Genomic DNA, 72,089 nt, shown 5'->3' with positions numbered 1-72,089 from the left:
CCCGCCAGATTTAGAAACGTCAAAACCCCATTAGAAAAAGGCTTGAAAACCCAATTAGATTTTTGGCCAAAATTATAAATACAACTGAACATAATTCATGATGTTCTTTTGTTTTTTTAAAGTTTCTTTTGGAGACAAAGATAATAGTTTCAGCATAGTTTTAGTTTTTCAAACGAGCTTGTTCATTATTTTATTTCAGTTTACAAAATAGTTTTTTCATGATTCAAGTTTTAGTTTGCTATAATAACCTTCTCCCAAACAGACTTGATCATCATACGGCTGGCTCGGACCGAGTACGGGACAGGTCCTCTCCAGGTCGGCCATTTGAGGCCGGAGATCCAGTCGTTGTGTTCGCCGGCGGGGTGCCAGTCACCGTTCAGGCTGGCGGAGCCACAGCGGCTGTACCACCACCCTCCTCCTTCCAAGAAGCTGCACGCGCTCACGGCGATGTCGAAAAAATAAGATGCAGGGCGAGCAGCCATCATTGTCCTTGTCGGTTGTGCTGAAGCCAAAACCATTCTGGTCAATGCCGGCGTATTTCCCACGAATGGCATCACCTACGGAGATACAGGGAGTGATGAAGAGAGAGTACATCAGTCCTACTTCTAATTCACTCTTAATTGTATTGACTTCAAAGGCATACAACATTTAAGAATATCAACCCAGCATACATATCATATGACATATATGTGATGTGTAGAGGTCCCATTGCTGCCACCAAATGTGAATAAACTATAACACTGAAGTAAATAATATGACCACTGTCACCTTGTGCTGTTGAAATTCATTGTTACCTGCATTGCCCCTGTAGGCTCCAACGTTCAGCTTGTAGGCCTCCTTCTCCGTGCCCAGACGGAAGTCACTGTACTCAGCGAATGCAGTGCCCTTTTCAAAGTCCCACAGGTCGACCCTCATAGTCGATCTCCGCCCCTTGCCCCCCTTGGTTAGAGCAAACACCTTACTCAGACCCAGCCAGTGGTCCTCTAGGAAACAACAGGGAAGAGAACTGAATTGAGGAAAACGTACTCAACGTAAATGCACTGCAGTATCGGGAACCCTCCATGATAAGTTGACTTAGAAGTAAACATGAGCATTATAGACAAAAATGTATTTCAATTGTCTAACATTGGCTCAGCAAACTACACAGTTCTCAGTATCAGTTGCTGGGGGAATATGTGGTGCTCAGAGGGAACCTTCCTTACTCTGTAAATGCCCAAAGCCTTGTTTGTATTCAGCCCACGTCTTGTTGAAAAGAACCTCTGCCCCGGGTGCGCATTTGAAAGACTGTCCAGCCTCCGTCCGCCAGCATCTCACAATACACCTGTATACAATAAAAATGTACTTTTGAATCAACAAATTGTTTTGTTGTGAACAAAAACAGTCCAAGAATGAAACCCTGTGGAACTCCAGTAACTCTGGCAAGCCTGGCGACACCTTCAACATTCTGTAGCTAAGCTTTACTGCCCCTGTGTGGTTGTGTAACCAAATGACAACAGTAGATATAGTACATGGCCTAAATATTTGGATGTTTCCATACCTTAAAGGGGGATGTGACTCCTGCAGGCTGAATGACATACACTCCACTGGTGGCTCGGGGGGAGAGAATTTTGATTTGTGTGCAATCTATCCCTGAAACACGCAAAAACACATGCACATACACAATAAGGTATTGAAAAAGGTAATGGACAGGTTAAGAATGGCTGTCTCTTGTGTTTACAATGCAAATTAAACAAATAAAAAAACGAACACTTACTTTGAACAACTAAAGGTGGTTTCTGGCCCTGTACAAAACCAGCAGATAAGTAATGGTTACTCCCAGGTTTAAAGGAATAATATGTTTCTCTGTTTATCAGTGTTGACTGACTGTGTTGTTACCTGAGTCTGGTCAGTGAGGCAGATGAGACAGACCACCAGTCCACAAAAAAATATCCTAATCCACATTTTATCCTAAGTTCTGATAGCGAGAGAGAGAAAAAGATGGAGTGATTAACATTTGTCAGCTTTTTCCTTTTTATGGGTAGCATTGATATGACATACAATTTTATTATTGTAATCCCACCAAAATTAATATATTTTGGAAACTGATAAGGAAATGTCCAACTCATCTTAGCAAACTAGTGGCAAATATCACAACATTATCACAGAGAACCTGAAACGTAACCATTCCCACTCCATTCACAACACAGTGATCACCATACATGTTCCCTTGAAATTCAGGTTGACCAAATAAGGGAAAATTAAACAGTTATAGTATATACTTTTTGTTATGCTGCCATCATTAGACATTTCACACAGGATAAATATTATGTTAGTTATTATAATCACAATTTTGAAATAAGCCTGTGTGTGGTTCATGTAGAGAAAACCTACCTTGTCCTGTGTATTCCTTTACGGTCTATGGTCTACTCCCAGTCAGTTGAAAGTTCATTCAGAGAGGGTGTAAGCCTATTTATTTATGCCAAGGGTGTGGATCCGTAGGTAACCGGCCGTTCCGCCCCTGTTCCGCCCCTGTTCCGCCCCTCTGGATCTCCTGGAAAGATCTGTATCATGTTCTGCGCATATGTTTCTTTACCTCTACTTTACACACAAATTGTTGTGGTCACCCTCCCTTCACATTTGTCACTGTCAATCGTGAACTATAATTCTTCAAGTTTTACCAGTGAAATGTCCATGCAGCATCTGCATTCCAACCATTTCATTCAAATGGGAATATGCATTTAGATCTTTTTAGTAATGTACAGCGTGCAAATTTAGAGAAGATGGTGTTAAGAAACTGTAGCATACCAGTGTTTTGTTTCAATCAAAGCACATATTTGTCCTTGTGGCGTTTTTGAGTTGTGTCTACATGAGACAAAAATGTGACACTTCACACAATCATCCTAAAATCTCGTAAAAGTCCAGTAAAGTCGGATTCGCAGCCGCTCCAATGTATTTATTGACTCAAGCATCACCTACTCTACATACCCTCACTCCACGTTTCCTGTAACGGTTGTCAGTCGCTTGACCTGACGAAGATCCGTGTTCGATCTAAATGTCGTCAATAAAGGTGGTAAATTGGGAGCATATTCAGTGTGTGGGCCTCTGTTTTTTTCAAGTGTTGTCAGTTGCCTCACAGGATGACAGATATATAGTTAATGTTGTTGCAAAAAAACACTGCCCCACCATGTGCTTGTGCTAATGTTATTGTGGGCTCTGTGAGCCCTGTTGCTATGCTACTCACAGCCCCCGCCCCAAAGAAAACACTCTTAACATTCCAATACTGGAGTTTAGAGGAAATTACAAACCGCCAAGAGTACATCCAGCACAATCCAATGAGCAAGGAATCAAATAAAGTACGTGTTTATGTGTGTATCTCTCTAATGTCTTTAGATGCATCCTATTCACCCCAAAAACAGTTGCCAATTGTTTCAAATGGTATTATTTATGTATCAGGGTTGGGTGGATTACTTGAAAAATGTAATCAGTTACTGATTACAGATTACATGACAATAAAAGTAATTAGTAACGTAATCCATTGGATTACATGAAATAAGTAACACATTTTTGGTAATCTGATTACTTTTGGACACCTCAGTTTATGCTGTAGACCGATCAGTTCCCTCTCTAACTCTGCTCTGTGGATGTTCTTTCCACAGTTGTATCATCAGTGTCCAACTCAGATGTTCTAGTACGGGATGGATCCTCTGTGACTCTGCTCTGGAAAAACTCTGACATGAGTAATGCTTGCGGGAGCAGAAAAATGTAATTGGTTTCGATGCGTTGAACCCATAGTGGAGGTATCAGGACCCAAAAAATGTTTTGTCCTGACACACTCTGACAAACACAGTCTCAGAGGTGACCAGATGGGTATCCTACGAAGCAGGTTTGAGGTGTTAGCGAGGTAACTCTGCAACTCGGAATAACCGGTTTTACGAAAGTGGCTCACCTTTTAGCCAGGTATATTTCTATGGCAACGAATCCTTCAGAACTAGCATGCTCCGGGGCAGGCTAACTCACGGCTAACTCCACTTACCCTGAATGAAATGACTGAGCTGCGAGCTAAGGACCAATGAAATCAGACTCCCTCCCTCTTGCAAAGATTGCATCATCATCCCCTTCATTATCAGTGAAATGTTTTTTGTGTGTTATAAAATATTAATGTTAAAGTATATCACATTACACATTTAGTAATGACAGAATGCATTTTAAACTTCACGCACAGTAACACTTTTGTATGACAATACAATTATTTTATTGATAGAAGTGGGAAAAAAGTGCTTGTGGTTGTGCATTGATAAGCACACCAAAGTCGCCATTAACGATAAGTAATACAATTAAGATAGCACTTCTAAAAGCCTATTTCACACCATAGCTTGGAATTTGCAAGATAACTTTTTCTTTCATTTTGATTTCGGCACAAATTAAAATGTGGCACTGACTCGACCATGGATTGATGTTTTAACATTGTCTCAATGAAGAGTTCAGCATTTGAATAGCCATGTGCGACATGCAGTGGTGGAAAAAGTACCCAATTGTCAAAAGTAAAGATACCTTAATAGAAAATGACTAAAGTAAAAGTGAAAGTCACCCAGTAAAATACTACTTGAGTAAAAGTCTATAAGTATTTGGTTTTAAATATACTTACATATCAAAAGTAAATGTAATTGCTAAAATATATTTAAGTATCAAAAGTAAAAGTATAAATTAGTTCACATTCCTTATATTAAGCAAACCAGAAGGCACCATTTTCTTGTATTTTTTATTTATTTACAGATAGCCAGGGGCACACTCCAACACTCAGACATAATTTACGAACGAAGCATGTGTGTTTAGTGAGTCCGCCAGATCAGAGGCAGTAGGGATGACCAGGGATGTTCTCTTGAAAAGTGCGTGAATTTTACCATTTTCCTGTCCTGCTAAGCATGCAAAATGTAACGAGTACTTTTGGGTGTCTGGCAAAATGTATGGAGTAAAAAGTATATTATTTTCTTTAGGAATGTAGTGAAGTAAAAGTAAAAGTTGACCAAAAGACATGTGTCAACAGTAAAGTAAAGTACAGATACCCCAAAAAACGAATTAAGTAGTACTTTAAAATATTTTTACTTAAGTACTTTACACCACTGGTGACATACAAAGCGCATTTACAAGCCTGCTAGAGGTCGTAGTACAGATTAAGCCTGAACTGGAATGTGAAGCTAACTGAAGCTGTTTAGCTTTAGAAAACCCCGAGTAGATGTGGCTTGCTTCGTAGGATCCCATTCTGAGCACTGGAGAGTCAGACCTCACCTACTGCTGCATGATCAGAGCTTCTCCAGACCAGATGACCTACCATCTAAAGATAGTTAATGGCAATTAGTTTTAAGTCAACGTCCTTCAATTCTGGTCCAGGGAAAGTACTCCCTTTCTAAGTATGTGTTTGCCTCCATTGTTGCTTGTGTCACTGACAGTTGTCACAAAGAGTATTTACTATCAACTCACTGCGATACTAGACCTTTGTCCAACGGTCACAAATGTCGGATTTTGGAACGTTGAATTATGACAAGAATTTACTTGCCTCGTCAAAATAATTACATTAGCCTATCAAAATGATGACTTCAATTACACAATCACACGGGTGAAGTTTAGCCAACGCTTCAACTTGGTTAAAGGGCGATTGGCACATGTGTTTTCTGTTGCTCATATCAATGCTACATAGGCCGTTTTCAAAGGGATTTGTTGCTTTTTAAAGGGAATCACTCTTTAAGGTTAGGGCAATGGTTAAGGGAGAAGTTACACGACAGTTAGACCTGATCACGTGATTCTGCGCATGCGTGTAGCCAGCTAACGTCACCATGATATCGCCTACATGTGTAATCAGGGATTTATATTCACTGTGAAAGTGATGCCCGCTTACGCTTTACTTCCATATCCTTTCCCATGCTGTTTTGAATGGGCTTCAATATTATATAATCAAATTCATTAAAAACACTGTCATTTAAGATATTGTAGCAAACAGCAGGGCAGGGATGTGAACCAGGGATTGACATTAAGGGTTCCCCTATTGTCTGGGGAAGTGAACTGAGCAGTCGTGCTAGTTGAGCCTGCTCTGAGGTGATAAATAATTTCAGCCTAAAGCTGATTTTTCTCGATCCTCCCCATTTTTTTAAGTGAAAGAGAAAATGTATGGCATTTATGGAAGTCGAGCAAGTTGAGCCTGCTCTGTGAACATTTTGTACTGACAACAACCAAAATACAAATAGTTCCACAACAGATCTTTCTGGTTCCTCCCCATGTGTAGGTGAAAGGCTGGCAATACTGTATATAGCATTTCTGCATATAAATAGCTAATTTACATTTTGGGTCAAGTGATCATAATCTTTGGGCAACCAAAAAATATTCCTGAGTAGCCCAACGAGCAACTGCCTTTCAGACGTTAACATCAATCCCTGCAAACACCCTACTCATCAGGCCAATAGTGTTAACCCACATGGTGGGAATTGTAATGTGGCTCATATAGCGTCTCCTGAGTGGCGCAGTGGTCTAAGGCACTGCATCGCAGTGCTAACTGTGCCACTAGAGATCCTGTTTCGAATCCAGGCTCTGTCGCAGCCGGCCGCGACCGGGAGACTCATGGGCGGCGCACAATTGGCCCAGCGTTGTCCAGGGTAGGGGAGGGAATGGCCGGCAGGGATGTAGCTCAGTTGATAGAGCATGGCGTTTGCAACGCCAGGGTTGTGGGTTTGTTTCCCACGGGGGGCCAGTATAAAAAAAAAAAATATGTATTCACTAACTGTAAGTCGCTCTGGATAAGAGCGTCTGCTAAATGACTAAAATGTAAATGTAAATATAGCGAGGATTGCTACAATATACACTGACTGCACAAAATAACAGGTGAAAGCTATGATCCCTTTTTGATGTCACCTGTTAAATCCACTTCAATCAGTGTAGATGAAGGGGAGGAGACAGGTTACAGAATTATTTTTAAGCCTTGAGACAATTGAGACATGGTTTGTGTATGTGTGCCATTCAGAGGGTGAATGTGCAAGACAAAATATTTAAGTGCCTTTGAACGGGATTTGGTAGTTGTTAGGCCTACTGCTGCTAGGTAGCTCTCTCTCTGCTCTCTCCCTCCCCTCTGTCTGTCCTTGATTGCAGGAGTGAAGTCTGGTGTGCGGGAGTCAGGGTTCCAGCTGCAGCTCATTCACCATAATCACCTCAGCCTTTAAGACCCGGTCAAACTTACCACTCATCGTCAGATCATAGTCAAGACGACCATGTTAGTCTCGCTGCCGACTCAACCTGTTTATTTTTGCTCTTTGTGTTTTGGCCTGTTCTATTTACTTTTTCTCCTGTGCCACAGATATTTGGAACCTGACTCCTGCCTCCGCTTCACTCCTGCCACCACCATCCTGCTCTCCACTACCGGACCTCTCTTTTGGACTCACCACGGACACTAGGACATTACGGTACCACACCTGCCCTGACCTGGATCTGTTACCCTCCCTGTAACCTGGACTTGCTCTTCCCCTATTATTGGAAACCTGGACTATTGAACATTTTAAATAAACCTGTTAAACCTTCTCTGGCTTGGTGTACTTGTCTGCATTTGGGTTCTAATACTGGTAAATCATAACAGTAGTAGGTGCGAGGCGCACTGGTTTCAGTGTGCCAAGAACTGCAACACTGCTGGGTTTTTCACACTCAACAGTTTCCCATGTGTATCAACAATGGTCCACCCCCCAAAGGACATCCAGCCAACTTGACACAACTGTGGGAAGCATTGGAGTCAACATGGGCCAGAATCCCTGCGGAACGCTTTCGACACTGTAGAGTCCATGCCCCGACGAATGGAGGCATGTTCTGAGGGCAATAGGGGGTGCAACTCAATAATAGGAAGGTGTTCTCAATGTTTTGTACACTCAGTGTATATACAATTATGTTCTGCTAAATGGCATATATAAGTTTTTTTCAATCACGTTGGCACGTTTTTCAAATGTAAGTGGTATATTTACAAAACTCTTAGTACAAAAGTCAAGACTGATATCACTTGTAATGCCCCCTGTCTTATGTTCAACATTTTTGATTGAGCACTCTTTGGTGTTGAACACATCTTCCTCATTCATCCCAAACATTTTTTTTGTTTACGTGAAATACCATAGTTTAGTCACAAGATGCAGGCCTCCTTATTGTTCCTAGAATTTCTAAGCAAGCAGCTGGAGGCAGGACTTTTCCTAAAGAGCTCGTCTTTCATGGAATGGTCTGCCGATCCATGTGAGAGACGCAGACTCTGTCTCAACCTTTTAAGTCTTTACTGAAGACCCATCTGAAGACTTACTGAAGACTCATCTCTTCAGTAAGTCCTATGATTGAGCATAGTCTGGCCGAGAGGTGCAAAGGCGAACAACAATAAGGCACTGGAGTGACGAACCACCCTTGCTGTCTCCCCACTCTCCACTGGGATTCTCTGCCTCTGACCCTATTGAGGGGGCTAACTCACTGGCTTGCTCGTGCTCACCGTTGCCATCCCTTGGAGGGCGCACCACGTCGTTCCAGTTTTTTAACGGCTATACTCGACGTGAGTGGATTGAGTCACTGACGTGATATTGGCTTTGCGCCTCCTCTGCTTGTGTGGTGGGGGAGATCTTGGTGAGCTATACTTGTCTCAGTGTAGTAAGTTAGTGGTCTGTTGATATCCCTTGTGGGGGCTGTGCTTTGGCCAAGTGGGTGGGATTATATCCTGCCTGATTGGCCCTGTCCAGGGGTAACTTTGGATTGGGCCACATTGTCCCCCAACCCCCTCTGTCTCAGTCTCCAGTATCTATGCTACCCTATGTGGCGGTGGGCTAGGGTCAGTCTGTCCTATCTGCTGTACTGTGTGATCTTAGGCATACTCTTTATGTCCCCACCCCCCTCCTGGAGAACCTGACCATGCCTCAGGACTACCTGGCCTGAGAACTCCTGTCTGTCCCTGTCCCCAGTCAATCTTGTAGAGCTGCTGATCCAGTTCTAGTGTTTCTACCTGCGGCTATGGAACCCTGACCTGTTTTACCAGAGGTGCTACCTTGTCCCGGACCTGCTGTTTCAACCCTCTCTCTCTCTCTCTCTCTCTCTCTCTCTCTCTCTCTCTCTCTCTCTCTCTCTCTCTCTCTCTCTCTCTCTCTCTCTCTCTCTCTCTCTCACTCTCGCTCTCGGGCCTGCTGTCTGGACATCTGAATGCTTGGCTATGAAAAGCCAACTGACATTTACTCCTGAGGTGTTGATCTGTTGCACCCTCTATAACCACTCCCCTTTGCGTCGTGCCTAAGAACAGCCGTTAGCTGTGGTATATTGACCAATATAACACACCGCCTCGGACCTTATTGCCTAAATATACAATTCCAGTGATACAACTAGTAGTGTAGTTTTTAGAACGGTTAATGCTAACCACAGATCACGATATATATATACAAATTCATTGTTTGATACGTTTTACCATATCTGATTAGTTTTTTAGGCATGTTGCAAGATCCCATTGTCTATTCTAGGGATTATATATGTAATTTCTATACGTACATTTTAATCTTAATCTTCTCACAAAGTCGACAGGAGTGCAATCTGAAGGGCTCAACTGATGGCAGGGCAGAGAATGTGATACACTTAGAAGACCGTTTCAGAGCAAATTCTGGCGCAGGTGAGAGAAGAGTTTTCAGGAGTCAGTCTGTGTCCCAATCCTCCCAGATAGATGTACTGTCCTCGTTTCCTATCCTTTGTGAAGGAACATGAAAGGTAATAGAAGGCTGATGAAAACATATCCAGCCATTTTACCTTTAGTATCAGTAGTGATGTAACAAAGGCTAATAAGAAAGGAGGATATTCACAACCATAAGGACACAGCCAGTGCCGACATTAAAGATACAAAACAACCTTCTTATAAAGCCATAATTAAAATACAATACCTGTGTAATATCAACAGGAATATTAGTTTCAGGGAGGAACTTTGGATCTTTGCTATAGATTTGCTACGGCTCTTTGACAGCGTTTTACTGTAGCCTAATCAATGAAGTGAAAGAATACCTCTCAGACATGTGACAACACTTATACGAATGAGTAAATGGCCATCAGATAATTTTCTGTGGATCACATCTTTATACAGCATTTGTCGTCCATGTTGTTTTTAGATACAGGCAGAGATCATCAAGAGAGATGGAGGTGCAACTGTGTGATGGAAGGAGCAGCCAGATGGTAAAGTCTTCCAGAAGGAAGAGAAAGAGGAGAGAAAGCAGGAAGGTAAGTCAAGACACAAGACATGACCACTTGAGAATGTTCCCAGTCTGTTAGTCCATTTAGTTCTCATTCTGGGTTATTCTGGGCTAATATCTCAATATAATACATTATATATATTGTGATGTCACGAGAGGCTGTGTCCTGGAGGGACGTTACATCCCCCTGAGGTGGCTGCAAACCCAGACAGCTATGGCTCCATCTGCTGGTATGGTCGGGAACTCCAACCCTCTATGGCCAATCTTCCCACGCAGCTGAAACAAATGAGGAGCTGATGAGCTGAAGGTTTGGGGGGGGTGAAGAGACACAGTCTCCAACCTGGGCTCTCTGGAGGACAAGAGTGCTGCACGTCCACTTCCATGAGGAATATAAGGATTTGGAGATACTTACCTTTGGGAAATACTCACCTTTGGATATATGCACCTGTGGAAATACGTGAGAGACATTTGGAAGGACTTTTTGCTGGGTTGGCCACTAGCTGCAACGTGGACTACAGTAAGGCTGGGGAAAAGTTATCTGAGCGAGTGAGAATTATGATTTTGGATGTGGAAGAGACATCCCTGAACTGCTAACCCTTAAAGAGCCACAAGAGAACAGAATTTTGTTATATTTTCGTTAAGTTCCCAAGACCTATAATAAAATCCTTGTTTTGTTTGAACCTTGTCTCCTTGCACTACTTGAGCAATCCCGCTGAAAGCTGTGTAGCCTCTCGTGACGTCACAGATGGTGGAGAATACAGGCACGCTCAAGCGTTAATAGTGCATGTCAGAGGAGGATACCGAAGGTTTGATCACCCAGTTTTCCAAGTTGGCCGTAGGCTCCCCGCCGACTGAAATGGAGGACATATTGAAAGCCCTTGTTGCTGGCCAGCAAGCCCAGATGCAAGCAAACGTGGCTCTCTTGGAGGAGCAAAAGAAAGCCAACCTTCTGAAGGCAGAGGAATTGCAGTTGCAGAGACAGAGGGTGGTCCAAAATACCCGCCCAATAAAGGCAAGTGACTTTATATCTAAGATGGGAGCTACCGATGACATTGAGGCATACCTGCATGCATTTGAGGCCACGGCCACTAGGGAAGCCTGGCCCAAGCAACAGTGGGTTGGTCTGTTAGCCCCCTTTCTAACCGGGGAATCGCTGAATGCTGTCCGGGACCTGGGCCCTGACCAGGTTACTGACTATGATGCCCTGAAGTCTGAGATCCTCAGCAGATATGGACTCACAAAGTTTGGTATGGCCCAGCGCTTTCACAGTTGGACCTTCCAACCAGACCAACCTCCTCGGGCGCAGATGCATGAACTTGTCCGAATCGCAAGGAAATGGCTGGATCCGCAGAGGAATACAGCAGCGGCGGTGGTGGAGACCGTTGTGGTGGATCGTTACCTACGCGCCCTGCCTTATGAGGCAAAACGGTTCATCAGTCAACAGGCCTTGACCACGGCTGATCTGACCGTGGAAGCTGTGGAAAAGTACCAGGCCACAGCGGAGATGCTGAATGCGTCCCGAAAAGACCCCAGGAGGGCGGCCCCACCACAAATGGGAAGAACCCGTCCAAAGGACCCCAAGGTCTCGAACCCAGCCACGTCAGGACTTATCCCGGCTCCAGGGGGAGCCAGAAACCAGGCGGGTCCAAGAAGAGTACACCAGGAGGGGGAAACTCGACAGTGTTACCGGTGTGGGGAGATGGGACATATCTCCTGGCAGTGTGGGAAACCAGCCGATGAACCTATGCCCACTGCGGAGTCCTCCAGCTCAGCACCCACACACCGTTTTGCCTCGCTCTTGGGAGTCGTAGATGGCGGCCCAGATCGACCCCCCACCTGCCCGGTAACTGTGAATCACCATGATGTGGAGGCCTTACTGGATTCTGGTAGCCGGGCCACCCTGGTGCGTAAGGATTTGGTGGGCCCAACGTGTCTGACCCCGGGGAAAGTCCTCCCAGTTTCCTGTGTCCATGGGGACACCAGAGAATACCCCATTACTGAACTTACAATGACCAGCACACGGGGAACCATACACACGACGGCGGGGGTGGTTGATTCCCTCCCCGTCCCTGTCCTAATTGGACGAGACTGCCCAGCCTTTTACCCACTCTGGAGAGAGTCTCAGGAGAGGATAACCCGAGTACCTCGGAAACGGAGAGGCAAGACTCATCCTGGGAAGGCTCCGGTGCAATCCTCCGAGTTACTCACTCCCGCCCGGGCTTTGATAGGGATGGCAGGTGCCCAGACCGACACAGAGACGGAGCTACAGAATCTGGACAAAGAACTGTCTGGTCTGAAGGGGACCGCTGAGAGGTATCGTTTGTTAAAGCAACAGTTAGACATGAAGACAGAAGAGTTAGATATCCTCCAGGCTAAACTCCAACAGAGCTCCTTCCATAAGCAACAGGAGGAGCTGGAGAGGCTGCGCAGGACCATCGAGGAGTGTGAGGAGACCCTGCGCAGTAGTAAGGAGGTCCAGAAAAAGGCAGAGGAGAAGTACAAGGTGTTGGAGAACAAGATGAAGAATCAAAATCAAATCAAATCAAATCAAATTTTATTGGTCACATGCGCCGAATACAACAAGTGCAGACATTACAGTGAAATGCTTACTTACAGCCCTTAACCAACAGTGCGTTTATTTTAAACAAAAAAAGTAAGAATAAAACAACAACAAAAAAAAAAAAGTGTTGAGAAAAACAAAGAGCAGAAGTAAAATAAAGTGACAGTAGGGAGGCTATATATACAGGGGGGTAACGGTGCAGAGTCAATGTGCGGGGGCACCGGCTAGTTGAGGTAGTTGAGGTAATATGTACATGTGGGTAGAGTTAAAGTGACTATGCATAAATACTTAACAGAGTAGCAGCAGCGTAAAAAGGATGGGGTGGGGGGCAGTGCAAATAGTCCGGGTAGCCATGATTAGCTGTTCAGGAGTCTTATGGCTTGTGGGTAGAAGCTGTTGAGAAGTCTTTTGGACCTAGACTTGGCACTCCGGTACCGCTTGCCGTGCGGTAGCAGAGAGAACAGTCTATGACTAGGGTGGCTGGAGTCTTTGACAATTTTGAGGGCCTTCCTCTGACACCGCCTGGTATAGAGGTCTTGGATGGCAGGGAGCTTTGCCCCAGTGATGTACTGGGCCGTACGCACTACCCTCTGTAGTGCCTTGCGGTCAGAGGCCAAGCAGTTGCCATACCAGGCGGTGATGCAACCAGTCAGGATGCTCTCGATGGTGCAGCTGTAGAATTTTTTGAGGATCTGAGGACCCATGCCAAATCTTTTTAGTCTCCTGAGGGGGAATAGGCTTTGTCGTGCCCTCTTCACGACTGTCTTGGTGTGCTTGGACCATGATAGTTCGTTGGTGATGTGGACACCAAGGAACTTGAAGCTCTCAACCTGTTCCACTACAGCCCCGTCGATGAGAATGGGGGCGTGCTCAGTCCTCTTTTTTTTCCTGTAGTCCACAATCATCTCCTTTGTCTTGGTCACGTTGAGGGAGAGGTTGTTGTCCTGGCACCACACGGCCAGATCTCTGACCTCCTCCCTATAGGCTGTCTCATCGTTGTCGGTGATCAGGCCTACCACTGTTGTGTCGTCGGCAAACTTAATGATGGTGTTGGAGTCGTGCCTGGCCATGCAGTCATGGGTGAACAGAGAGTACAGGAGGGGACTGAGCACGCACCCCTGAGGGGCCCCCCGTGTTGAGGATCAGTGTGGCAGATGTGTTGTTACCTACCCTTACCACCTGGGGCGGCCCGTCAGGAAGTCCAGGATCCAGTTGCAGAGGGAGGTGTTTAGTCCCAGGATCCTTAGCTTAGTGATGAGCTTAGAGGGCACTATGGTGTTGAATGCTGAGCTGTAGTCAATGAATAGCATTCTCACGTAGGTGTTCCTCTTGTCCAGGTGGGAAAGGGCAGTGTGGAGTGCGATAGAGATTGCATCATCTGTGGATCTGTTGGGGCGGTATGCAAATTGGAGTGGGTCTAGGGTTTCTGGGATTATGCTGTTGATGTGAGCCATGACCAGTCTTTCAAAGCACTTCATGGCTACAGACGTCAGTGCCACGGGTCGGTAGTCATTTAGGCAGGTTATCTTAGAGTTCTTGGGCACGGGGACTATGGTGGTCTGCTTGAAACATGTTGGTATTGAAACATGAAACATGTTGGTATGGAATGCGGAGGCAGAGAGAGAGAAGGAACTGAAAGCTGCTCAACAGAAGCTAAACTCTGCTAAAACCAAGGCTGATGCGTTCAGTAAGAAACTCAAGGAGAGACAACAGGAGGCTGAGTCCCTGGTCCTAGAGGTGGAGGAGTTGAAGAGAGAGCAGGCTGGCAAGCACCACGGCAATGCGGACGCCCTCTCCCGGCGTGATGCCTTCTTCGCTGCCTTTACCCCGACGAGGACGTCGGTCCCGAGGGAGGGGGATGTGTGATGTCACGAGAGGCTGTGTCCTGGAGGGACGTTACATCCCCCTGAGGTGGCTGCAAACCCAGACAGCTATGGCTCCATCTGCTGGTATGGTCGGGAACTCCAACCCTCTATGGCCAATCTTCCCACGCAGCTGAAACAAATGAGGAGCTGATGAGCTGAAGGTTTGGGGGGGTGAAGAGACACAGTCTCCAACCTGGGCTCTCTGGAGGACAAGAGTGCTGCACGTCCACTTCCATGAGGAATATAAGGATTTGGAGATACTTACCTTTGGGAAATACTCACCTTTGGATATATGCACCTGTGGAAATACGTGAGAGACATTTGGAAGGACTTTTTGCTGGGTTGGCCACTAGCTGCAACGTGGACTACAGTAAGGCTGGGGAAAAGTTATCTGAGCGAGTGAGAATTATGATTTTGGATGTGGAAGAGACATCCCTGAACTGCTAACCCTTAAAGAGCCACAAGAGAACAGAATTTTGTTATATTTTCGTTAAGTTCCCAAGACCTATAATAAAATCCTTGTTTTGTTTGAACCTTGTCTCCTTGCACTACTTGAGCAATCCCGCTGAAAGCTGTGTAGCCTCTCGTGACGTCACAATATATAAGAGGTGTGTGTGGCCAGGATGCTGCTGAGGGGAGGACGGCTCATAATAATGGCCAAAACGGAGCGAATGGAATGGCATCAAACACCTGGAACCATGTGATTGATGTATTTGATACCATTCCACTGATTCTGCTCCAGTCATTACCACGAGCCCATCCTCCCCAATTAAAGTGTCACCAACCTCCTGTGGTGTGTGTGTGTGTGTTGAGTGAGAATACTTCAGGTGGGAAAGTGGGCTGCATTCATTTGAAACTGCAATTACCTGAATGCCTAATTTCTTATTATTGTTTTTTTTTCCTTTCTGAAATGTTACATCATGTTCAAAGTGTTGTGGTAAAACAGGGTACGTTGATTTGGTAATCTGTTTTTATTTTATTGATCCTTTATTTAACCTGGATCAGTCACATTGGGATCTCTTTTTTTTTTTTTTTTTTTTTTGCCAACTGACATATACTCCTGAGGTGCTTACCTGTTGCACCCTCTACAACCACTGTGATTATTATTTGACCCTGCTGGTCATCTATGAACGTTTGAACATCTTGGAGAACGATTTGGCCTTAATGGTCATGTACTCTTATTATCTCCACCGGGCACAGCCAGAAGAAGACTGGCCACCCCTCAGAGCCTGGTTCCTCTCTAGGTTTCTTTCTAGGTTTCTGTCTTTCTAGGGAGTTTTTCCTAGCCACAGTGCTTCTACATCTGCATTGCTTGCTCTTTGGTATTTTAAGATGGGTTTCGGTATAAGCACTTTGTGCACTCTGCTGATGTATAAGGGCTTTATAAAAAAAACAAATTAAATATTTTATGATTTTTCAAGTGAGCCCTGGGCTTAATGTAGCAACGTGTAACAAAGATAAAGATCCATAATCAAAGTTAGAAACCAGGCTTCTAGGGTAGGAGAAAAACAAACCTATTTACTGGATGAGAAACCACGAATGATTTAATATGCAGTAAGTACAACTTTTATTTCACTATAAACACACACCATAGAATGCATGCATCCAAGCATGTTTACAGGGCAAAAATAATGGTGTCTGAACTTGATTGAATATGGGCTAAGTTTGTGCTAAAGAAATGTTAAAAAAGTTATTATATTTAAAAATGCATACAGTATCAACATTCTAGAATATAAATTATGCCAAACTATGTGATGAAACAGTTCACAAGTTAGATCTGTAGAATTGTTGCTGTGTAACAAGTAAAACTTCCACAAGGTATTTTCTCTTCACTGAAAACATGGTGGCTCTGAGCATGGTGGACTTTAGACTTTAAATGGTCAAGTGTAAAAAAAACTATATTTTCTATTTCTGTCACTTACATGTTGGCTTTGATTTGTGCATCATGATGTAATACAACAAAGAGAATGGGATAAACAAAAACATGAAGAAACAAATAGATGAAAAAGCGCAAATACAGTGTGTTGATTGGACAACATGCCCAAATAAACAGACCATTCAAGCTAAAGCAATATGGCACGACATGCAGGCATCACTCCATGGAACACATAGCTGTGTGTGTTCCAGTTCTTTTAATGGCTTCCTCTACTCATGCCCACTACTGTGCCACACTGCCAGGTGCTTCTCAGACCGGTGGTCATAAAGGAAAGGAGACATAGGCCTAGGAAACCATTTCAGATGTATTGAGACATGGCCTCACACAGACTTGATCATCATGCGGCTGGCTCGGGCTGAGTATGGGGCAGGTCCTTTCCAGGTCTCCCAGTGGAGGCCGGAGGCCCAGCCGATGTGTTCGCCGGCGGGGTGCCAGTCGCCGTTCAGGCTGGCAGAGCCACAGCGGCTGTACCACCACCCTCCTCCTCCCTCCGAGAAGCTGCATGTGTTCTCGGCGATGTCGCCAAAGATGCAGGGCGAGCAGCCATCATTGTCCTTGTCGGTTGTGCTGAAGCCAAAACCATTCTGGTCAATGCCGGCGTATTTCCCACGGATGGCATCACCTACGGAGAGACAGGGAGTGATGAAGAGAGAGTACATTAGTCCTTCTTCTAATTCACTCTTAATTGTATTGACTTCAAAGGCATACAACATTTAAGAATATCAACCCAGCATACATACCATATGACATATATATGTGATGTGTAGAGGTCCCATTGCTGCCACCAAATGTGAAATAACTATAACACTGAAGTAAATAATATGACCACTGTCACCTTGTGCTGTTGAAATTCACCATTACCTGCGTTGCCCCTGTAGGCTCCAACGTTCAGCTTGTAGGCCTCATTCTCCCTGCCCAGACGGAAGTCACTGTACTCAGCGAAGGCAGTGCCCCCTTCAAAGTCCCACAGGTCGACCCGCCTTAGACGTAAACATGAGGATTATAGACAAAAATTAGTTGCTGGTGAAATGTGAGGTGCTCAGAGGGACCCTTCCTTACTCCGTAGAAGCCCAAAGCCTTGTTTGTACGCGGCCCACTTCCTGTTGAAAATAACCTCTGCCCCGGTGCGCCTTTGAAAGACTGTCCAGCCTCCGTCCGCCAGCATCTCACAATACACCTGTATACAATAAAAATGTACTTTTGAATCAACAAATTGTTTTGTTGTGAACAAAAACGATCCAAGAATGGAACCCTGTGGAACTCCCGTAACTCTGGCAAGCCTGGCGACACCTTCAACATTCCATAGCTAAGCTTTACTGCCCCTGTATGGTTGTGTAACCAAATGAGAAAAGTAAATGTAGTACCTGGCCTAAATATTTTGCTGTTTCCATACCTTAAAGGGAGATCTGACCCCTGCAGGCTGAATGACATACACTCCACTGGTGGCTGGAGGGGAGAGAGCTTTGATCTGTGTGCAATCTATCCCTGAAACAAGGAAACGCACATGCTCATGCATGAACATATTGTAATAGGCAGTATGGTTTTCTCTTGTCTTTCCAATGTAAGTGATAAAAAAAAAAAAACGAACACTTACCTTGAACAACTAAAGGTGTTTTCTGGCCCTGTACAAAACCAGCAGATAAGTAATGGTTACTCCCAGGTTTAAAGGAATAACATGTTTCTCTGTTAATCAGTGTTGACTGACTGTGTACTTACCTGAGTCTGGTCAGTGAGGCAGATGAGACAGACCACCAGTCCACAGAAAATAATCCTATTCCACATTTTGTCAAATTTTCTGAGAGACAGAGGGAGAGATGAAAATGTCATTTTAGTTAAATTTTCTTCTGCTGTTTCCTTATTATCCCTGTGTGACCCAACGTTGTAAAGATGCAATGTTCCCTAAATTGCATCCTGTACAGGTCTCAAACTAAAAAATAATCTCAAACACTACATAGTTCATCTCCTTAGACCCAGAGCTATCTCTTAGTAGTATTTGGTGTGTGTTAGTATGATTATTGTGGCATCAGTAACCTCTAAAACATTAGAAACCTGTCCACTCATCTGCAACCACACTGGTCCCCTACACAAGCAAGCACATGTTGTTGGCCATCCATGCAAGTAAATTACTTGAAATATATATTTTTTCTGTCTTCTCTAAGATGTAGTGATTATGTAGAAAACAAGAAATTGAGAAACAAACATTCTGAGCCAGAGCTACTGTAGTTTTGTAAGTGTTACAAAATGCAACATTTGGCTTAAAGGGTTGCTAAACTGAGACATAGGGCCACATTCATTTACTGACATACAAGTTAGAGAGATTGTTTCCCTTCCAAATTCTGCAAATATGGACAATCAAATACTTCAGGAGTAACTTTGATGTCCCCTCTACACATCAAAAGAACAGAAATGTATATCTTACAAAAAAAAGACTTTATATGCTTTTGATAGCGAAATACTTAAAATTGGATAGGTTGAGTTGTATCAATTAGGCTATTTCAGATAAAATAGGACATCATTTCAGATATATACCATTAGACAATACACTGAGTGCACAAAACATTAGGAACACCTGCTCTTTCCATGACATAGACTAACTAGGTGAATCCAGGTGAAAACTATGATCCCTTATTGATGTCACTTGTTAAATCCACTTCAATCAGTGTAGATGAAGGGGAGGAGACAGGTTAAAGAATGATTTTTAAGCCTTGAGACAATTGAGACAAGGATTGTGTATGTATGCCATTCAGAGGGTGAATGTGCAAGACAAAATATTTAAGTGCCTTTGAACGGGGTATGGTAGTAGGTGCCAGGCGCACTGGTTTGAGTGTGTCAAGTACTGCAACGCTGCTGGGTTTTTCACACTCAACAGTTTCCCATGTGTATCTAAAATGGTCCACAACCCAAAGGACATCCAGCAAACTTGACACAACATTGGGAAGCATTGGAGTTAACATGGGCCAGCATCCCTGTGGAACGCTTTTGAGACCTTGTAGAGTCCATGCCCTGACGAATTTAGTCTGTTCTGAGGGCAATAGGGGGTGCAACTCAATATTAGGAAGGTGTTCCTAATGTTTTGTACACTCAGTGTATGTTCCATCACATGTAAATGCTTTTGATACATTTTGATGTGATTTTAATAGAATTTCACAGTTTTCTTACCACCATTATTTTCCTACCATTGAAGCCCAATGTTGCATTTTTTGCAACGTTTCCAGAAAATCGGATTAAATAAGAAAATAAAAAAGGAATATTATCAAAATCAGAGGCAAGTATTTCCGAAGGGCAATCAATTGTTTTTCCTCATTTGGATCTATTCTTGGGTCTCAAAGGGTGTCACTGTTATCACATTAACATTTGTTTTTGTAATCCCACCCACATTATTATATTTTTGAAATGACTAAAAGGACTGATAAGGAAATGTCTAACTTATCCAAATCTTTTGCTAAATGTTGTGGCAAATTATCACAGAGAACTTGAAACATCACCATCTCCACTCCATTCACAAAACAGTAAATGCCATACGTGTACCCAAATAAGGGAAAATGAAAAGGTTATAGATGTTTGTTGTGCTGCCATCATTAGACATTTCACACAGCAAGTTATTATATTGCAAATTTGAAATTGTCATCGTGTGATTCATATATGTAGAGAAAACCTACCTCCTCCGGTGTATTCCTTTATGGTATATTGTCTACGCCCAGTCAGTTTAAAGTTCATTCAGAGAGGATTTCCTGTAAGCCTATTTATTTATTAACTCAAGCACCGCCTACTGTACACACCCTCACTCCACGTTTCCAGTTTAGTGTTGTCAGTTGCCTCAAAGTATCACAGACAGGGCTCACAGACAGGGAGATTTCACTTAAGGGCCAATGGAAGGTTCTACAATGTGCAAACTCCTCCCAACCGGGGCACCGGGCCATGCAAAATTAACTTGCCCATAGTGTTGTTGCGGAAAAACACTGTGCTAATGTTATTGTGTGCTCTGTGAGCCCTGTTGCTGTTACTCAGAGCCCCCATCCCAAAGCAAACACTCTTAAAATTCCAATACTGGACTTTACAGGAAATTACAAACAGCCAGGAATACACACTGCACAGTCCAATGAACAAAAAATAAAAGTATGGACACTCTTGTTACCAACTCCATATGTGTTTATCTCTCAAATGTCTTTAGATGTATCTTATTCAAAAACAATTGCAGTGTTTCAAATGGAATTATTTATGTTTCCTAACTACTAGCGCCACCCTCTGGTCCAGGTAAGAACAACCATTGGATATGAGAACTACAGGACTAAAACTAATAAAAGCAGGAAACACCTGTTGTACCTGATGTATGTAACAAGGCTATGTATGGCCATAGCTCTAGGTTCACTCTACCACAGTACATGTGTTTATTTAGACTGTATTTTGTGGGTTGGTTGTAGCTATCAGGACAGTCAAATCAAGCCCTCTTATGACAACACTCCAAATAAGGATAATAAAATGTGGCACATTGGCTGCGTACTGAGCACTGTTCTGTATGTACTATAAATATGAAACAAACGTACAACAATATCTACATTCTGAAAATAAATGTGAAAAAGCTCATCTCAATCAAATCCAGAAGAACTTAAAGATACAGCTGAATATAAAGTAATGATAGGTTTATTAAAATGTAACATGGTAGAGCAAGTTATCAATAAGCAATACCAAACCTGCTGTACATTAAGATTTACATACGTATTTATAAAAGCACATCGAAGTGCATAACAAACTCATTTTAAAGCATATTTTTTCCACTTTCAACATATCACATAATATAAATTAACATAACATTGTGTGAAATCTAGACTCAAAATCATTATTATTTTGGACAACCTTGCCTCTTGTATTAAGATTTATTACATTTTATTTTATTTATGGATTCAAGAGATTGTGTGTAGATACGGTTTTTAACCACTGTTCTAAGATCAATACCATTTGTGGGTGTTAGTAAGATGATAATATAATATAATATGCCATTTAGCAGACGCTTTTATCCAAAGCGACTTACAGTCATGCGTGCATACATTTTTGTGTGTGGGTGGTCCCGGGGATCGAACCCACTACCTTGGCGTTACAAGCGCCGTGCTCTACCAGCTGAGCTACAGAGGACCACATGATCAATGATTATGTTTCTGAATGTATGAGTTTATTTGATTATATCTCTGCAATGATGCATACACTACATGGTGTGTGTGAAATAATCTAAATACATGCAAAAGTCAAGTGTGTGTGTGCGTGTGCGTGCGTGCGTGCACAGATCTGACCAGGGTGCTCCTGGTCTCTCCAACCCAGACAGGTCACTGTTTTGACTGATTACCTGAGTCTTCATACACCATCAGTTTATTCTACTGATTGACATCCAGGAGCACTCTGAAGTATACAACTACCTCCCTTGACATTAACCCAACTGACTAGGAACAAAGAGGAGGGTTCATCATTGAACAGTGCCCTGAGGGACACCATCTACATCTTTCTCCACTGTCAGTTGAGTTTTGGGGTCAGGGAAGCACTATGACGATCAGGTGACACAGATCTCTCGTGCCCACACAGGAGGCGTGCTGTCATATGGGACACCATTGTGGTTTCCATTTGTCCTCCCCTCGTCCTTCCTTCCCTCTTTGTCTTTCTCCATCCCTTTCTGGTCCCTCTCTCCAAATGCTTTAGGCCCACCAGGAAGTTCTGACTCAGGTTGGGCAGAGTAGGGGTTCTCTAGAACTTTTAAAACTCTGCGGACCTGAGAGATTGAACAATAGTTTATTTAACATAATGAGCAATGATATATATATATATACAGGGTTGGGTACTAACGTATTACATGTAACAGGGATTACGTAATCAGATTACAAAAATGAAGTAACTAATCAACCCAGTTTACTAAAAAAAAAAAAATTACAGTTAGTCTTAAAAACAGCTGATTACATTTTTGATTACTTCAACTAATAAGATGTGGGCTGCAAGTGTTTTACTCAAGCACACTGAAATAGCAGGTTTTTACATTTTAAGCAGACGCTCTTATCCAGAGCGATTTACAGGCACATAATAGGGTCAAGTGTCTTGCTCAAGGGCACATCAGATTTTTCACCCAGTCGGCTTGTGGATTCGAAACAGCGACATTTCGGTTACTGGCCCAACTCTCTTAACTGCTAGGCTACCTGCTGTTACACAGCCCGGAAGTCACCTTTCAGTGGGAATGGAAGCTTTTCCCTTCCGTTCTAATCTATTTTAAATCTCCAAAACTGCCAAGTTCTCTCCTTGGTTGCTTTCCACAGAAACCTTTTTTTAAACTAGAAACGTCAGACCCCCACTTAATGAAAACTGAATCATCTCAAATTTCATCAGGATCTTTGGGTCAAAATGATATTTTTGATTAGTCAACACAGCTCCATCCTGTTCATTTCCCAAGTACTGACACACATGACAAATCAGCTGCTTACTCAGCTAAACTTCTAGTTTCAGTGGAAATGAGTACACTAAAAAAAAGTATTTTCAGACAGATCTACGTGTTTTGCAAACTTAGAATAGTCTACAGTCAAAGTATTTGCACAATTGATCATCCAACTCATGAAATAATCTGATGACTATTGGATCCGTTACATCTGTCTATTGACATCTTTATCATACGAGACTGTTATGGGTCAGACATGGGTAGGTCAGACATTCATGGTTGGGTCAGACATTCATGGTTGGGTCAGACATTCAAATGAACATTTCCTCTTTTACTGGCCACAATCTGCTTGGTGGCTGGGTGTAGTAGGCCTATTGCACAATCAAAGATGAGTGTTGGGAATGCTTTCCCTGGAACTTGACAGTGAAGCTGACCTTTTAGCAGTGATGCAGCAGGCAGCTGAGTCAGCACTTGCCTAAAGATATCTGCAGCATAAACTGAGGAGGCAGATGCTGGCTAACCAAAGAAGTAATCCAAAAGTAATCATATTACGTTACTCATTTCGAGTAATTGTCACGCCCAGACATTGAGATCTCTAGTTGGGTTGGTCAGGGTGTGAAATCTAATTTATATAGTTCTATGTTGGCCGGGTGTGGTTCCCAATCAGAGGCAGCTGTCGGTCGTTGTCTCTGATTGGGGATCATACTTAGGCAGCCATGTTGCCTACCTTAGTTGTGGGATCTTGTTTCTGTTTGGCTTGTTTGATGTTTAGCCTCTTGAACTTCACGTTCTGTTGGATTTTGCTATTTTGTCGGTGTTTATTAAAATAAACGACTATGTGCACATACCACGCTGCACCTTGGTCCGATCCTTTACACAACGAACGTGACAGAAGATCCCACCACCCACGGACCAAGCAGCGTGAACAGGAGGAGCAGACATCATGGACATGGGAGGAGATATTAGACGAAAAAGGATCATGGACGTGGGAAGAGATCCAGGCAGGTATGGATCGCCTTCCTTGGGAGCAGACGGAGGCAGCGAGGGAGATAAAACGGCGACTCAAAAGGTCCCGATCACGAAGGAAGCCCGAGAGGCAGCCCCAATAAAAAAAAATTGGGGGGGCACATGGGGTGGTTGGCGACGCAGCAGGAGGCCCTGAAAGGGCTGACTGTGAAGGAGGAGAGAGCCACTCGGAAGATGGAGGCCCTCCAAGCAGCTAAAGACCTGCAGCTCAGCACTCTGAGAGAGGAGGCCACCACCTTACAGGAGCTGTTAGTTAAGAGGGAGCAGGAGCTCTCCCTTCAGAAGGAGGCGCTGCAGGAGGCCCACAGGGAGAAGGAGTCAATGGATGCATGGAGAGAGGAGCTGGCCAGGCAACAGGAGGAGCTGAGAGAGGAGTTAACCCTGCAGCAGCAGAGAGCTCGGTCCTTAGAGCAGAGGCTGGCGGAGCCAGGTTTAGCAGAGCCAACTCCCCACACTCGCTTTGAGGAGCATGTGACCGTGCAGGCACCAGGCTATGCGCCGGCTTTACGCACTGTGCCGCCAGTGCGCCTTCACAGACCGGTACGGCCCGTGCCTGCTCCTCGCATCAAACCAGTAGTGCGTGTCTCCAGCCCGGTGCGCCCCATGCCTGCTCCTCGCACCAAACCAGTGGTGCGTGTCTCCAATCCGTTACGGCCCGTGCCTGCTCCTCGCACCAGACCAGTGGTGCGTGTATCCAGTCCGGTACGGCCCGTTCCTGCTCCTTGCACCAAACCAGTGATGCGTGTCTCCAGCCCGGTGCGCCCCGTACCTGCTCCTCGCACCAAACCAGTGGTGCGTGTCTCCAGTCCGGTACGGCCCGTGCCTGCTCCTCGCACCAGATCTGTGGTGCGTGTCCTCAGCCCGGTACGGCCCGTGCCGGCTCCTCGCACCAAACCAGTGGTGCGTGTCCCCAGCCTGGTACGGCCCGTGCCTGCTCCTCGCACCAGACCAGTGGTGCGTCTCTAGTCCGGTACGGCCCGTGCCTGCTCCTCGCACCAGACCAGTGATGCGTGTCTCCAGCCCGCTACGGCCCGTTCCTGCTCATCGCACCAAACCAGTGGTGCGTGTCTCCAGTCCGGTGCCAGAGTAGTCCGCTCCACCGGTGCCTAGTCCAGCTCCGGTTATCTGCTCCCTACCAGAGCCGGGGCAGTCCGCTTCACCGGTGCCTAGTCCGGTTTCGGTCGTCTACTCTTCCCCCATGCCGGAGCCATCCGCTCCACCGGGGTCCGAGCCGGAGCCAGACGTCAACCCCTCTCCAGGGTCGGGGTCTCCCACACCAGGGTCCAGACAGGACTTGGTGCATCGCAGGAGGACTGCTGGGCCGTGACCAGAAGTCAGCCCTCTCCAGGGTTGAGGGCTCCCACACCAGGGTCCAGACAGGGCTTGGTGCATTGTGGGAGGACTGAGAGGGGGAGCATCGCACCGGGGTCCAGACTGGACCGGGCGTGCAAAGGGGAGGCAGGATGGGAGAAGAGTTTACTGCCTACTTCACAGCCGGAGCCGGAGCCTCCACCGAGGCTAGATGCCCACCCGGACCCTCCCCTAATGAGTCAGGTTTTTGCGGCCGGAGTCCTCACCTTTGGGGGGGTGGTACTGTCACGCCCTGACATTGAGATCTCTAGTTGGATTGGTCAGGGTGTGAAATCTAATTTATATAGTTCTATGTTGGCCGGGTGTGGTTCCCAATCAGAGGCAGCTGTCGGTCGTTGTCTCTGATTGGGGATCATACTTAGGCAGCCATGTTGCCTACCTTAGTTGTGGGATCTTGTTTCTGTTTGGCTTGTTTGATGTTTAGCCTCTTGAACTTCACGTTCTGTTGGATTTTGCTATTTTGTCTGTGTTTATTAAAATAAATGACTATGTACGCATACCACGCTGCACCTTGGTCCGATCCTTTACACAACGAACGTGACAGTAATCCAATGGATTACGTTACTAAGGATTTATTGTTAAGTAATCCGCCCAACCATGGATATACAGTACAGTGAGCTCCAAAAGTATTGGTACAGTGACACTTTTGTTGTTGTTTTGGCTCTGTACTCCAGCACTTTGGATTTGAAACGATACATTTGCTATGAGATTAAAGTGCAGACTGTCAGCTTTAATTTGAGGGTATTTTGATCCATATTGGGTGAACCGTTTAGAAATTGCAGCACTTTTTGTACATAGTCCCCCCAAAGTATTGGAACAAATTCACTTATATGTGTATTAAAGTAGTCAAAAGTTTAGTATTTGGTCCCATATTCCTAGCACGGAATATTCCTAGCAAGTGGTCTAAGGCACTGCATCGCAGTGCTAACTGTGCCACTAGAGATCCTGGTTCGAATCCAGGCTCTGTCGCAGCCGGCCGCGACCGGGAGACTCATGGGCGGCGCACAATTGGCCCAGCGTCGTCCAGGGTAGGGGAGGGAATGGCCGGCAGGGATGTAGCTCAGTTGATAGAGCATGGCGTTTGCAACGCCAGGGTTGTGGGTTCGATTCCCACGGGGGGCCAGTATAAAAATATATGTATTCACTAACTGTAAGTCGCTCTGGATAAGAGCGTCTGCTAAATGACTAAAATGTAAATGTAAAAATGTGTCACTGTCCCAATACTTTTGGAGCTCACTGTATATCACTACAAACAGAAAGTGCAAAAAAAAATGTATTTCACCATGCATTGATAGCTACAGTGTTTAAAGTAGATACAACATGTCAATTCTATACCTCTGAGAAGTCTCCATTTTCGGCAGCCTGTATTGCATTCTGGGCAATGTAGTTGCGGAGCACCACACGTGGGTTGGTGCTGTCCATCACACGGATCCTCTCTTCCTCTATGGTACACACCTCCCTCGCTCCATTACACTCCTTCACCAACCGCTTCCTGGGTCATCGAACACACAGGGGGGATGATGTAAACCATGATTACAGTGTGAAACAGAGGAGGCTGGTGAGGGGAGGACGGCTCATAATAATGAATGGAATGAGTGAATGGAATGGAATGGTATCAAACACATAGAAACCAGGTGTTTGATGTGTTTGAGACCATTCCATTGATTCTGTTCCAGCCATTACTATGAGCCCGTCCTCCCAATTTAAAGTGCCACCAGCCACCACTGGTGTGAAACTATACCAAGAAAGTATGGATCAATTCATATATGCTTTAGTATGCAGGAAGCATGCTATTTCTTTCATCAATAACCAAGTAAGTGGTTTTGATTGAGTAGGATCCTCGATCCGGCATCTCCTAACTAACTAACCTGTACTGGCTGACCCAGCGTAGCCAATCCTCTCCCTGCTTTGCCCTCAGCTCATCCTGATTGGTGCTCAGCAGCTCCTTCAGCCTGCCCATCTTCTCCAGCTGATGGGCCACTTCTGGTCGGTCTGTCACCAGGCAAAACATGGCTGGGTTGGTCTGGCCCATAGAGAGGACCATAGCCAGCTCACTGTGTGCAGAGACCGAGTCAAGAGAGAGGTAAAATATTGAGGGGCTGGATTAAAAACATTAGCTAGGAGGATGGGCAATATAGTGCTAGTTCGCTAATTACTTGCCGATAACTATACGAATATGAATACATACACTGAGGTGCTACATCTGACATACTTACATTAGCATGTATAGCTAATATTGCTAGCTACCTACTTAACCAGACAGATAATACAAATGTCTAGCAACCTAAAACAAGTCCTTCTGCACTAAAACAGCCTTAACTTACAGATTATCCTTGTATGATTTTTCTCCAAATCGCTGATTGCACATCAAGGGAACACAATGAAGGATGATATTAGGAACACAACAGTTTTGATATCTTGCAAAAACTTGTGATTAGGAACATTTCTGAGAACATTTGTTAGGTTAACCTATAGCCCAGTCATTTGGGGTTTGTGTGTGAATGAAAATGAGGGGATCCCAGTGGATTGGTTGATGGAAGAATTGTTGAAGTCAATTCCTTCCAACTTCAATGCATGTTGTAGAGCATTACATGTATGCATCTTGTATTTCCAATCCTGTGAACTGAGATGAATCGAAACAGAGTTGACATCAAATCTATTCTGATGACCGTCTGTAATTGGTCATTGGGAAATATTTAAGTTTAATGTGATGGAGGACTAGCCCCAAGGTAGGCCACACCACTGTACCCCCCCTCACCGGGGCTCCATGGTGGGCTTGTTGGCCACCTTAAGGTCCTCCAGGGAGACACACTGCTCCAGGATGTGGTCCACCACCGGGCCCCCCGTCGCCCCCTTCCCCTCCCCCGCCACAGGGCAGGACACGCCACTCAGCAGGCGGAAGGTGTTGGTGAAGTCTGCTCCTGTGAGAGAGAGAGAGAGAGAGAGAGAGAGAGAGAGAGAGAGAGAGAGAGAGAGAGAGAGAAAAGAGTGTGAGTGGGGACTTTATATGTTCGGTTGCTGGATGAAATAACTTACTGTTGTGCAGAGTTAGTCCCCTCTGTATGTACAGGTACAGTATGCCTGTTTTCTGCACAGTTTGTCCCATCCCTCTCCCCATACCTGTGTTGTGCATGAGCCGCAGCAGCTCAGAGACAAGCTCCTGGTCCTCCGGTTCCTTCCACCTCAGTAGGCCCAGCTTCCTCCTCATGTTGGCCAGGTAGAGGGTCTCGTAGAGAGGCATGAACTCATCAAGGATGGCCCCTGCCTGGGTGGCATGGAGCTCAGAGCCCAGGGTCTCAGCCAGACGAGCGAGGTTCCAACGGCACACGGACGGCTGGGCTTGGTATGAGTAGCGCCCCCTCCGGTCCGACGCGTTGCACACAAACTCTGGGTCGAATCTGGAAGATGGGAAGAGATATGGAGTGTTTTACCAATAAGCCCTTATGATTAATCAATGATGTACCATACATGACTGCACAAATTGCATTTTGTTAGCAAAAATGCATAATAAGGAATTTTAGCTGTGTTCTTTCTGGCCCCTGCCAGTACCTAATAATACTGTATATTCAGCTTGCCTAAAAATTATTTTGTGAATTACATACTCATGATACAAGTATCCATTTCCTGAATTAATAGGTTTTGATATCATTAGGACATCTTGAAGTTCCTGTTGAAAGGGGAAGTGAGGCAGAAGTACCTGTCCATGAAGCCAAAGGGGCCGTAGTCCACAGTAAGTCCCAATATGCTCATGTTGTCTGTGTTGAGGACACCATGACAGAAGCCAACACATTGCCACTGGGCCACCAGATGAGCCGTCCGCACTGTCACCTGAAAACACAAGGGGGCGCCACAGAGCCAGTTTACAAATTAATGTAATTTTGTCAGTGTGCACTTTAGGGTGAAATGTATTCACCCTGTATAGTTTATGTACAGTGCTAGAGAATAATTTAAGAATATGAGCAACTTCCATCTGGTACCGTTGTTCATATTGATAATAAGTAACATTCTCTCATATTTATTATATGAGTAGCAATACAAAGGGTAGTATAGTCATCGTATAGTGATACAGGAACCTCACGTTGAAACTGAAGTTTCAGTGTAGTCCACACCTCTTTGAAAAATGCTGTGTTCCTCTCTTTGCGGTTGCTGTAGTTTCGTTGGATGTCAGGGTAAAAGGTGTCGATGACGTAGTCCACTAGCTGAGCCCGAATGTCGTGGCGCCCTGGACTGGGACCCTGTCGGCCTGAAAACTCATCCCGAGACTGAAAGATCTCAAAGGATCCGAATCTGCACAAGCAAGTCATCATTCAGTAACAAAAGCAGAGTTCATGGCTAGCCAGCTAGTCAGCTAGTCAGCTAGCCAGCTAGTCAGCTAGTCAGCTAGTCAGCTAGCCAGCTAGTCAGCTACATCCCGATACTCTTAAATGATTTATTTTCCTTGTTTTCTCTCACCTATGACCCTGATACACCACCTACAGTAAGAAGGCTATCACAGTAATATAATATAGCCAAATCATCTTCAATGGCTTCCTCTCTCTACCACTGAGCACTTGACAAGGGAGAGAAATATTGTATAAATCCATCCGTTCCATTCACCTTCCTACTGTGGTCATCATGAAGGAAAGGAGACAAGGAAAGTAGGCCATTGGTACATATTGTAACAAGGCCCCTGTATCTCGCTACATTGAGAGGAAGAGGGGAACCACCAATAACCATTCACCTGATGAAGGAGGGGGCGATGCGCAGGACCACCGAACACCTCTCCGGGCGGCGCTGGCCATTGTTGAGGGGGTCTCTGTTGACATAGAGGTCTGATGTCACCAGAGAGGCGGCACGGGTGGTGGGGATGCCCAGGGCGGCCATGGCCTCGCTGCACAGGAACTCCCGGATGCTGGAACGAAGGACCTTCCGTCCGTCTGACTCTCTGAGGGGGATGAGAGAAGAGGAGGAGAGAGGAGGAGAGAGGAGGAGACGGGAGGACCGAGGAGGAGAGAGGAGACGGGAGGAGAGAGGAGGAGACGGAAGGAGAGAGGAGGAGACGGGAGGAGACGGGAGGAGAGAGGAGGAGACGGGATGAGAGAGGAGACGGGAGGAGAGAGGAGGAGATGGGAGGAGAGAGAAGACGGGAGGAGAGAGGAGGAGACGGGAGGAGAGAGGAGGAGACAGGAGGAGAGAGGAGATGGGAGGAGAGAGGTGGAGACGGGAGGAGAGAGGAGGAGACGGGAGGAGGAGGAGACGGGAGGAGAGAGGAGGAGACGGGAGGAGAGAGGAGGAGACGGGAGGAGAGAGGAGGAGACGGGAGGAGAGAGGAGGAGACAGGAGGAGAGAGGAGACGGGAGAGAGAGGAGGAGATGGGAGGAGAGAGAAGACGGGAGGAGAGAGGAGGAGACGGGAGGAGAGAGGAGGAGACAGGAGGAGAGAGGAGATGGGAGGAGAGAGGTGGAGACGGGAGGAGAGAGGAGGAGACGGGAGGAGAGAGGAGGAGACGGGAGGAGAGAGGAGGAGACGGGAGGAGAGAGGAGGAGACGGGAGGAGAGAGGAGGAGACAGGAGGAGAGAGGAGGAGACGGGAGGGGAGAGGAGGACAGAGGAGGAGTACAACCATAACATGGATTAGGAATAATAATAAAGAAAGGATTAGAAATGGTCCTCTTGCCAGGTAATAGTACTACCAGCTGTACTGGACAACATCTGTTTGATATGACTTCTTTTTACAGTGTAGTTAGACCTACATGTAACGATGTAAAGACATGATGATTCTACGTGACTACATGCACATGATAGCTGTGCAACGAAGGTAAAGTGTGACCAAAAGGTGTATTGGTCCCGGAATCAATGATGAGTGATAGCTATCTGAAATTCATAACATTATTGGTCTTTGGGTACAAATCCAAAGAATAGAAGTAGACCTACTCAAGCAGTAGTACCAGACACTAGGTGGGCCTGGCACAATTCAGATGCCTGTGCATTGTTTAGCACTGCAGAAGGAGTTGAAGTGTGCCAAGAAGTTGATCTCTTAAGCAGCTCTGCAGCTGTTGTGCAATTGCCTCACATGCACATGACTCTAATCTAGGCATGGAAGACTTGGCTGGGATGCCAGATCCATTGAGTCAGCAAATTACTATTGTGTACCTTTGCATGGAGGAACATTCTGGAACATACCCCTACATTCATGCATGTTTACAGACTTCCAAAACGATGTCCTACTTAGCCTACTGCTAAAATAAGATCATATAGGCCTAGTGAATGACAAACAATGAGGGAAGAGTGCATACAACCAATATGAATCTCGTAAAATTAAGCATAGGGCCTGGGCTGTAAATGATACTACTGTCAAAGTTTGTGAAGTTGCCATTTCAGGCCTATTGTAGGCTAATTGTCGGTTGTGATAGGTTTATACAAAAAACGCGGACCTTCCTTGAAAACCTATTAGGCCTAGGCAGTAATACCATTCAAAACGTATTGCAAAAATAAAAGCTGTTACCTGGAGTAAGGTGTGACACCTGCACCCTTCACCTGTATTTCCCATCGGCCACATGGGTTGTCACGCTGCACGGAACCGATTTGGTCCGCAGGTGCTTCCACCTCGCCAAGGTAACACACTGCCCCATCCCCCAGCTGTCCAGAAAATAGTCCAAACTGATGACCACAGTAACAATGCGCAGCTGGATCCGAGCCCGGTAAAGCTTTCGAACCGCTCAAATATTCAGGACCAAGTGGGTCGTCAAATATTTCCTCCGCGTCTAGCCCAAGCAGAGTGAGTGCTGGTCCGGATACTGCAACGAAAGTGGGGTTGACAAGAGGTTGTGGCTGGACGCGGGAGAAGCATGCTCCGCTGACCGTTCGTGACCCTGGTTCTTTGGAGGAGTCAATTGGAAGTTTTTTCAGCGCAACATTGTTGAAAGGTAGGCGCTCGAGAGATGAGGATTTAGAGCCCTCCGAGTCCATGCCGACAGTGACCACTATAATGGTCAACAGAGTTCGGGTCGGCCAGTTAGTCGTGCCCGGCACAAAACAAGTGCTCTATAATCCACTCATAGATTTAGCTTATGGCAACTCTCTCTCACACTGACTGGATCATGGTTCAAAACAGTGAGTGGAGCTTGTTAGTGCACTGTTCAAAACCAGCCTGCATAGAAAGTCGTTAAAGTCTCAATTTGACTCTCTTGAAGGTTGTCATTATGGTAATCTGACATCCCTCTAGTCTATTTTGCCTTGGTTAAACCAGATTTCGATTATTAATTGCCCGATGGAGTAGGCTACAATGCTCAAATAAAGTATTATTCTACAGTGAGCTTTCAAAGTGTGTGTGCATGTGCACGTGTGTAAGTAAGGTATGCCTGGCTACGTGTGTGTAGCTAACTGTGTGTGTAGCTTTGTTGATGTCTGTGTAGCTATGTGTGTGTGAATGTGTGTGTGTGTAGCTATGTGTGTGTGGTTTGTAATGTAACCTTTTTAATTGCCAATAATATAGACGAGGGCACATTATTGCTTCCTTGTGCAGGAGAGTGTATTGCTCTTGTCTCATATGAGATGTCATACAGGTACCCATAATTCAACACTGTGACTGTGTCTGACCAGAGAGGCCCAGGCGGAATCGACCATTCCCGATGCTGAGGATTTAACACTCAGGTCCACTTCCAGGACGGGTCCTGGTCATAAAATAAAGGCCAGCTAGCATCCAAGGCTTTTAAAATGCAGATGGAAGCGCTGTGCCAGCCAATCTGTGAAGCAGGAGATACATTTGGCAGTTTATATCTTTAAAGAGGATGCACTGGGGAAGGACTACCTGGATTAGTTTTGGGGCAAAATGGTGGGATATGACTATGGAATTTTAATCATAAAGGTAGGCTTAGTTGGAAAAATACAGTATAGGCATTTGCCACAATTTGCCACTATCATGCATATTCCCTGCATGCATATTAGCTTAAATGTATATATGCATATATACCATCACAAAATACATAAAGAATATACACTACAGATGGTTTATAAAGAGTTGCAGAAACATCAACACACACAATCAATTTTCAAAGATTCACTCAGCAGATAATTATGTGTTTGGAGTGTAGTATATTAAAGCAAAGAACTCACCGTCGTCCTTTCCATTGAGTATTTGAGTGAAATGTACTTTCCGTTGAGTATATTTTTGTGTACAGGAGTTGTGTTTATCAAATTATGGCCACATCAACATGAGTAGTACAGTGGTGTCATGTGTTTGGGTCTCTCATGTCAAGGACAACCAACAGACTGTGAAGTACATCCATTCTCTGTCATGAGGTATGACACAAATCTTTTGTTCATCAGTCACGAGGTAATGTCTGTGTGTCGATAAGCATTAGAATGTCTGCTAAATGGCATATTATATTATTATTATATTATGTGACACATTATAAACTGGGTGGTTCGAGCCCTGAATGCTGATTGGCTGACAGCCGTGGTATATCAGATCGTATACCACGATTATGACAAAACATGTATTTTTACTGCTCTAATTACGTTGGTAACCAGTTTATAATAGCAATAAGGCACCTCAGGGGTTTGTGGTTTATGGCCAATATACCACGGCTATGGGCGGCTGTGTCCAGGCACTTCGCATTGCTTCGTGCATAAGAACAGCCCTTTGCCGTGGTATATTGGTCATATACCACACCCCCTCGGGCCTTATTGCTTAATTATAATACGTGGAACACAACACACACACAACACAATTACAAGAGGAAGAGAATCAAATGCACAGTGAGTATTGGAGGGTAGAGGATAAATACACCAAATGGAGGTAAATGATCACAATTACATTATAGACATCGATCTGGTCTTTTCAAAAGCTTAACCTGACAATTTATAACAGAATGTGGGGAGTGTATCATCATAAGATGAATATGTATCACAATATATAACTGCACAAACACTTAAAAAATTTATATACATGTATACATGGAACTAGACCTGTCTGCTGTAGCAATTTGGACATTAGACATCTTCCATAATGGTCAACTGACTGTCAAATATTGATATACAAGACAAATTTCACCACACTGAAAATGGTATAGTCAGTACACTCTTAGAAAAAAGGTGCTACCTAGAACCTAAAAGCGTTCTTCGGCCATCCCCATAGGAGAACACTTGGAATAACCCTTTTTGGTCCCAGGTAGAACCCTTTTTGGTTCCATGTAGAACCCCGTTCCACAGAGGGTTCTACATTGAACCCAAAAGAGTTCTATCTGGACCCGAAACAGATTTTCCTATGGGGACAGCCAAAGAACCCTTTTGGAACCCTTTTTTCTAAGAGTGTATGGTCAAGTCTAACAATCATACTGTTCAAATATAACAGTAAATATTACATTTCTCTGTGCCGGATTATTTACAAGAAACAACCAAATGAGTTATTATGACTTATAGCACAGAATAAAATAACACTTTGTTTCACTGCACATCTTGTTAAACAGTCGCTCCACACATATATTACATTATATGTTCAGTCTTCACATTTCTTAAAGGGGCATGTTCATAAACAGCAGGCAGTATATTTACAGTCATGTCAATTGTCGGTCTTCACAGATGTCCATGTATATACAGTAAATACCTCAGGATTGTTGGTCGGAGAAAGAGATGGTGAGTGGATGTGAAAACGAGCAGGTATGTCACAGCTAACCTCGCTCTTGGGTTAAAGTAGTGACACTACACTGTCAGAGACAGAGTAAAAAGATATGTCCTCCATTTTCCTCTTCCACACACGATCCCAAATTTGAAGTTAGAGGCATTGTACAGTCCAAATGGTATTACTCTCCGATGGGTTGATCCCTAGTCAAGCTCCAGGGTTGGCCCACTCTCTTTATTAGTGTGCGACTGGTCGGTGCGGTCTTGGTTGCAGGCAGTTAGCTAGTAGACAGGCCATGGCGATGCCGCCTAACTGGGTGAAGGCTAGCCCTAGCACGGTGGCAGCAATGTGGAAGACGTTGTCGTTGACAAAACTGAAGACCTTCCGGAAACATCCGTGGGGATGGATCCCAGCAGCCGCGACCCCTTCGCTGTCCACTGCTGGTAAGGGTCGGTTCCTGCAGCCCTTGCGTCGCACGCAGCAGCTGTCGGGGAGCGACACAGAGGAGCCATTGCCCATGGGCGAGAAGGCTGCGTCCTGATTGGCCCAGTCGGAGGTCAGCCAATCGGCCCAGCCCTCGGCCCCGCAGCACTCTAGCACCCTCTGCAGGCTATCCAGAGCGTTGGAGCTGCCCTCGTCTTCGCCATAGCCTGCCACTGCCCGCTGCAGTCCGCTACGGAACCCTCCGGCGATGTCCTCGCGGTAAAACAGACCCGAGAGGCCGGCGGCTAGCCCTGCCATCAGTGCCGCCAACTGGATGAAGCCATATGCCCGCAGCACGAAGGGTAGGTTGGCGGCCACTCCCAGACAGCCCAGGAAGCCCCAGGCCGTGACGGTGGCCCCCGTGGCCAGAAGGATGAGCGGGGCGTTGGGGTAGCGGTTGGCCGACAGCAGCATGTAGTCGGCCAGCGATACCTGGGCCCACACGCCCAGGGTGAAGACGGCCAGACCGGCCGCCCAAAAGAGGCAGCTGAAGGCCAGCAGGGCCAGGCGCAGCAGGGACATGATGCCTACTGGCCGGCAGCAGGGCAGGGGTCCGCCCACGCGGGGAGCTGGGGGTGCCATGGAGGCCTCGGAGCACAGGGACAATGAGAGGCGCTGTTGGTGCTGCTGCAGCTGTTCCTGGTGCTCCTGGTGTTGCTGCTCCTGGAAGGGCGAGAGCAGGTACCCGGGGAGTGCCGATGGCCGCCGAAGCCCAGTAGAAGTGTTGAGGAGGCTCAGCCCTCTGGGAGAGGAGAGCCTCCGCACCGCTAGCTGCTCACGTTCCCAGTCCACCGCTCGCCTGGGGCTCAGCCGAGCGGGCAAGGAGTCGTAGGGCAGTGCACAGCTCATGATGACCGGTTCAGGCTTTATCTACTCTCTCTCTCTCTCTCTCTCTCTCTCTCTCTCTCTCTCTCTCTCTCTCTCTCTCTCTCTCTCTCTCTCTCTCTCTCTCTCTCTCCTCTCTCTCTCTCTCCTCCCCTCTCTCCTCCCCTCTCTCCTCCTGTTCTCCCTTGTTTCTCCCTATGAGGCAACCCCTCCCCCGTTCTTTACGACTGGCTGTTAACCCACCCCCCCCCTTCCGTACCCCCACTTCACTGTAAATCTCGTTGACGGAGGCGTCGTGTCGTGGTGTTATCTGCATCCGCAGCCCCCCTCTTTCTGTCTTATTTATCTGTTTATTTCGGGCATTCCTTCCACCTGCGTGGTCACCAGAGCTCCATGTCACTATGGTGAGTGCCGCATCCTCTCGCTCTATGGTCAGCGACAGAGGTGTTTATGATGGCTAGGACTCTGAAACCACCCACGCACCCCCTCTCTCTGTGCGGAGGAGTCTCTTGTCAAGATTGTAGTACCTACTCTGGTCGATTTGTAGCATCAACGAGCTGGCAAGAAAGTCCCCTATTCTGGTATGTGCTGTATTTTGTGAATATCATCCCAAGAAAGACACATGCACTCACATGTATGATATTCTGTTGAGATAAGGCAAGTGGCCGACAACCATTTTGTGAACCAATATCAGTCCAGGACCTATATTGACTACTGTACTTTATGGCACTTGGAATGGGATTGGATGGCGATAAAAAATTACGCAACTAGAAATACAGTATACTAGATCTGATCAACTGTATTAGATAACGAAACACAACTGGTTACACGTCCTTACATAGGCTATATAATTGTTTTGTTGACAATAGCCCGACCATTCCCATAATATCCTGCAAAATCCATGCAAATCAGAGGTCCCAGCAGAAATTCTGCTACAAATGATATGGTGTCAAAGGAGAGGCATGTCCCCTACCCTTCCCATAGATATTAGCGATCATTACCAAAGTTAGCTTTTGTTTAGCTGGCGTGCTATAGCTTCAGTTAGTTTGTCATACTAGCTTCCATTTTTCGTAACATCTGAGTAATTTACAATGAGATTACAACAACAGTCCCTTTTGGATCCCCTCTACCCTCGCGATACGCTTCAGCCATTGCATGAAGTGCATGAAAAGGGTAATGTTTTAATTGGAATTAGACCGGAGGTGATTTTGATAGTCAATGGGAAACCAAATACAGCTAAAGGGTTTGGTGGGGTAATGGGCTTAATGGCCTGACTGCCATTAACAACATGGAACCATTAGCCAAGGTAAAGGTCTCAGTTTGAGGTCATAGCCCCACCAATATATCATGGTATATCCTCCATCTTGGGCTTCCTGGACACATTTATATACTTTCCCCTCTGAGTTTGCTGCAAATAGCACTGACTCTGTTTTATATCTATTTTTCAGAAATAACATTTGTTTACAGTGTTTAGTCATGAAAGAGAGGAAATAAGCCAAATATAGACTCCCAATTCATGGACCAAAGATATCTCCTTCTCTCAGGTGCTGTTAAATGGTAACCCGTTGTCCCCGGCTGGAATGAGTGCATCCCTCTCAGACATTGGTCATCCTCTTTCTCCTTCTGCGTCACACACACACACACACACCCACACACACACACACACACACACACACACACACGTGCCCACACACACACACACACACACACACACACACACACACACACACACACACACACACATATGCACGCACACACGCACATACATATACACACACACACACATGCACACACACACATATACATGCACACACACACACACACACACACACACACACACACACCACTCACACACATACACACACCAATCAGGGTTCATTAAAGCCCCTTCCGCTAATTAAACACATTCGCGCAATGAAGGCGTCGTTTGAAAAGGACAACCATCCATCAGGGGGGAGGGGCAGAGTAAAGTGGGGTGCCAGGGGAGAGGGGGAGAGGGACAGGGGAGAGGGGCATACCTTAGAGGGCCATTTACAGTTTTTTTCAATTGCTAACAAGCATCGGTCAATACTTAAGCCACTTTTTCAAAACTCTTCACACAGTCTGCATTACCAACATGCATCTTTGCCAAACAGTTAATCTCACCTCCAAAACTCACTCAAACCACCAAAACATTTCATACATGTCTCTAAATAAATTGGTTATTGAACAGATATCTTATCTAGACATATTGATACCGGAGTTCTTTCACACGTTCACCGTTTCTCTCAAAGGGTACAGTGTACAACTGCTTCATCCTTAATTTATGTTTCTCTAGGACTCTGGAAATTGTCGTTGTGCTGACCCTTATCTCATCAGAGACCACCGCTCTTGTTCTTCCTCTCCTTTGTCCTCCACACATTCTCCCTCTCCCTGCCACTCTTCTTTCCCCACCAACCTGTCTTCCTTGATCCATGTTTCCAAAATAAATCATTTCGAAGCCGTCCTCTTTTGTCTGTTTGGTAATGAGACTAAAAACAGGACACTTGGGTAGGCTTTCAGCTGAAATTGCAATCAGCTGTGTTTGGAATGATTACAGTTTTACCAAATTGCTAAAACACAATTTTGCAAACTAGGCTGGTTTTATCAAAATACATAACACAATTCACAAAACCACACACCCAAACTGCAAAATACCTCATATATCCTGCAAAATGAAGCACTGCAACCAAAACTACATATAGCATGATCAAAATCAAACGTTTGCACGAAATGGCACACACTTCATTCATATTAAAAGATTTTTGTCTAACCAACTACACACTGTTGGGCATAATGAAAAGCACTCTCATCTTTAGTATGCTTTGCCATAATACTAAAACAGTTCAAATTGTAGAAAATTCTTCAGATTGTTCACATGCACAGAAATATTTGCAGATACACACACATGCTGTTGAAACATTTGTAAAAAAAAAAATTCACCAAATAAGTCAGTGCAATATATGCACAGCAGATATATGTACATTGGACTGAACAAAAATATACTCATAAAAAACAGTAAACTGAAAAAAACAATTGCAGAAAAAATGTGCTGAAAAAAAATATATAAAAAAATAATTAGGCAGCATCTTGCCGCAGAGCTGTGTCTGGCCACAACGCCTCGTCCACATCACAGCTGGGTCTGGCCACAACGCCGTGTCCACATCACAGGTAAAATCTTCCCTTGCCAGATATCGAGGGAAGAAGCGCCTTGAGTGCCTTATCCATCCCTGAATCGCACCCACATCAATCTCATCACATGCCTCTTCCCTCGATGTCTGGCAAGGGGCTGCCGGTCGTATACCTTCCACCGCCATGCCGAAAAGAACTCTTCTATGGGATTCAGAAATGGTGAGTATGGTGGGAGGTATTGCACAAGAAATGGTGGGTGGTCAGCAAACCAGTTTTGGACTGGGGCTGCACAATGAAAGCTCACGTTGTCCCATACTACAACGTACCGGGTTCTTTGATGGTCTGCATCATTCATACGCTCTGGTGGTATGAGAATGTTGTGGAGTCTGTCCAGAAATGTGAGAATATGGGCTGTGTTGTATGGTCCAAGGTTGGCATGACGGTGGAGGACACCATGCGTATTGGAGATGGCAGCGCACATTGTGATGTTCCCACCACGTTGGCCAGGAACATCTATAATGGCTCTGTGGCCAATGACGTTTCTCCCCGTTCTTCTGGTCTTTGCTAGGTTGAACCCAGCCTCATCTATAAAGATGAACTCATGTGGGATTGCATGAGCATCCATTTCCAGTACTCCCTGAAAACAAAGAACAAAAGCAGTCAATATGGTGTTATCCAGTACACTGGGAAACAACGTTGCGTGTAGTGTACTGCAGTCAATATTGTACTTACATCCACATATGCTCGTCTGACCTCTTTGTTTCTTTGAGAGTTTCTCTCAAACGGCACCTTATAAAGTTGTTTCATTCTGATTTGGTTTCGCTTGAGAATGCAAGCCAATGTGGACAGACTGACTTGTTGAATGTTGTTGAATATGGTGTTGTCTTGGATGATGTGGCTTTGAATTTCTCATAATCTGATTTCATTATTTTCCAAAACCAAGTTTACAATGGCAGCTTCCTGTACCCTGGTGAACATTTGGCCCCTTCCTCCACCATGGTTGCGTCTCTCAGTCCTTTAGAAAAACAAAAAAACAAAAATATAGGGCTTGGACAATGCAGCCTAAAGATATTTCCCCCACAGTAGAGTAAATTGTACAGGAAACTTGTGCAGTTAGTGTATGACATCAGCCATTCATGAAGTAAACAGGTGTCACCCAACTGATACACTATGACATGGGGTGTACTACATAGTGTAAAATACATTTTGGTTACATACCTGTACTCCAGTCTAAATGTCCGGATGACACAGGCGACAGTAAAATGGCTCATGTTGGGCTGCACTCTCTGTCCAGCCTCTCGCATTGTCAGCCCATGGTTGATGACATGATCAACTAAGGTTGCTCTGATTTCATTTGAAAGTTGTTGTCTTCTTTGGCCATGAACTCCTCTACCAGATCTACCCCTACCTCTCACTCTTCCTCCCCCTCTCATTCTCACCCTTCCTCTTCCTCTTCCTCTCTCTGCAACGTCTTCCATTGTTGTTGTAAACATAGTGCTTACTTCCTGATTGAAGTGGTAACAATGAACCATTGAGGTGTTTGGCCAGGTGGCACATGTATTGGCCAATTAGCTCATGTAGTGTCATTTTGAATGGCAGTGTTTTGAAATGGCAAACATGTGACTTTATGTCAGATTGTTGTGTCTTATGCAGTGAACCGTGTGCAGTGCATTTAAAAAGTGCCGTTTTGAATTGCAAAATGTGTGTAAAGCAGAAAATGTGTTTAGACTTTTGGAGACTTGAGAAGAGGTTTTGCTCTTTGTGTGTCAGTTTAAATAATTGTGCTGTGCATGTCATTTTAGTGTGTTAGCAATTGGAAAAAACTGTAAATATTCTGCTGAGATTTTCTATATGTTTAAATCTGGTTACTGTAGAAATGCATGACATTTGCCATCATTCTGTTTTTGAATGTGTTTTTAACAGTTTTGGAAACAGTGTGTTAGCATTTGAAAACATGTGCTGCAAATATCTAGTTTTGCAGGTGGTGGAGTATGAATGAGAAAAGAGTTCATGGATTTTCGGAGAATGTGGTCATTGAAGGCATTTTATGTGAAAGCAATGAAAATGATTCACAGTTTGGTACACATACACTTCTGTTTCGCTGACTGTGTGAAGAGTTTTGACAATGTGACTTAAGTTTTGACCAATGCATGTTAGCAATTGAAAAAAACCGGTAACTAGTGTGTTCCACCAGTGAGGTTGGGGCGAGGAAGGTTCTGTGCAAACCAAGCCTGGAATATTGTCCATGTGAATGGTAATGTCCATGCCATGAGATTCCTTAATATTGTCTTAATATTACACACCTCACACCCATGTGCCAGTTAGTGTTTGTCACATTTAACTTGTGTCTGAATAGACAGCCCGGGCTTATGATAAATATGGTGGAACAAGGGACAAAAAAATAGGACAAAGGCCACAGAAAACCACAGTAGAAAACCACAGTAGAAAACCACAGTAGAGGGCAGCATTTGCAAAGGAATCCAAATTCCAGCGGAAGTATTCACCTCTTGTTAAATGAAGGAAAAGAGCTTAGATCGATAAACTTTGATTCCTGGCTAATTTTAGCAATGCTGAGTATCGTTTCTATAATAGTCACCACAGTGTGACTGAAATTGGTTGACGGTTTAATCATCCATTAATTTAATTGACTTATCTCCACCCCTTCTTTCCACATCTGGCCCAGTCCAAGGTATTTCAGGCAGTGAAACTGTTCAACTGCTAGACTGGTAGCTGTGGGAGTGAAACTGAGATTTACATAGACAGGGCTGGGTGGTTCTGCTTGTCCCAGAATAGAGTAGCACTGTCACCAGATGTTCTACTACTATATAACATTAGGAGAGGGTCAGCTACTACTACTACTACTACTACTACTACTACTACTACTACTACTACTACTACTACTACTACTACTACTACTACTACTACTACTACTACTACTACTACTACTACTACTACTACTACTACTACTACTACTACTACTACTCTATAACATTTGGAGAGGGGAGAGAATACACTGTGTTATCAGTGAACAAAACCCTTTCAGATCAACAACACACACAGGATAAACAACTAGCTACAGTACAGAGAACAACCGAGAACAATGAAACACTGAATCTGTAAAGATAAAGGTCAACAAAAAACTCTGGATGGATTTTTAGACAAAACAATCCATCAGATAAATGTATGTTACATTCATGCTCTACAGGTTAGCACAGCAAGAGGAACAAAACACTAGGAGGGGTTTTCCTGGACACAGATGAAGCCTAGTCTTAGACTAAACATCACTTTCATATAGTCTGGATACAGTATCATTTAATATTCACAATGTAAAATCAGACATGAAATCTCCATATCAATTTATGTCACATCTACTCTGAGATACAAGCCCAAAATGACCTCAAAATACTATTCAAAACTATAGATGAGATTCACCTTTCAACCATGCCAGTGTTAACATCTACTATGAATACAATTTAAAGTGTTGTTTATATTATAGAAAAAGTAGTTGCTACATCTCAACAGAACAATGAGCTGACATGCAATACTGTATATCAAAATGTGCAACTGTATATATTTATAAATGTCACATTAAAATACTTTTATTGCCAAATAAACTTGGTTGTATGTGAACAATTCTCTCACTTCGGTGACTCTGCCCTTTAAAAATCTACCAATCTGTCTAAGAAATCTCTAAAATGATATAGTCTAAAATAATTTTATCTGGAGAAGATGATAACATCTCATAACGTTGTTACATTTAGTTTAATTTTTCATTCTGGTGAAGTCTCCGTACAAAAACCTGATAGTACTGAAATACTAGTATAAGACAATAGGGACTGATAGTACTGAAGTACTAGTATAATACAATAGGGACTGATAGTCCTGAAGTACTAGTATAATACAATAGGGACTGAAAGTACTGAAGTACTAGTATAATACAATAGGGACTGATAGTACTGAAGTACAGTACTCGTATAATACAATAGGGACTGATAGTACTGAAGTACTAGTATAATACACTAGGGACTGATAGTACTGGAGCACTAGTATAATACAATAGGGACTGATATTACTGAAGTACTAGTATAATACACTAGGGACTGATAGTACTGGAGTACTAGTATAATACAATAGGGACTGATAGTACTGAAGTACTAGTATAATACAATAGGGACTGATAGCCCTGGGTTATGAGTATAATCCACTGGAGAACACATATAAATACTTTTTTTTTTATCTTAGAACACTGATTTACAGTATAAGGTATTCAAAACATGATCAAATAATCTGCATAATCTGTATCATAGTTAACAGTTATGAATGTGGGTCCTTACCAGGAAGAATATTTACATATGAAACTTTTCATTGGCAGCACATGCTTCAGTGGTCTGGGAGTGTTTATATCCCTGTGAGTTTAACACTTCATGACTGAGAGCTGTCCTTCATGACAACAGAACCCACAACCACCATGACTTTTATCACCATCTTTATCTGGACACTTGCTTTCTACATCAAGGGTAAAAAAACAATAGGAGTTATGTGTTTGTATAATGAAAAGTAAACAATCTGTGTGAACTGAAAGATTGTTAAGATTGTTTTATTAATTCCTGGTAATGTACAATTATTAGTGTTTTCTATGTTTCAGAATCCAGAGGACAAGTCACTGTGCCTCTGACTCCTACTGTGAAAGCTGTTCTCCAAGGACAGACAGTCTCTCTGAACTGTAAAACCAGCAGTAATGTGCATGGAGATTGTTACAATGGTCAGTCATCGGGCCATCAGTGTCTATCCTGGTACCAAAAGAAACCTGGATAAAACCCCAAACGCATGATGCTTCTAGGGAACACACTCCCAAACTCCTTGTTTATCAAGGAAGTATTCTTAGCTCTGGGACTCTATCTAGATTCAGTGGTAGTGGATCTGGGAGTAACTTCACTCTTACCATCAGTGGAGTCCAGGCTGAAGATGCAGCAGATTACTACTGTCAGAGTTTCCACTATCCCAATAGTAAACAAAAACCTCCCTCAGTCAGACTGCACAGTGACTGTACTGCTACAGCTGGGACCTACTGCAGGTGCTGAGGGGAGGAGACAGTGACATGGAACACTGATCAGTAAGGAGGTCAACTGTGATGTGACAATATGTTTAGAAAGCAATCATTCAGATCACATTACCATCATCGTCATTAACATCATCATAGTTATGACTGACAGTATTTGTCATGGGCTCAAAGGGTATATAAAAGTTATTTGAAGTTTTGAAACACAATGCCTGTCCATATGCAAAGTAAGATCTAATGAAATTAAACAAAAGGTGTTATGCCATCAACATTACTTCAAAGTTACAATCACTTCAGCACCTAAAACAAGTTCTCATATGGACCTCACAACCAAATGTCTGACTTAAATGGATGTGATCTTCTAGCATTATATTAACTATTTTGATGAGCAGGTTACTGACTGTTAGATCTGTGAATGAGACATCATGCTGGGCTCAAACATGAGACACATGTACACTAGTGGTGGGAGGAGCTATAGGACGGATGGGCTCATTGTAATGCCTTAAATGGAATGAATGTTGTGTTTGATACCGTTCCATTTATTCCATTCCAGCCATTACAATGATCCCGTCCTCCTATTGCTCCTCCCACCAGCCTCATTTGCACTATATACACTATATACATAATGTATAATACTCATATTATCTGTCATTAAGTACATGATGGCATATCTGTTATGTCTTCCTCCCTGAATCCACCATAGAGGTTAAAACCAGTCACTCCCTCACATCTGGCCCAGTCCAGGGTATGTCAGGCAGTTAAACTGTTCAACTGCTAGACTGGTAGCTGTGGGAGTGAAACTGAGATTTGCATAGACAGGGCTGGGTGGTTCTGTTTGTCCCAGAATAGAGTAGCACTGTCACCAGATGTTCACTCTGTTCCCAGGGGGTTGGAGGTAGAGAAGACTATATGACTATCTTGAAGCTGTGATACTTGTAATATTATGTGGATCTTGTCAAACAAATTTAGCTTAATGCAGGTGTGATCACATTGGTGAGAGACCAAGATATCGATCAAATGTTCTATAACGTTAGCTTACTGTCTTTATAGGTCTATAAATCAAGCAGCTCAACAACCTTTCCAAGAAAGATTAATAAGGAGTACCATCTACTACATGTGTCTAGACCTCTCCTGTTAATCTGTTAACATTGAAGTATCTAGACCTCTCTTGTTAATCTGTTAACATTGTAGTATCTAGACCTCTCCTGTTAATCTGTTAACATTGTAATATCTAGACCTCTCCTGTTAATCTGTTAACATTGTAGTATCTAGACCTCTCCTGTTAATCTGTTAACATTGTAGTATCTAGACCTCTCCTGTTAATCTGTTAACATTGTAGTGTCTAGACCTCTCCTGTTAATCTGTTAACATTGTAATATCTAGACCTCTCCTGTTAATCTGTTAACATTGTAGTATCTAAACCTCTCCTGTTAATCTGTTAACATTGTAGTGTCTAGACCTCTCTTGTTAATCTGTTAACATTATAGTATCAAAACCTCTCCTGTTAATCTGTTAACATTGTAATATCTAGACCTCTCCTGTTAATCTGTTAACATTGTAGTATCTAGACCTCTCCTGTTAATCTGTTAACATTGTAGTATCTAGACCTCTCCTGTTAATCTGTTAACATTGTAGTATATAGATGTCTCCTGTTAATCTGTTAACATTGTAGTATCTAGACCTCTCCTGTTAATCTGTTAACATTGTAGTATCTAGACCTCTCCTGTTAATCTGTTAACATTGTAGTATCTAGACCTCTCATGTTAATCTGTTAACATTGTAGTATCTAGACCTCTCCTGTTAATAGTTTAACATTGTAGTATCTTGACCTCTCCTGTTAATCTGTTAACATTGTAGTATCTAGACCTCTCCTGTTAATCTGTTAACATTGTAGTATTTAGACCTCTCCTGTTAATCTGTTAATATTGAAGTATCTTGTGTTAGTATGAACTACAGTTTGATGACGATGTGGTTTCAAGTGGAACATATATTCATGAAGCCGGATTCACAGTTTCTTTTAAAACGATCAGACCTATATGTCATTGCTTAGTTATGTATTGCTATGTCATTCAACATTTAAGACTACAGTCTAATTATTGAAAGAGACAACAAAAATATTTGTTCCAAACTTATATCTTTATTTTTATCCATTAATCAAAGCATCAAAGCAAACATTCCTACAGTATCTAATAGTAATAAAACAGAACACATCACATCTAACACTGATACAACCTCAGTCTACAGAGAGGATTGACACATGAACTCAAGCAAAGCCCTCTGTTAGTCTACATGTCAGTGATCAATAAGACAGAGAACATCTGATCTCAGAACAGAGTCAAAGCAGAAGAACCAGCAGCCTCTCTCCACAGGGCTGTGTGACTGAGGGGTCCTACCCAGAACAGTCAGCCCTCCTCATGGTCTTGGTGACTGTAGTCTGGGATTTCTGCTGGGCTTCACAGGTCACCTCTCCTGCCTTGGTCCACTCCTGGGCAGTGAGAGTCAGGGTGCTGCTCCAGCTGTACAGACCGTCCTTCTCCAGGACCCCGGGACTGGCCTCCTGCTTCTTGCTGGTCCCGTCCACTTTCCAGCTCATGGTCTAGTCTGAGGGGAAGCCCTTGTTGGCCAGACACGTCAGTGTGACTGTTGTTGTACTGGACAGCTCCTCACTAGAGGGGGCCAGGACGGTGAGGGTTGGGACACTGTTACCTGGAACAAACAGAACACATCAATGAAGTAACTACATCAAGTACAGCTATAGTAAGATCCTCAGCAAAGCAGGGGTGTCAAGTGCTTAAATAAAAATACTTTAAAGTACTTCTTATGTAGTTTTTGTAGGGTATCTGTACTTTATTTGACAAATATAAAGACAATTATAAGCACCCACCTAATTACTATTATTACAAAAGCAAGCTCAAGCAGGACAAAATATATTCTAATGATGGGAGCCGACTTGGAAACTGAAATAGATTTGAAACATTCATTTGCATAATGAATCTTCTCCGCTGCTCTAAGATTATTTATAGCCCTGTGAGTTTAACACTTCATGACTGAGAGCTGTCCTTCATGACAACAGAACCCACAACAACCATGACTTTTATCACCATCTTCATCTGGACACTTGCTTTCTGCTTTCAAGGTTACAATTTTCCGAATTTATTGTTGAACATTTTATTAGATCTACTCCATTTAAATGTATATCAAAGTTAATATTTCTATTCAGTACTATGAATTACTATATGTACTATTTAATTCACAAACATTTTTTCATTATATTTTTCAGAATGCAGAGGACAGTACGTTGTGACTCAGACTCCTGCAGTGAAAGCTGTTCTCCCAGAACAGACAGTCTCTCTGAACTGTAAAACCAGCAGTGATGTTTATAATGCAGGAACCTCTTATCCCCGTCTAGCCTGGTACCAACAGAAACCTGGAGGAGCTCCTAAACTCCTTATTTACGTTGCCAAAACACTTCAGTCTGGGACTCCATCTAGATTCAGTGGTAGTGGAACTCATAGTGACTTCACTCTGACCATCAGTGGAGTCCAGGCTGAAGATGCAGGAGATTACTACTGTCAGAGTTTCCACTATCCCAATAGTAAATATGTGTTCACACAGTGATACAGAGCCATACAAAAACCTCCCTCAGTCAGACTGCACAGTGACTGTACTGCTACAGCTGGGACCTACTGCAGGTGCTGAGGGGGAAGAGACAGTGACATGGAACACTGGTCACTAGATGAGGTGAACTTTGACTATGTTTAGAAAGCATCATTCAGATCACATATTCCCCATCATCATCATCATCATTTTACCTTTATTTAACCAGGTTAGTCTCATTGAGATTAAACATCTATTTTATAAGAGAGGCCTGGCCAAAATAGCAGCACGCAAAGCTTTACACACAATTACAACATAAAACACAAAGCACTACAGTTTAACAACAGAAATGTACACATTGAGAAGGCAAGTACATCTGGGGGTCAAAACATTGACAGCCCCGCACTTCATTGTCCACCATAGATTTTACCCAACTACTCATTCAAAGAGAGGACCTCCTGGAAAGGCCAGAAAACTGGAACATCTTTTTTTTTTAAACACAGCTCTGTAAGAGCCTTAGGTACAGTCAAAAAGATAGAGTCATGTGAGTGTGGACGATATTTGTCATTTGTCTGGTTGACAATGGCGGTACATAGGTCAAATGGGAGCTATTACCAGTCAAATGTCCACATGCAGAGTTTGAAGCACAGCAATAATGCATGAGGCCATGTGTTATGAAATTTTTTATCATGGCTGTGATATCGTCATACCCACGAGGCGAAGAACATGGCTTGTGACATAACACATGGCCTCGAGGATGTTATTGCTTTTATACAACGTGTTACCAGCATTAAAAATCTAGATTATTTCCCAAACCATACATTTTTCTACAAAACGTGATGCTACATCCACTAACACTGGTTGTCAAGTGACGTTTTAGGTATTCTATGGTTGTTAGTTCTATTCGTATTGACTGCCATGTAAAAAGCAAAACTACCCAAGTGCTGGTTGACAGTTCCAGATCCTTGGTTTCTAGGGACGCTGTCCATGGATTTGAAAACAACGCTGAAACCAGCCCCGGCACCACGAGGGTGCAAAAGGGGGCAATGCCCACTTAGTTGGAATATTGTGGCCCCTCAGTTTTGTGTTCCTATTCTGTCCCACAATCTGCCCCCTCCGTCATGTCCATTTGTTGTGTATGCTTCATTCATGCAACTCCCTTGCACGCATCATACCTACTTAATACACATTTTACAGGTTGAAAAAAAACGATTGATTGGTCATCACAGTAGAAGGGCGGGGTCAATTTGACCGTTTAGGTTTACTTTCAAAGTTACGTACTACGAATTTTTAAAAAAGTTTCACCGAGCATTTGGATGGAATTTAGCTAATGTTAACAGTTAGGTACAGTGGGGAGAACAAGTATTTGATACACTGCCGATTTTGCAGGTTTTCCTACTTACAAAGCATGTAGAGGTCTGTAATTTTTTTATCATAGGTACACTTCAACTGTGAGAGACGGAATCTAAATCAAAAATCCAGAAAATCAAATTGTATGATTTTTAAGTAATTAATTTGAATTTTATTGCATGACATATGTATTTGATCACCTACCAACCAGTAAGAATTCCGGCTCTCACAGACCTGTTAGTTTTTCTTTAAGAAGCCCTCCTGTTCTCCACTCATTACCTGTATTAACTGCACCTGTTTGAACTCGTTACCAGTATAAAAGACACCTGTCCACACACTCAATCAAACAGACTCCAACCTCTCCACAATAGCCAAGTCCAGAGAGCTGTGTAAGGACATCAGGGATACAATTGTAGACCTGCACAAGGCTGGGATGGGCTACAGGACAATAGGCAAGCAGCTTGGTGAGAAGGCAACAACTGCAATTATTAGAAAATGGAAGAAGTTCAAGATGACGGTCAATCACCCTCGGTCTGGGGCTCCATGCAAGAACTCACCTCGTGGGGCATCAGTGATCATGAGAAAGGTGAGGGATCAGCCCAGAACTACACGGCAGGATCTGGTCAATGACCTGAAGAGAGCTGGGACCACAGTCTCAAAGAAAACCATTAGTAACACACTAAGCCGTCATGGATTAAAATCCTGCAGTGCACGCAAGGTCCCCCTGCTCAAGCCAGCGCATGTCCAGGCCTGTCTGAAGTTTGCCAATGACCATCTGGATGATCCAGAGGAGGAATGGGAGAAGGTCATGTGGTCTGATGAGACAAAAATAGAGCTTTTTGGTCTAAACTCCACTCGCCGTGTTTGGAGGTAGAAGAAGGATGAGTACAACCCCAAGAACACCATCCCAACAGTGAAGCATGGAGGTGGAAACATCATTCTTCTGGGATGCTGTTCTGCAAAGGGGACAGGACGACTGCACCGTCTTGAGGGGAGGATGGATGGGGCCATGTATCGCGAGATCTTGGCCAACAACCTCCTTCCCTCAGTAAGAGCATTGAAGATGGGCCGTGGCTGGGTTTTCCAGCATGACAACGACCCGAAACACACAGCCAGGGCAACTAAGGAGTGGCTCCGTAAGAAGCATCTCAAGGTCCTGGAGTGGCCTAGCCAGTCTCAAGACCTGAACCGATATATAAAATCTTTGGAGGGAGCTGAAAGTCCGTATTGCACAGCGACTGCACCGAAACCTGAAGGATCTGTAGAAGGTCTGTATGGAGGAGTGGGCCAAAATCCCTGCTGCAGTGTGTGCAAACCTGGTCAAGACCTACAGGAAACGTATGATCTCTGTAATTGCAAACAAAGGTTTCTGTACCAAATATTAAGTTCTGCTTTAGATTTAGATTCCGTCTCTCACAGTTGAAGTGTACCTATGATAAAAAATTACAGACCTCTACATGCTTTATAAGTAGGAAAACCTGCAAAATCGCCAGTGTATCTGTCACGATCGTTATAAGAAGCGGACCAAGGCACAGCGTGATAACCGTACATCTTTAATGAGTACTATACACAACAACAAAACAACAAAACGATACGTGAAGTCATGAGGTTAACAAAACACAAACCTTTACGGAACAAGATCCCACAATACTAAAGTGCCAAAAGGCTGCCTAAGTATGGTCCCCAATCAGAGACAACGAGCTACAGCTGTCTCTGATTGGGAACCACCCTGGCCAACATAGATATGAACGATCTAGAACAGATCCAATGAAAACTAAACATAACAAGTCCACATCCTGGCTCAACATTTAAGAGTCCCTAGAGCCAGGGCGTGACAGTATCAAATACTTGTCCTCCCCACTGTAGGTAGCTGATAGTATGATGGATACTATAAAAGTGGCTTTGCCAGGGCACAACGGCAGCATCGGATCAAAGCGGCGGGGAGGAGAAGCCTGCCACAGAGGCCAAAGGCAAGGCCTTGGGCAGACCCGGTTCCAATTGGTCAGCCCCTGAGGATTTCCTGGTATCTATAGCAAGTAAGGCACAAAGGACTTATTTTTCTGTGAATTGCCAAAATACAAAAACTTCACTACCATTTTCCAAGTCAATCTTCAAAATTCCCAAATCAGTGTTTGTGATGATTAAATGCATCAATGATGGCATTTGTGTTCGTAATGGGGCCATAATCCAAATAGTTTTGTTGGGGCAGAGAGGAGGAAGTGCAACCCTTCAGAGATTTGACAGTTTCCCCAAATTTAACTAGATTCCCCTTACAATCAGAAAGAGTGGTTACATAATAATCAGAAATAGCCTTTCTGATTAGTCTTACACATTGATTCCTCAGTTGCCTAAAATAGTGCCAATCCGGGCCAAAGCCTGTTTTCCTGGACTTGACCCAGGCAACATTTCGTATTACAAATGACTTTGGATAATTCAGGAGTGAACAAGGAATTCGATGTACCTTTAACTCTCAGAGTGTTGAAGGGGGCATGATTATCTACATATTGAGGACATTTACAAAAAAGCTTGACGCTAAATCAGGTTCAGAGATAGCTGAGATAAAATCAAAGTCACTACAATAAAGATCATGTAAAAAAGCTTGTTCACTGAAGTTTTTAAAGTTCCTCTTAGTGAGACACGAGGCTGAGATTGATGTATTCTCACATCTCTGACTCAGACAACTGAGCAATGCTCACTAAAATCCAGTGGGAACACTCTGTTAGTAACATATTTTTTTGGCGAATTTGTCAAGATTAGATCAATCAGGGTAGATTTTGATTGATCTTTAGGATTGGGCCGTGTAGGGTCAGTTATCAGCTGAGACAGGTTTAGCTCAGAGCAAATATCTGACACTGGCATCCTCCAATCAATATTAAAATCACCCAAAATGAATTGTTCAGATTTACCATACCTAGACAGCAATTCAGATAACTTGTTGATGGCATATATGTTATGTGTCCCTTCCTGAATCCACTAAAGAGGTTAATACCGGTCCACTCCCTCACACTGACCCAGTCCATGGTATTTCAGGCAGTGAAACTGTTCAACTACTAGACTGGTAGCTGTGAGAGTGAAACTGAGATTTCCGTAGACAGGGCTGGGTGGTTCTGCTTGTCCCAGAATAGAGCTGCACTGTCACCAGATGTTCAGTCTGTTCCCAGGGGGTTGGAGGTAGAGAAGACTATATAACTATCTTGAAGCTGTGATACTTCTAATAGTATGTGGACAACTAAGTCTATAAATCAAGCAGGTCAAAAACCTTTTCAACAAAGACCTCTAATGTTAATCTGTTAACATTGTAGTGTCTAGACCTCTCCTGTTAATCTGTTAACATTGTAGTGTCTAGACCTCTCCTGTTAATCTGTGAACATTGTAGTATCTAGACCTCTCCTGTTAATCTGTTAACATTGTAGTATCTAGACCTCTCCTGTTAATCTGTTAACATTGTAGTATCTAGACCTCTCCTGTTAATCTGTTAACATTGTAGTATCTAGACCTCTCCTGTTAATCTGTTAACATTGTAGTATCTAGACCTCTCCTGTTAATCTGTAAACATTGTAGTATATTGTGTTACTATGACCTACAGTTTGATAATGATGTGTTTTCAAGTGAATAACTAAGCTATGACATTTAGGTCTGATCATTTTCAAAGAAACTGTGAATACGGCTTTACAAATATATTTCTATATCATTCAACATTTGACTAAGTCTAATTATTGAAAGAGACAACGAAAATATTTGTTCCAAAGGAAATTTTTTATTTTCATATATTAATCAAAGCATCAAAGCAAAATAAACACATCAAATCTAACACTGATAAAATCTCAGTCTACATAGAGGATTGACACATGAACTCAAGCAAAGCCCTCTGTTAGTCTACATGTCAGTGATCAATAAAACAGAGAACATCTGATCTCAGAACAGAGTCAAAGCAGAGGAACCAGCATCCTCTCTCCACAGGGGTGTGTGACTGAGGGGTCCTACCCAGAACAGTCAGCCCTCCTCAGGGTCTTGGTGACTGTAGTCTGGGATTTCTGCTGGGCTTCACAGGTCACCTCTCCTGCCTTGGTCCACTCCTGGGCAGTGAGAGTCAGGGTGCTGCTCCAGCTGTACAGGCCGTCCTTCTCCAGGACCCCGGGACTGGCCTCCTGCTTCTTGCTGGTCCCGTCCACTTTCCAGCTCATGGTCCAGTCTGAGGGGAAGCCCTTGTTGGCCAGACACGTCAGTGTGACTGTTGTTGTACTGGACAGCTCCTCACTAGAGGGGGCCAGGACAGTGAGGGTGGGGGCACTGTTACCTGGAACAAACAGAACACATCAACTAAGTAACTACATCAAGTACAGCTACCGTAAGATATTATCTTCAGCAAAGGACACATCAAAATAAAGTGACCTCTAAATATGAATGTAGAAGTTAGATAGTTTAAAAGATGTGGAGAAAACACTAAAGTAATATGATACAAAGCAGATTTATGAACCTAACAAGTATAAAGTGGTTAAATAACTAGAGTTACTTGTCATACGGTGTCAGTTATACATGTCATACAGATATTGTTTAGGAATGGATCTGATCAGAATAGCCTACTCATATTCATAGTATTTTCATCACATATCAACCTTGTTAGATCATGAAGTCTGTTACAAACATAACTCAGACCCTTTGTCTTCACAGTAACAGTGAAGTCTACCATGAACACAATTCAACAATGATGAATACTATATACTATACTATTAAATAGTTGTTATATCAGAATTAGGAAATATACAAATCAGACATACAAATAATCCTACAATTTATCATTTTGATTCCATAAATATCTATTTGAAAGAAGGCTCATTCAAAAGCTCAATTTAACCAAAAATATTTGAGAGTTAAAGATCAACCATCGCACACAAACAGTAATACACAATGCAACAACTATATTCAATATTATTAAGTAGTTATCATTCTAGAATTATACTCTGCAATCCATCAAACCAGACATATACATAAACACCTACATTTTAAAATTTTGGTTAAACAAAATGTTATTTGAAAGAAGGCTTCGTCAAAAGTAATAGTAATAACTATATTTTTTAGAAAGTAAAATATGTAAAAAAAAATAGCTGAAATAAATATCAAAAGAGCTTGTTACTTACTTCCAACATCAAGTCTGGTGCCGCTACCAAATGTGTACCACAGTGATACAATCCCTATTACTGCTCGTACAAAAACCTCCTGCACATGTGGCAAGCTGAATTTCTTTAGACTGTGGTTCAAATAATTAACTCTACTATGGTATGAATACTGTTAAGAAAAGATTTAATCTACTCAATTTGAAATAAAGTGTTTTTTATTTCGTTTTCCTTAACATTGAGCAAAACCTACTTTTCTTGTACATTTCCTACTAGGTGCAGTATGTTTATTCATACAACCAATCTAAAATGTAGACTAATCACTTCCATCTTTCAAAAATGCAGGTCAAATTTTATTAGATGTAATAACATTCATATTCAAATTGGCCATAGTATGTGTAAGCCTTGGGTATTATTCAAAAAATCTCCTAAAAAAAAGTAATTTCAAAAATCCTCAATATTAAGGCCAATTAATAGAGATATTGACTCACGACATCAAAAGGGGAATAAAACAGTTAATTTTCTGTTTACTTACTTCCAACATCAAGTCTGGTGCCGCTACCAAAAGTCCACCACAGTGATACAATCCCTATTACTGCTGGTACAAAAACCTCTCTGTGTTGTGATGCTGCAGCTGTTACAGTGTAGATCACTCATACAGAAACATCATCAACACAAATACACTTTAACATCTTCCAGGTAGAACAAACACTTTATATAAGCTGTTTCTAGATAATACAAATATGAATTGTATCTTAAATCCAGATATTAGTCTTTTTTCCTTCTTCTGTGTATCAGGTGTTCTCCTAGTCTGTAGGTACAGTCCAGCATTAGATCCAGTGTTGCTAGTATTCCTCCATATTGTCCATATGAAAGACAACAGCAGCAGCAGTAGTGATAGTGATCCATGTTGTATATTCCTTTATTAAAGATGTTGATCTCAGATTTAACAGTGGTGGTAAAGTCACAGAGGACAGACAACACTACCAGAGGAATCCTACCAGCTTTAGTTTAGAGAAGTGTTCACTAACTGATTAGAGGAACTTACATGAGAGACCAAGCATGAGTGATCAGACAGTTCATTATATCTGATCATCATCAGAATAAAAATACAATGGTGGTGTGACATAAAAGTTACCATGCATTAGTGATCTGAGGAAACAGTTGCTGTTTGATATTATTAAAGGGGCAGCAGGTAGCTAGCGGTTAGGACGTTGGCCTAGTTATCGAAAGATCGCTAGTTCAAATCCCCAGGCCGACACGGTGAAACATCTGTCGATGTTCCCTTTAGCAATGCACTTAACCCTAATTGCTCCAGGGTCGAAGTTGATAATGGCAAATCTTGGCCGTGACCCCACTTTCCGAGGTTGTCTCAGGTGGAGTTTGGATATATAAAAAAAAAAAAAATCTATTACAAATAGAAATAGTACAAATATAAGCATCCACCTAATTACTATTATTATAAAAGAAAGTTCATGCAGGACAAAATATATTCTAATGGCCTACTTGGAAACTGAAATAGATTTGAAGCATTCATTTGCATAATGCATCTGCCCCACTGCTCTGGGAGTGTTTATATCCCTGTGAGTTTAACACTTCATGACTGAGAGCTGTCCTTCATGACAACAGAACCCACAACAACCATGACTTTTATCACCATCTTCATCTGGACACTTGCTTTCTGCTTTAAAGGTTAACATCAGAATGTATTGTTGAAAATGAATTAAATCTACATCATCCACATGTATATCAATGTTAATATTTCTACTCAGAACTATTCATTACTATATGTAATATTTCATTCATATTAATGTTTTCATTCTATTTTTCAGACTCTAGAGGACAGTACGTTGTGACTCAGACTCCTGCAGTTAAAGCTGTTCTCCCAGGACAGACAGTCTCTCTGAACTGTAAAACCAGCAGTAATGTGCTTAGTAATAACTATCTAGCCTGGTACCACCAGAAACCTGGAGGAGCTCCTAAACTCCTTATTTACTATGCTACAACACTTCAGTCTGGGACTCCATCTAGATTCAGTGGCAGTGGATCTGGGAGTGACTTCACTCTGACCATCAGTGGAGTCCAGGCTGAAGATGCAGGAGATTACTACTGTCAGAGTTACCACAGTGGTCCAGTGTTCACACAGTGATACAGAGTCGTACAAAAACCTCCCTCAGTCAGACTGCACAGTGACTGTACTGCAACAGCTGGGACCTACTGCAGGTGCTGAGGGGAGGTGTCAATGGGGCTGATGTGGATGCGGTGTCGGAGTCAGGCGCAGGACACAGAAGCTCAGTCAAACAGACTTTACTAGTCAAATATACAATACAAAAATAAACGGGCCTCAAACACTGGAGGCGAGCGATTACGCAAGCAGTGCGTAAAACACTAACTAAATGAGCACAAAACTCTGACATCAACGGACAGGCGGACAACAACACACAAACTCACATACACAAAGCAGAAAACTTATAGGACACATAATTAGACACAAACGGACACAGGTGCAACAGACAGACCAAACCAAACAAACATCGAAACATCCAACGGTGGTAGCTAGTACTCCGGGGACGACGAACGCCGAAGCCTGCCCGAGCAAGGAGGAGGAGCAGCCTCGGCAGAATCCGTGACAGGAGGAGATGATCCAGTACAATGACACAGTGTGTAGTAGAGCTGAACAACAATATCTACTCCAAGATTTTAGATCATATTCAGTCACTATCCCATGGGTTCTTGACTGCATTTTTACTCATTATTATTGACTATCTCATGGAGAACCATGAACCCATTTATCTTCAAAAGGCTTCAAATCTGGAATCATCCAATACAGACTTCCTGATGCCCCTTGGCATTTTTTGAAATAACTTCAGACCCATTGGACATTTTTTATTTATTTTTTATTTAACCTTTATTTAACCAGGTAAACCAGTTGAGAACAAGTTCTCATTTACAACTGCGACCTGGCCAAGATAAAGCAAAGCAGTGCGATAAAAACAACAACACAGAGTTACATATGGGGTAAAAAAAAAACATAAAGTCAAAAATACAACAGAAAATAAATATACAGTGTGTGCAAATGTAGCAAGTTATGGAGGTAAGGCAATAAATAGGCTATTGTATTCAAAAGTAGAGGAGATACTGGGTTTCATGTATTGTAATGATGGTCTACAGAGTCCCAGTGTGTCTGGTCAGAGAAACAGGACAGGAAGGAGCTGAACTCAGTCAGGAACAGAGTAGCAGTCCTGCATAGTGGAACCCCTCTTCTCTCAGTGTCAGTCCAGTAGTCCAATTGTCCAGTAGTCCAATATTCAGTCCACAGCACACAGTACTCTCCCTGCGGTGGGCGACCAATTACCAATGATCACTGGGGGGGTGGAAACTGACTGGTATTCCTCTTTTCCATAGATATGAATATCTTACTATATCATATTAAATAATTAGATGGGTGCTTGCATTTGTCTTATTTCACACATGTAGAAGTGTGTATGATACACAGGTGAATTGGACATTTGTTTTTTTGCATCTGGTACTCACAGCCATGGATCTGCCATTAGAGAGGGCAACCCTGGAGCAATTAGGGTTAAATGCCTTGCTCAAGAGCACATTGAAAATATTATTTCACCTAGTCTGCTCGGAGATTCAAACCAGCAACCTTTTGGTTACCAGCCCAACGCTCTTAACCGCTAGGCTACCTGCCGCCCTCATTACCATGAACACTAATCAACAGACAAAGTTATATATGTTCTTTAGTTACATTAATATGTGTTTTTTCTTTATATTTTCTCCAGTATTCATTATGGTATTGTTTTGCTAAACAACGTTGATAGTGATAATATGTGATAGCCATTAAACCAATAATAGCATTGTATTTGTACCCTTTTTAGTACTTTATTTATGTACATGATTATGACCTATGATTATTAGGTGACAATTGTGGGATCAAGATCATCAGATTGTAATGGACTCTCAGTTCTAATCTGATGGATCCTTAGTGGTCAAAATGTACTGAATAATGGTGATGGGGAGAAGACCAGAAGATTATTTGCATAGTGATGATGCTCTGCATAGACAGCACATGCTTCAGTGGTCTGGGAGTATTTATATCCCTGTGAGTTGAACACTTCATGACTGAGAGCTGTCCTTCATGACAACAGAACCCACAACAACCATGACTTTTACCACCATCTTCATCTGGACACTTGCTTTCTGCTTCAAGGGTAAAGAAAATTAAGTTCCATGTTTGTATCCTGAAAAGTAAACAATTTGAGTGAACTGAAGGTTGTTAAAAATGTGTTATTCATTCCTGGTGATGTACAATTATTCTTTTTTTCTCTGTTTCAGAATCCAGAGGACAGATCACTGTGACTCAGACTCCTGCACTGAAAGCTGTTCTACCAACACAGACAGTCTCTCTGAACTGTAAAACCAGCAGTGATGTGTATCCTGACTGTTGGGGTACAGGTAAACCATGTTTAGCCTGGTATCAACAAAAACCTGGAGAAACTCCTAAACTACTGGTCTACTATGGAAGCACCCTCTTCTCTGGGACTCCATCTAGATTCAGTGGCAGTGGATCTGGGAGTGACTTCACTCTGACCATCAGTGGAGTCCAGGCTGAAGATGCAGGAGATTACTACTGTCAGAGTTACCACAGTGGTGGAGTGTTCACACAGTGATACAGAGCCGTACAAAAACCTCCCTCAGTCAGACTGCACAGTGACTGTACCGCTACAGCTGGGACCTACTGCAGGTGCTGAGGGGGAAGAGACAGTGACATGGAACACTGGTCACTAGATGAGATCACCTATGACGTGACGATGTGGTTAGAAAGGAATCATTCAGATCATATTACCATCATCATCATTAACATCATCATGGTTATGACTGATAGTATTTGTCATGGGCTCAAAGTGTATATAAAAGTGATTTGATCAGTGACGAAACTTTGAGTAAAGTTAGAAACCATCGGTCAGATCATATGTTCTCCATCATCATCATCAACAGTATCATCATCATCATCATATAATCATCATCACCACCATCATCATCATCATCATCATCATCATCATCATCATCATCATCACCATCATCATCATCATAATCATCATCATCACCATCATCATCATCATCACCATCATCATCATCACCATCATCATCATCATCATCATCATCATCATCATCCCATCATCATCATCACCATCATCATCATCATGTCATGGTTGTGACTCATTACATTTGTCATAGCCTGAAAGTGCACCTATAAATGTTATTTGGTGCTATGAAACATACACAATACCAGTCCATATTCAAGTGAGGTGATGTTACAGTACATAAGCCCCCCTAGATAAAATCCCCATATTTAACTCTCAACCAAATATTGATGTGATCATCTAACATTATATTTTAATGAGCAGGTTACTGACTGTTAGATCTGTGAATGACACATGAAGCTGGGCTTGAATATGAGCCATGTTTATGCACATATCCAATTTAAGTAAGATATCCATGTATTACTGATTACTTATTTATCTGTTATGTCTCCCTCCCTGAATCCACCATAGAGGTAAAACCAGTCCACTCCCTCACATCTGGCCCAGTCCAGGGTATTTCAGACAGTGAAACTGTTCATCTGCTAGACTGGAAACTATGGGAGTGAAACTGAGATTTACATGGACAGGGCTGGGTGGTTCTGCTTGTCCCAAAATAGAACAGTACTGCCACCAGATGTTCACTCTGTCCCCAGGGGGTTGGAGGTAGATAACTAAGCAATGAGGTTTAGGTCGGATAGTTTTCAAAGAAACTGTGAATCATTTCTATATCACTCAACAACATTTAAGATTAACGTCTATTTGGATTTATTGAAATAGACAATGAAAAGATTTGTTCTTGAGGGAAATCTTTATTTTCATCCATTAATCAAAGCAATAAAGCAAACATTCCTACAGTATCTAATAGAAATAAAACAGAACATATCACATCTAACACTAATACAACCTCAGTCTACAGAGAGGATTGACACATGAACTCAAGCAAAGCCCTCTGTTAGTCTACATGTCAGTGATCAATAAGACAGAGAACATCTGATCTCAGAACAGAGTCAACGAAGAGGAACCAGCAGCCTCTCTCCACAGGGCTGTGTGACTGAGGGGTCCTACCCAGAACAGTCAGCCCTCCTCAGGGTATTGGTGACTGTAGTCTGGGATTTCTGCTGGGATTCACAGGTCACCTCTCCTGCCTTGGTCCACTCCTGGGCAGTGAGAGTCAGGGTGCTGCTCCAGCTGTACAGGCCGTCCTTCTCCAGGACCCCGGGACTGGCCTCCTGCTTCTTGTTGGTCCCATCCACTTTCCAGCTCATGGTCCAGTCTGAGGGGAAGCCCTTGTTGGCCAGACACGTCAGTGTGACTGTTGTTGTACTGGACAGCTCCTCACTAGAGGGGGCCAGGACGGTGAGGGTGGGGGAACTGTTACCTGGAACAAACAGAACACATCAACTAAGTAACTACATCAAGTACAGCTACAGTAAGAAATTATCTACAGCAAAGGACACATCAAAATAAAGTGAATTGGAAATGCCTTTTAAATATGAATGTAGAAGTTAGATAGTTTAAAAGATGTGGAGAAAACACTAAAGTAATATGATACAAAGCAGATTTATGAACCAAACAAGTATAAAGTGGTTAAATAACTAGAATTACTAGTCATATGGTGTCAGTTACACATGTCATACAGATATTGTTTAGGAATGGATCTGATCAGAATAGCCTACTCATATTCATAGTATATTCATCACATATCAACCATGTTAGATCATGAAGTCGGTTACAAACATAACTCAGACCCTTTGTCTTCACACAAACAGTGAAGGCTACCATGAACACAATGCAACAACGATGAATACTATATCAAATACTATAAAATAGTTATCATACCAGAATTTAGAGTTATAGTCTGCAATGTTACAAATCAGACAGACAAATAAACCTACAATTTATCGTTTTGATTCAATAACATTTTATTTGACAGAAGGCACAGTCAAAAGCAATTTTAAAAACATTTAAAATATCTAGAATCGCAATGTTTTAATAGAGACAGAGTTTAGGAAAGTAAATACCAAAACATTTTATCAGAAACAAATATCAAGATAGCTTGTTACTTATTTCCAACATCAAGTCTGGTGCCGCTACCAAAAGTGTACCACAGTGATACAATCCCCTTTACTGATCGTACAAAAACCTCCTGCACAGTGGGCAAGCTGAATTTCTTTAGACTTTGGTTCAAATAATTGACTCTACTATGGTATGAATACTTGCCAAGGATGATTTTATCTTGTTCATTTGAACTAGTTTATTATTTTATTTTATTTTTTAGATTTAGCAAAACCTGCTGTTTATTGTACATTTCCTACAAGGTGCAATATGTTGATTCATACAGCTAATCTAAAATGTAGACTAATCACTCTCATCGTTTAAAGGCAGGTCAAGTTGATTAGATGTAATAACATTCGTATTCTAATTGGACATATTATGTGTAAGCATTGTATATTTTTTCCCAAAATCATGGTAAAAAAAATTATGTTAAAAAATCCTCAATATCGAGCCTAAATTGATAGAGAAATTGAAACAAGACATCAAAAGGTGAATAAAACAGTTAATTTTGTGTTTACTTACTTCCAACATCAAGTCTGGTGCCGCTACCAAAAGTCAACCACAGTGATACAATCCCTATTACTGCTGGTACAAAAACCTCTCTGTGTTGTGATGCTGCAGCTGTTACAGTGAAGATCACTCATACAGAATCATCATCAACACAAATACACTTTAACATCTTCCAGGTAGAACAAACACTTCATATAAGCTGTTTCTAGATAATACAAATATGAATTGTGTCTTAAATCCAGATATGAGTATTTTTTCCTTCTGTGTATCAGGTGTTCTCCTAGTCTGGAGGTGCAGTCCAGCATTAGATCCAGTGTTGCTAGTATTCCTCCATATTGTCCATATGAAAGACAACAGCAGCAGCAGTAGTGATAGTGATCCATGTTGTATATTCCTTTATTAAAGATGTTGATCTCAGATTTAACAGTGGTGGTAAAGTCACAGAGGACAGACAACACTACCAGAGGAATCCTACCAGCTTTAGTTTAGAGACAGTTCATTATATCTGATCATCATCAGAATAAAAATACAATGGTGGTGTGACATAAAAGTTACCATGCATCAGTTATCTGAGTAAACAGTTGCTGTTTGATGTTATTAAAGGGGTAGCAGGTAGCTAGCGGTTAGGACGTTGGCCTAGTTATCGAAAGATTGCTAGTTCAAATCCCCAGGCCGACACGGTGAAACATCTGTCGATGTTCCCTTTAGCAATGCACTTAACCCTAATTGCTCCAGGGTCGAAGTTGATAATGGCAAATCTTGGCTGTGACCCCACTTTCCTAGGTTGTCTCAGGGGGAGTTTGGATATCAAAAAATAATAATAATCTAATTCACATATTGTAATGAATACTCGGACAGAGTGGTAAGATCCAATCGCAGAATTGCGATGTTTATTTAGAGTACAGACAAGGGAATTGCTTAATCGTGGTCTGGCGAGCTGTGGTCAAAACCGGGCAAGGCAGAGACAGGCAGAGGTACCAAGGGAGCGGGCGTAGTCGTAGTCGAGGGCACGGGCACAGGTTCAGAGGACGGTAATCACTGGGATAGACAAGCAGAGGATTAAGCAATTCGGGGAGTCAAACAACGAAGCACAGGTCTGGTACACTGGTAATCAAAAACAAACTCTCTCTCTCTCTCTCTCTGAACAAAACGCTTAGCACGTCACAAAGGAACAATACCTCGCACCTACTGAACTTCTGAGCACACCTTATATCCTACTATAATTACTGACAGGTGTGCTCAGAACTCAGGTGAAACAGATCGAGTCTGATGACTCCCCCTCTCTGTAGATCGGGGGAGTATCAGACTCTGTCTAGACCCAGCCAAACCCCGATCCCTTATAGTATCCCCCCAGGGCCGGCTCCTGACGGCCTTCTACCTCTACCGGGTGGTCTTCCTCTGGGTCGGGGTCCTGGATGATCTGGGTGTTCAGCGTGGAAAGTGGCCTTGAGAGCGGGATCCAGTATGTCCTTAGCAGGGATCCAGGACCGTTCCTCAGGTCCATATCCCTCCCAGTCCACGAGATATTCGATGCCCCCTCGTCTCCGTCTTGAATCCAGTATCTCGTGGACTGTATAGGTGGTGTCCTGTTCATCCTCCAAAGGTGGTGTAGTAGGTTGTTGAGCGATTGGGGGGTACATCGGGCTATAGTGGACAGGTTTCAACAGAGAGACGTGAAACGTAGGGGTTATCCTGTAGTGTCGGGGAAGTAACAGACGATAGGTGACAGGGTTAATACGTCTCAGTATCTTGAAAGGCCCGATGTACCTGGGTTGAAGCTTCTTGCAGCTCCGTCGGAACCGCAGGTCCCGGGTAGACAGCCACACTCGTTGCCCGGGTTGATAAGTGGGAGTAGGTCTCCGGCGTCGGTCGGCGTAGGTCTTTTGCTGTTGTGAGGCCTGACTGAGATGTTGATGGGCCGTCTCCCAGACCTGCGCACTCCGACGGAACCACTCGTCTACAGCTGGTACCATCCCTGGTGCGGTATCCCACGGGAACAGGGGTGGTTGATACCCTAGAGCACACTGGAAGGGCGTTAGACGTAGGGAGGTGTGAATGAGGGAGTTCTGAGCATACTCTACCCAAGGAAGGAATCGGCTCCACTCTTGCGGCTGCCGTGAACATTGTTGCCGTAGATATTTCCCAATTTCTTGGTTGAGCCGTTCTGTCTGCCCATTGGCCTGGGGATGATATCCGGAGGTTAGGCTCACCGAGATGCCCAAGCGTTCGCAGAAGGCTTTCCATACCCGGGATACAAACTGGGGTCCCCGGTCGGAAACAATATCCTCCGGAACACCAAACTGCCGGAACACCTGGTTAAACATAGTCTCAGCCATCTGAGTGGCGTTAGGCAAACGGGTCATGGGTACTAACCGGCACATATTGGAGAATCGATCGATGACCACGAGAATTACAGTATGGCCCTCTGATTCTGGTAGATCTGTAACAAAGTCCATAGCAATGTGCGACCAGGGTCGTTGAGGAGTGGGCAATGGCATCAGCTTACCCTCCGGTAGTGCACGAGGCGCCTTGGATTGAGCGCATACTGGGCAGGATAAGACATAGTCTCTGACGTCATCTGTAAGGGAATCCCACCAGTATTTTCGGCTGATGAGTCGTGTAGTTCGAGTGATTCCGGGATGACCAGATCCTAGCGACGTGTGGCACCATTCCATCAGTTGCGGTCGAAGCGGAGCTGGTACAAACACCTTAGACACCGGGGTTTCTGGAGGGGCTGGTTCCGCTTGTAGGCTCTCCTGAATTGTGTCATCAATAGCCCACCTCACAGGACCAGCACGGCAACTCATGGGGAGGATAGGTTCTGGTTCCACGGGTCTTTCCGCGCGCTCGAACCGTCGGGAAAGCGCGTCCGCCTTTCCATTCTTGGACCCGGGGATATAAGAGACCGTGAATCAGAAACGGTTGAAGAATAGAGACCACCTTGCCTGTCGGGAGTTCAGTCCCGACTGTCAGACTCTGTCTAGACCCAGCCAAACCCCGATCCCTTATACATATGCGTATAATACACACATGTACATGTGTGAAATAGTACAAATATAAGCACCCACCTAATTACTATTATTATAAAAGCAAGTTTATGCAGGACACACTATATTCTAATGATGGGAGCCTACTTGGAACCTGAAATAGATTTGAAGCATTCATTTGCATAATGCATCTGCCCCACTGCTCTGGGAGTGTTTATAGCACTGCGAGTTGAACACTTCATGACTGAGAGCTGTCCATCATGACAACAGAACCCACAACAACCATGACTTTTATCACCATCTTTATCTGGACACTTGCTTTCTGCTTTCAAGGTTAACATTTTCAGAAATTATTGTTGAAAATGAATTAAATCTACATCATCCACATGTGTATCAATGTTCATATTTCTACTCAGAAGTATTCTTTACCATATGTAATATTTCATTAATATAAATGTTTTCATTCTATTTTTCAGAATCCAGAGGACAGTACACTGTGACTCAGACTCCTGTGGTGAAAGCTGTTCTCCCAGGACAGACAGTCTCTCTGAACTGTAAAACCAGCAGTAATGTGCTTAGTAATAACTATCTAGCCTGGCACCAACAGAAACCTGGAGGAGCTCCTAAACTCTTAATATACTTGGCTAAAACCCTTCAGTCTGGGACTCCATCTAGATTCAGTGGCAGTGGATCTGGGAGTGACTTCACTCTGACCATCAGAGGAGTCCAGGCTGAAGATGCAGGAGATTACTACTGTCAGAGTTTACACTACCCCAACAGTGTCTGGGTGTTCACACAGTGATACAGAGCCGTACAAAAACCTCCCTCAGTCAGACTGCACAGTGACTGTACTGCTACAGCTGGGACCTACTGCAGGTGCTGAGGAGGAAGAGACAGTGACATGGAACACTGGTCACTAGATGAGATCACCTGTGACGTGACGATGTGGTTAGAAAGGAATCATTCAGATCACATTACCATCATCATCATTAACATCATCATGGTTATGACTGATAGTATTTGTCATGGGCTCAAAGTGTATATAAAAGTGATTTGAAGTTTTGAAACACAATACCTGTCCATATGCAAAGCAAGATCTACAGAAGTTAAACAAAAGGTGTTATGACATCAACATTACTTCAAAGTTAGAATTACTTCAGCACCTAAAACAAGATCTAATTTGGACGTCAACCAAATGTCTAATTTAAATGGATGTGATCTTCTAGCATTATATTAACTATTTTGATGAGCAGGTTACTGACTGTTAGATCTGTGAACGAGACATCATGCTGGGCTCAAAAATGAGACACATGTACACTACTGGTGGGAGGAGCTATAGGATGGACTGGCTCATTGCATACAACACTCCTTCAGTAGCCTCCAACTGCTCTTAAACACTAGTAAAACTAAATGCATGCTCTTCAACCGAACGCTGCTTGCACCCGCCCACCCGACTAGAATCACTACTCTAGACGGGTCTGACCTAGAGTATGTGGACAACTACAAATATCTAGGTGTCTGGTTAGACTGTAAACTCTCCTTCCAGACTCACATTAAGAATCTCCAATCCAAAGTTAAATCTAGAATCGGTTTCCTATTTCGCAACAAAGCCTCCTTCACTCATGCTGCCAAACATGCCCTCGTAAAACTGACTATCCTACCGATCCTTGACTTCGGCGATGTCATTTACAAAATAGCCTCCAACACTCTACTCAGCAAATTGGATGTTGTCTATCACAGTGCCATCCGTTTTGTCTCCAAAGCCCCATATAATACCCACCACTGTGACCTGTATGCTCTTGTTGGCTGGTCCTCACTACATATTCGTCGCCAAACCCACTGGCTCCAGGCCATCTATAAATCACTGCTAGGCAAATCCCCGCCTTATCTTAGCTCATTGGTCACCATAGCAACACCCACCCGTAGTCTGCGCTCCAGCGGGTATATCTCACTGGTCATCCCCAAAGCCAACACCTCCTTTGGCCGCAATTCCTTCCAGTTCTCTGCTGCCAATGACTGGAACAAATTGCAAAATCTCTGAAGCTGGAGACACTTATCTCCCTCACTAACTTTAAGCATCAGTTGTCAGAGCACCTTACCGATCACTGCACCTGTACACAGCCCATCTGAAATTAGCCCGCCCAACTACCTCATCCCTATATTGTTATTTATTTTGCTCATTTGTACCCCAGTATCTCTATTTGCACACCATCTCTTGCACATCATTCCAGTGTTATTACTAAATTGTAATTATTTTGCACTATAGCCTATTTTATTGCCTTACCTCCATAACTTGCTAAATTTGCACACTGTATATTATATGTATTTCTGTTGTATTTTTGACTTTGTTTTGTTTTACCCCATATGTAACTCTGTGTTGTTGTTTTTATCGCACTGCTTTGCTTTATCTTGGCCAGGTCGCAGTTGTAAATGAGAACTTGTTCTCAACTGGTTTACCTGGTTAAATAAAGGTGAAATAAAAAAAAATAAAAAAAATAAAAATTGTAATGCCTGAAATTGAATAAATGTTGTGTTTGATACCGTTCTATTTATTCCATTCCAGCTATTACAATGATCCCGTCCTCCTATTGCTCCTCCCACCAGCCTCCTTTGCACTATATACACTATACACATAAAGTATAATACTCATATTATCTGTCATTATTTACATGATGGCATATCTATTATGTGTCCCTCCCTGAATCCAGCACAGAGGTTAAAACCAGTCCAACCCCTCACATCTGGCCCAATCCAGGGTATTTCAGGCAGTTCAACTGTTCAACTGCTACACTGGTAGCTGTGGGAGTGAAACTGAGATTTGCATAGACAGGGCTGGGTGGTTCTGTTTGTCCCAGAATAGAGCAGCACTGTCACAAGATGTTCACTCTGTTCCCAGGGGGTTGGAGGTAGAGAATACTCTATGGGGCGGCAGGTAGTTTAGTGGTTAAGAGCGTTGTGCCAGTAATCGAAAGGTTGCTGGTTCTAGGTGAAAAATATCCTGTTAACATTGTAGAATCTAGACCTCTCCTGTTAATCCGTTAACATTGTAGTATCTAGACCTCTCCTGTTAATCTGTTAACATTGAAATATCTAGACCTCTCCTGTTAATCTGTTAACATTGTAGTATCTAGAATCTAGACCTCTCCTGTTAATCTGTTGACATTGTAGAATCTAGACCTCTCCTGTTAATCTGTTAACATTGTAATATCTAGACACCTCCTGTTAATCTGTTAACATTGTAGTATCTAGACCTCTCCTGTTAATCTGTTAACATTGTGGTATCTAGACCTCTAATTTTAATCTCTTAACATTGTAGTATCTAGACCTCTCCTTTTAATCTGTTAACATTGTAGTATCTTGACATCTCCTTTTAATCTGTTAACATTGTAGTATCTAGACCTCTCCTGTTAATCTATTAACATTGTAGTATCTAGACCTCTCTTGTTAATCTGTTAACAGTGTAATATCTAGACATCTCCTGTTAATCTGTTAACATTGTAGTATCTAGACCTCTCCTGTTAATCTGTTAACATTGTAGTATCTAGACCTCTAATTTTAATCTCTTAACATTGTAGTATCTAGACCTCTCCTTTTAATCTGTTAACATTGTAGTATCTAGACCTCTCCTGTTAATCTGTTAACATTGTAGTATCTAGACCTCGCCTGTTAATCTGTTAACATTGAAATATCTAGACCTCTCCTGTTAATCTGTTAACATTGTAGTATCTGGAATCTAGACCTCTCCTGTTAATCTGTTGACATTGTAGAATCTAGACCTCTCCTGTTAATCTGTTAACATTGTAATATCTAGACACCTCCTGTTAATCTGTTAACATTGTAGTATCTAGGTCTCTCCTGTTAATCTGTTAACATTGTGGTATCTTGACCTCTAATTTTAATCTCTTAACTTTGTAGTATCTAGACCTCTCCTTTTAATCTGTTAACATTGTAGTATCTTGACATCTCCTTTTAATCTGTTAACATTGTAGTATCTAGACCTCTCCTGTTAATCTATTAACATTGTAGTATCTAGACCTCTCTTGTTAATCTGTTAACAGTGTAATATCTAGACATCTCCTGTTAATCTGTTAACATTGTAGTATCTAGACCTCTCCTGTTAATCTGTTAACATTGTAGTATCTAGACCTCTAATTTTAATCTCTTAACATTGTAGTATCTAGACCTCTCCTTTTAATCTGTTAACATTGTAGTATCTAGACCTCTCCTGTTAATCTGTTAACATTGTAGTATCTAGACCTCTCCTTTTAATCTGTTAACATTGTAGTATCTAGACCTCTCCTTTTAATATGTTAACATTGTAGTATCTAGACCTCTCCTGTTAATCTGTTAACATTGTAGTATCTAGACCTCTCCTTTTAATCTGTTAACATTGTAGTATCTAGACCTCTCCTGCTAATCCTTTAACATTGTAGTATCTAGACCTCTCCTTTTAATCTGTTGACATTGTAGTATATAGACCTCTCATGTTAATCTGTTAACATTGTAATATCTAGACCTCTCCTGTTAATCTGTTAACATTGTTGTATCTAGACCTCTCCTGTTAATCTGTTAACATTGTGGTATCTAGACCTCTAATTTTAATCTCTTAACATTGTAGTATCTAGACCTCTCCTTTTAATCTGTTAACATTGTAGTATCTTGACATCTCCTTTTAATCTGTTAACATTCTAGTATCTAGACCTCTCCTGTTAATCTCTTAACATTGTAGTATCTAGACCTCTCCTGTTAATCTGTTAACATTGTAATATCTAGACATCTCCTGTTAATCTGTTAACATTGTAGTATCTAGACCTCTCCTGTTAATCTGTTAACATTGTAGTATCTAGACCTCTAATTTTAATCTCTTAACATTGTAGTATCTAGACCTCTCCTTTTAATCTGTTAACATTGTAGTATCTAGACCTCTCCTGTTAATCTGTTAATATTGTAGTATTAAGACCTCTAATGTTAATCTCTTAACATTGTAGTATCTAGACCTCTCCTTTTAATCTGTTAACATTGTAGTATCTAGACCTCTCCTGTTAATCTGTTAAATTGTAGTATCTAGACCTCTCCTTTTAATCTGTTAACATTGTAGTATCTAGACCTCTCCTGTTAATCTGTTTACATTGTAGTATCTAGACCTCTAATTTTAATCTTTTAACATTGTAGTATCTAGACCTCTCCTTTTAATCTGTTAACATTGTAGTATCTAGACCTCTCCTGTTAATCTCTTAACATTGTAGTATCTAGACCTCTAATGTTTATTTCTTAAAATTGTAGTATGTAGACCTCTCATATTAATCTGTTAACATTGTAGTATCTAGACCTCTCCTTTTAATCTGTTAACATTGTAGTATCTAGACCTCTCCTGTTAATCCGTTAACATTGTAGTATCTAGACCTCTCCTTTTAATCTGTTGACATTGTAGTTTCTAGACCTCTCCTGTTAATCTGTTAACATTGTAATATCTAGACCTCTCCTGTTAATCTGTTAACATTGTAGTATCTAGACCTCTCCTGTTAATCTGTTAACATTGTGGTATCTAGACCTCTAATTTTAATCTCTTAACATTGTAGTATCTAGACCTCTCCTGTTAATCTGTTAACATTGTAATATCTAGACATCTCCTGTTAATCTGTTAACATTGTAGTATCTAGACCTCTCCTGTTAATCTATTAACATTGTAGTATCTAGACCTCTCCTGTTAATATGTTAACATTGTAGTATCTAGACCTCTAATTTTAATCTCTTAACATTGTAGTATCTAGACCTCTCCTTTTAATCGGTTAACATTGTAGTATCTAGACCTCTCCTGTTAATCTGTTAACATTGTAGTATCTAGACCTCTCCTGTTAATCTGTTAAATTGTAGTATCTAGACCTCTCCTTTTAATCTGTTAATATTGTAGTATTAAGACCTCTAATGTTAATCTCTTAACATTGTAGTATCTAGACCTCTCCTTTTAATCTGTTAACATTGTAGTATCTAGACCTCTCCTGTTAATCTGTTAAATTGTAGTATCTAGACCTCTCCTTTTAATCTGTTAACATTGTAGTATCTAGACCTCTCCTGTTAATCTGTTTACATTGTAGTATCTAGACCTCTAATTTTAATCTTTTAACATTGTAGTATCTAGACCTCTCCTTTTAATCTGTTAACATTGTAGTATCTAGACCTCTCCTGTTAATCTCTTAACATTGTAGTATCTAGACCTCTAATGTTTATTTCTTAAAATTGTAGTATGTAGACCTCTCATATTAATCTGTTAACATTGTAGTATCTAGACCTCTCCTTTTAATCTGTTAACATTGTAGTATCTAGACCTCTCCTGTTAATCCGTTAACATTGTAGTATCTAGACCTCTCCTTTTAATCTGTTGACATTGTAGTTTCTAGACCTCTCCTGTTAATCTGTTAACATTGTAATATCTAGACCTCTCCTGTTAATCTGTTAACATTGTAGTATCTAGACCTCTCCTGTTAATCTGTTAACATTGTGGTATCTAGACCTCTAATTTTAATCTCTTAACATTGTAGTATCTAGACCTCTCCTGTTAATCTGTTAACATTGTAATATCTAGACATCTCCTGTTAATCTGTTAACATTGTAGTATCTAGACCTCTCCTGTTAATCTATTAACATTGTAGTATCTAGACCTCTCCTGTTAATATGTTAACATTGTAGTATCTAGACCTCTAATTTTAATCTCTTAACATTGTAGTATCTAGACCTCTCCTTTTAATCGGTTAACATTGTAGTATCTAGACCTCTCCTGTTAATCTGTTAACATTGTAGTATCTAGACCTCTAATGTTAATTTCTTAACATTGTAGTATCTAGACCTCTCATATTAATCTGTTAACATTGTAGTATCTTGACCTCTCCTGTTAATCTATTAACATTATAG

General features: G+C 42.8%; 1 long non-coding RNA gene, 2 pseudogenes and 2 gene segments (V, D, J or C); 1 reads left to right on the top strand and 4 right to left on the bottom strand.

The window, feature by feature from the left end:
- LOC123481044 overlaps positions 1–18,352 on the bottom strand; it is a 19,501-nt pseudogene extending 1,149 nt beyond the window's left edge.
- Positions 18,353–21,637: 3,285 nt separating this feature from the next.
- Positions 21,638–32,349, bottom strand: LOC121542457 (annotated as a pseudogene).
- Positions 32,350–46,907: 14,558 nt separating this feature from the next.
- Positions 46,908–47,397, bottom strand: LOC121543449. Its single transcript, XR_005996014.2, has 2 exons — positions 47,362–47,397; positions 46,908–47,183 (listed from the first exon to the last, which is right to left on the bottom strand). It is a non-coding gene; the product is annotated as an uncharacterized LOC121543449 (long non-coding RNA).
- A 5,762-nt stretch (positions 47,398–53,159) lies between these two features.
- On the bottom strand, positions 53,160–55,602 carry LOC121543448. The segment is given in 3 exon segments: positions 53,160–53,721; positions 55,074–55,190; positions 55,587–55,602. Coding segments are annotated over 3 exon segments (450 nt in total).
- A 2,922-nt stretch (positions 55,603–58,524) lies between these two features.
- Positions 58,525–59,214, top strand: LOC121543444. The segment is given in 2 exon segments: positions 58,525–58,755; positions 58,880–59,214. Coding segments are annotated over 2 exon segments (408 nt in total).
- Positions 59,215–72,089: the final 12,875 nt, after the last annotated feature.

The sequence above is a fragment of the Coregonus clupeaformis genome, chromosome 28 (assembly GCF_020615455.1).
Source record: "Coregonus clupeaformis isolate EN_2021a chromosome 28, ASM2061545v1, whole genome shotgun sequence".
Taxonomy (NCBI): domain Eukaryota; kingdom Metazoa; phylum Chordata; class Actinopteri; order Salmoniformes; family Salmonidae; genus Coregonus; species Coregonus clupeaformis.
The sequence above is the reverse complement of the archived record's forward strand: the minus strand, read 5'-3'. Positions and strand labels throughout refer to the sequence as shown.